The following is a 72,089-nucleotide window of genomic DNA, read 5'->3' on the forward strand; positions in this document are numbered from 1 at the left end:
TTTTTTTTTTTTTTTTTTGCAGCTATTGTAATAGGAGTTGAGATCTTGATTTGATTCTCCACTTGGTCGCTGTCAGTGTATAGCAGAGCTACTAATTTGTGTACATTAATCTTGTATCCAGGAACTTTGCTGAATTCTTTTATCAGTTTTATGAGCTTTCTGGAGGAGTCCTTAGAGTTTTCAGGGACTGAAGTTTTCTTCTGTAAACAGTGACAGTTTGATTTCCACTTTACTGATTTGGATGCCCTTTTCTTTTTCTTGTCTGATTGCTCTGGCTAGAACTTCCAGTACTATGTTGAAGAGGAGTGGTGAGAGTGGACATCTTTGTCTTGTTCCCATTCTCAGAGGGAATGCATTAAACTTTTCCTCATTCAGTATAATGTTGGCTGTGGGTTTGTCATAGATGGCTTTTATTACATTAAGGTATGTCCCTTGTATGCCAATTTTGCCGAGAGTTTTATTCATAAAGGGATGCTGGATTTTGTCAAATGCTTTTTCTGCGTCTATTGAGATGATCATGTGACTTTTGTTTTTAATTCTGTTTAGATGATGTATTACATTTATTGACATATATGTTGAACCATCCCTGCATCCCTGGTATGAAACCCACTTGATCATGGTGGATTATCTTTTTGATATATTGCTGGATTCAGTTAGCTAGTATTTTGTTAAGGATTTTAGCATCTATGTTTATCAAGGATATCAGTCTGTAGTTTTCTTTTTTGGTTGTGTCCTTTCCTGGTTTTGGTATTAGGGTGATGCTGGCTTCATAGAATGAATTAGGGAGGGTTCCTTTCTTTCTTTATCTTGTGAAATGCTGTCAAAAGGATTGATACCAATTCTTCTTTGAATGTCTGGTAGAATTCTGCTTGAATCTGTCTGGTCCTGGACTTTTTTTGTTGATAATTTTTAGATTACCATTTCAATCTTGCTGCTTGTTATTGGTCTGTTCAGGGTATCTAATTCTTCCTGATTTAAGCTAGGAGGGTTGTATTTTTTCAGGAATTTATCCATCTCTTCTAGGTTTTCTAGTTTAGTGTGTAAAGGTGTTCATAGTAGCCTGAATGATCTTTTGTATTTCAGTGGTGTCAGTTGTAATGTCTCCTGTTTCATTTCTTAGTGAGTTTATTTGAATTTTCTCTCTTCTTTTCTTGGTTCATCTTGCTAATGGTCTATCAATTTTATTTATCTTTTTAAGGCACCAGTTTTTTGTTTCATTTGTCTTTTGTATTTTTTATTGTTTCAATTTCATTTAGTTCTGCTCTGATCTTGGTTATTTCCTTTCTTCTGCTGGGTTTGGGTTTGGTTTGTTCTTGTTTCTCTAGTTCCTTGAGGTATGATCTCAGAATGTCAGTTTGTGCTCCTTCAATCTTTCTGATGCAGGCGTTTAGGACTATGAACTTTCCTCTTAGCACTGCCTTTGCTCTATCCCAGATGTCTTGATAGGTTGTGTCATTGTCTTTCAGTTCGAAGAATTTTTAAATTTCCATCTTGATTTCGTTTTTTACCCAATGCTCATTTAGGAGCAGATTATTTAATTTCCATGTATTTTCATGGTTTTGAAGGTTCCTCTTGGTGTTGATTTCCAGTTTTATTCCACTATGGTCTGAGAGAGTGCTTGATATAATTTCAGTTTTCTTAAATTTATTGAGGCTCATTTTATGGCCTATCATATGGGCTATCTTGGAGAAAATTCCATGCCCTGTTGAAGAGAATGTATATTCTGTGGTTGTCAGATGAAATATTTCTATATATCTGTTAAGTCCATTTGTTTCAAGGTATAGTTTAAATCCATTGTTTCTTTATTGACTTTGTGTCTTGATGACATGTCTAGTCAGTGCTGTCAGTGGAGTATTGAAGTCCCCCACTATTCTTGCATTGCTGTCTATCTCATTTCTTAGGTCTACTAGAAATTGTTTTATAAATTTGGGAGCTCCAGTGTTAGGTGCATATATGTTTAGGATTATGATATTTTCCTGTTGGACAAGGCCTTTTACCATTATATAATGTCCCTCTTTTTCTCTTTTAACCATTTTAAAGTGTGTTTTGTCTGATATAAGAATAGCTACCCCTGCTCACTTTTGATGTCCATTTGCATGAAATGCCTTTTTCCATCCTTTTACTTTAAGTTTATATGAGTCCTTATGTGTTAGGTGAGTCCCCTGAAGGGAGCACATTGTTGATTGGTGAGCTCTTATCCATTCTGTGGTTTTGTACCTTTTAAGTGGAATATTTAGGCCATTTACATTCAATGTTAGCATTGAAATGTGAGATACAGTTGCATTCATCATGCTCTTTGTTGCCTGTATACTTTGTTTTTTTTCTTTTTTGTTTTTGCTTTTTAACTTGTATTTTAGTTTTATAGGTCCCGTGTGATTTATTCTTTAAAGAGATTCTGTTTTGTTGTGTTTCTGGGATTTGTTTCAAGATTTAGTGCTCCTTTCAGCAGTTAGTAGTGGTGGTGGCTTGGTAATGGTGAATTTTGTCAGCATTTGTTTGTCTGAAAAAGACTATCTTTCCTTCATATATGATTCTTAGTTTGCTGAATACAAAATTCTTGGCTGATAATTGTTTTGTTTGAAGAGGCTGAAGATACGGCCCCAACCCCAAACCCTTCTAGCTTGTAGGGTTTCTGCTGAGAAATGTGCTGTTAATCTGATAGGTTTTCCTTTATAGGTTACCTGGTGCTTTTGTCTCACAGCTCTTAGGATTCTTTCCTTCATCTTAACTTTGGATAACCTGATGACAGTGTGCCTAGTGAAGATCTTTTTGTGATGAATTTCCCAGGTGTTCTTTGTGCTTCTTGGATTTGGATGTCTAGGTCTCTAGCAAGGCCAGGGAAGTTTTCCTCAATTAGTTCCCCAAATATGTTTTCCAAGCTTTTAGAATTGTCTTATTTCTCAGGAACATCAATTATTCTTAGGTTTGGTTGTTTAACATAACCCAGAATTCTTGGAGACTTTGTTTCTGTTTTCTTCTTTTTTCTTTGTCTTTGTTGGATTGGGGTAATTCAAAGACCTTTTTTTCCATCTCTAAATTTCTTTCTTCTACTTGTTCAATTCTATTGGTAAGACTTTCCAGAGCATTTCACTTTTTTTTTTTTTTTTTTTTGAGATGGAGTCTTGCTCTGTCGCCAGGCTGGAGTGCAGTGTCGCGATCTCGGTTCACTGCAACCTCCGCCTCCTGCGTTCAAGCAATTCCTCTGCCTCAGCCTCCCAAGTAGCTGGGACTACAGGTGTGTACCACCACGCCCAGCTAATTTTTGTATTTTTAATAGAGACGGGGTTTCACCATGTTGGTCAGGATTGTCTCAATCTCTTGAACTTGTGATCCACCCACCTAGGCCTCCCAAAGTTCTGGGATTACAGGCATGAGACACCATGCCCAGCCTAGCATTTCACATTCCTAAAAGTGTGTTAAAGTTTCCTGAATTTTTTTTTCTTTCAGCTATCTATTTCCTTGAATACTTCTCCCTTTACTTCTTGTATCATTCTTTGGATTTCCTTGCATTTGGCTTTGCCTCTCTCTGGTTCCTCCCTGATTAGTTTAATAACTAACCTCCTGGATTCTTTTTCAGGTAATAGCTAACCTCCTGAATTCTTTTTCAGGAATTTCTTCTTGGTTTGGATCCATTGCTGGTGAACTAGTGTGATTTTCTGAGGGTGTTGAAGAGCCTCACTTTGTCACATAACCAGCATTGGTCTGATTCCTTCTCATTTGGGTAGGCTCTGTCAGAGGGAAGGTCTAGGGCTGAAGGCAGTTTTTCAGATTCTTTTGTTCCACAGGGTGTTTTCTTGATGTAGTACTCTCCCCCTTTTGCTATGGATGTGGCTTCCTGGAAACTGAACTGCTGTGATTGTTGTCTCTTCTGTGTCTAGCCACCCAGCTCTGGGCTGGTACTGGTGGTTGTCTACATGTGATGTGAACCATCTATGGGTCTCTCAGCCTTGGATACCAGTGCCTGTTCCAGTGGAGGTGGCGGGGCTTGGGGTGCAAGGGACTCCATAAGGGTTCTTAGCTTTGGTGGTTTATGCTCTATTTTTGTGCTGGTTGGTATCCTGCCAGGAGGTGGCGCTTTCCAGAGAACATCAGCTGTGGTAGTACGGTGAGGAACTTGTGGTGGGCAGCACCCTAGAACTCCCAAGATTATATGTCTTTTGTCTTCCACTGCCAGGGTGGGTAGGGAAGGACCATCAGGAGAGGGTGGGGTTAGGTGTGTCTGAGCTCAGACTCTCTTTGGGCAGGACTTGCTGTGGCTACTGTTGGGGATGTGGGTGAAATTCCCAGGTCACCGGAGTTGTGTACCTAGGAGGATTATGGCTGCCTCTGCTGAGTCATGCAGGTTGTCAGGGAAGTGGGGGAAAGTCAGCAAGCACAGGCCTCACCCAGCTCCCACACAAACCAAAGGGCCGGTCTCACTCCCACCATGCCCTACCCCTCCAATAGCCCTGAGTCCATTTCCAGGCAGAGGGTGAGATGGGCTTGAAAATCTGCCCCAGGCTACCTGTCCCCACTGGCTGGAAATGAAAAGGGCTTGGTTCTACCCCCAACTGTGGGGTCTGAACACTGGATTTGCACTCTCCCCCAGGTTCTGGCCAGGAGGCTTCTTACCCTGTTCAAATTGTTACAAAGTTCAGCCAGAGATTTCCTTCTCTCTGTGGTGTTTTATCCCCTGCTCCTCTGGCACCCTCTGGATGGATACCTGTGGTGCCAGACAGGAATGGCCTGCTAGGGGACCCAGCGCACTCCCAGGGCCTTTCTGCTGCTTCCTCTACCCCTATATAACACTCAGCTCTCCAAATTGACTCAGCTCCCCAAATTGACTCAGCTCCAGGTAAAGTTGGAAACTTCTCCGGCAAACGGACCTTTTGCTTTAGCAGTGGGGGTGTGTGTTCAGGAGAGGAGAGTCTCTCATTCCCACTTCTGCAGTTGGGGTACTCACAGTATTTGGGGTTTCTCCCAGGTCCTTCAGGAGCAGTCTGCTTCCTTCAAATGGTCTGTGGGTCCTCTTTGGGTTGTCGGTTTGTTCTTGCCATTGATCTGGAGCTAAAATTCACAATGTGAGCCTCCACATGCTGCTCTGTCCAGAGCTGCGTCTAGTCCTGCCTCCCTGTTTCCTAATTGTTTATTTTTAAGAGATTTTTTAGTATCTTAGATAACTGTCCTTTGTCAGCTGTATCATACAAAATTTACTCCAAGTTGGTGACTTGTTTTCTTGTCATCTTGATGTTGTCTTTTGCAGAACAGATATTTTTAATTTTAATGGGGTCCAACTTATTAATTATTTATTTCCTATATTATTTCTTTGGTGTTGTATCTAAAAACTCATCATACCCAAGATCACCTAGGGTTTCTCCTATGTTATCTTCTAGGGGTTTTATACTTTTGCATTTTTATATTTATGTCTATGATCTATTTTGACTGAATTTTTGTGAAGATTTTCTATTTTTGATTCAGTGTTGGTGGGTTGTATATTTCCAGGAATGTATTTATTTTTCTAGGTAATTCAACTTGGTGTAAAAATGTTTATAGTAGTCTCTTATGATTATTAGTATTACTGTGGTATTAGTTGTAATGTTTTCACTTTCATTTATGATATTTGGGTCTTCTCTCATTTTTTCTTAGTGTATCTACAGGTTGTCGATTTCATTTATCTTTCCAATAAGCCAATTCTTGTTTATTGATCTTTTCTATTGTTTTTGTATTCTCTATTTAGTTTATTATTTTCTCTGGTATTATTTCCCCCTTTCTGTGGATTTTGGGCTTAACTTTGTTTTTCTTTTCCTACTTCCTTGAGATGTAAAGTTAGGTTGTTTATCTAATATCTTTTTTCCTTTATTTTTTTAAATTTTAAATTCAGGGGTGCATGTGCAGATTTGTTATATAGGTAAACTCGTGTCATGGGGGTTGTTGTACAGATGATTTCACCACCAGGTATTAAGTCTAGTACCCTTTAGTTATTTAACATCTTTTATCTTAATGTAGGTGTTTATCACTATAAACTTTCTTCTTTGCACTGCTTTAGCTGCATCCATTAAGTTTGTTATATTGTGTTTTCATTTTCATTCTCATTTTGAAATGTCTTCATTTTCATTTGTCTCAAGACATTTTTTGGTTTCCTTTTTGATATCTTCTTTGACCCATTGGTTTTCAGGAGTTTGCTGTAAAATTTCCACATATATTTGAGAATTTTCCAATTTTTGTCATCTCTTTGATTTCTTGCTTCATACAGTTGTGGTCAGAAATGATATTTGGTATGATCTCATTCATTTTCAATTTGTTAAGACCTTTTTTACAGCCTACCACATGATGTATCCTGGAGGCTGGTCCATGTGAGCTTGGCTGCTTTTGGATGGAAAGTTTTGTATATATTTCCTAGGACCATTTGGTCTATAGCATTGTTCAAGTCTGCTATTTCCTTATTGATTTTTCTATCTGGATGGTCTATCTATTATTGAAACTGGGGTATTGAAGTTCCCTATTATTATATTGCTTTCTGTTTCTCCCTTCTATTCTATTAACAGTGTTCCTATGTTGGGTGCATATATATTTACAATTGTTATATCATCTCGATGTATTGACCTCTTTATCATTATATAATAACCTTCGTCATCTCTTATGGCAATTTGTGACAATCTATATTTTGTCTAACATAAATACAGCTACCTCTACTGTCTTGCTTCCCATGTGAGTGGAATATCATTTTCCATTCCTTTAATTTCAGTCTTTGTATGTACTTGAGGCTAAAGTAATTCTCTTGTAAGCAGCACATAGTTGGATCAGGGAAGAAACTTTAAAATACTGTGGATTTCCATTTTACCCACAACTTTGGGTGAAGAGAGAGCTGCTCATACACATTTCAGGAGTAAAGCAAGGACTATCAACTGGGTGTCAGCAGCAGTTGGTTGAAGAGTTAATTGATAGTACCTCTCTTAATCCTCTAATTAGTCATGTGAAGTAAGTACTATTATTATTCCTCTCCTTCATACGAGAAAACAGAGAAACAAGGATATTGGGTAATTTGTTCCAGTTCTTCCTCCAAATTGGTAGAGATTGGATTTGAGCCCACAGGTCTGGATTACAGTCCTCACCCATTACCTATTCTGCTGCACCACATTGAAGGAAAATAAACAACGAAACTTTTACTCTTGGGGATTGAAAAATAGCAACTCACACTTTTTTTTTTTTTAGTAGAGTAGGCAAATTTTGTAAATAGCAAGGAAAGAAACTCTTGAAATATGGAACACACAAAAGGTAGGTGGATAACAATGGAAAACAAATCCTGTAACTTAGCAGAGCCTTCCTATCTTTAAAAAGACCCCAGTTCATTCAGACTGCCCAGTACTGGCACAGTACAGGATGACCTGAGTGGCAGAAAGCAGCAACCTCTGGACATCAAGGACTGACTGCATCTATCTAGATTTCTTAGTCCTTCCAGCCCTAATTGGCCTCATAAGAATATGGAGGAAAACCATAACTTCATCATGTTCCTTTAGGGAACCTTAGGCTTTTTATTCATGGAAGAGAACATAGTTTGCAGCTCTATTTTTTAAGTGTATAGTTCTAACTGTATATTTTAAAAATGTATAAGAAATGATTTCTGGAAGATCACAAACCAAGTGGATGACTGAACTGAAACCAAAGCTCAGGGCTTCCCAGATGTTCCCTTCCCAACCATCCCACTGTCTTTTAGGCTAGAAGGCACAAACCAGAAACCTGAGGCTGAATTCAGATTCCAATTGGGTTCTGTTTGGCCTGTAATTAATTCAAATTAGTTTTTGTCATTTTAAAACATTAGGGCATTTCATATTTTTAAAAATAACAGAATATTTGGCAACCTCAGGCTCATATCCCTACATGACAGTGACCAAACAGAGATGGAGAGCAGTTGCCTCCTTGAGGCAGGGCATGTCCAGGTTCCCACAGTCCTTGCTCTTATCCCCATTACTAAAGGCATGTGTTGTTTGCCATTTATCAAATGTTTGCTCAGTTCTTTCTCTTAAAAGGGAAAGTCACAAATTTCCTGTAACCTTTTAAAGTATTTCTTACCTGGCCCCAGCTTGCTTCATTTACCTGGAACCTGTAAGCATTTGAGTTATTATCCTATCCCTTCCCCTCTGAACTATGCATTTCTCATTTGCAAAGTAAGGAATATAAATGTGATGATTCCAAGGCCTGTTCTGGTTCTGGCTTCCAGGGCTTTCCAAGTCTACACTTAAGAAATGAGTTTTGTGGTGTTGACAATACTTAATTGTTCTGCAGATGGTTTTTGAGGGATTGCTCACCCTTGACTCTTTTGTCCTATAATTATGATTTATCTCAGTCCTTGAAAGAAAATTTCCTCTTGTTTTTTTGGGGTGTTTATTGTTAATCTTTGAATAAAATGAGTACTTCAAAAATGCAGCATAGCTGCAATTGCTAAGAAGATGGAACAGCAACAGAGGCTGCCTGGGAACAAGACCATCAGAAAACTCTTACTTTACTTCCTGCCTCCTTTCCCCCTTCTCTCTTTCTTTCTGTCTCTCTCAAAGGTATCAACCTTTTCTACAAAGACAAGTCTTAGTCAACAATAGTTTAAGTTGTCTTTAATCCAAAAAAATTCAATTCTAAAGACAACTCCCAAGCAGCCAAACAAATAGTAAAATAATCTCCTTGGTTTTAATTTTGGCTCTGCCACTAGACAGTCATTTGACCTTGGGCAAGTAATTTATTTTTCTCTGGGCCTTAATTTCCCCTGCGTAAAATAGAAGAGTACCGGAATGGCTGGATGCTCTTGCAGCTCCTTCTAGCCCTAACATTTTATAAGGAAACTGCCAGAGATTTAGAGAGTGAGGTAGCACCACAGGGTAACTTCTCTACAACTCTGAAACAAGGTAAGCCAGGTCCTGGGACCCCTTCACCTGGTAGCCATAATATGCAACTCTAGGTCTTTGGTTTTCTCTCCTCTGACTCTCTGCTGGCTATCTAATAAATGATAAAGGAGGGGCTTGCTTTCTACCTTTCTCACTGTATGTGATGTTCCCTAAGTATCAGCTTTGCTTGGTAATATTTCTTTTAAGTTAGTTCCTGTGTTGTAGAAAGACCTAATGACAAGACCTAAATGTCTTTGATTATTTATTCTTCAAGCCCTGAATCACCTTCAGATTCTTCAGGTGCTCAGCTTCAGGGATGATGAAGTGATGATTTAAGCAACATGTTCACTCCCTGGTAACCTATGTAAAAATTACAGAAATGGCTCTGTCTTAGCCTAACCCTCAAGGTAGGATAAAATGTACCTAAATGTCTTACAAAGTAAAATACAGTCTACCAATGGGAAAGCTGTTGTGTCTGAGCTTGTATTTTCTCTTTCACAGATGAATTTTGCCCATTTGTCATGGCACCCTTCTGCCACCCAAGTTCTTGACTTAGCAGGGTTAGGGGATATAGCGAGCTCAACACCACGCTCCTCTGCCTATCTCTCAATGAAACAATGGAGTGGGCTGTTTTGGGAGATAACTCTCAGTTTCTGGAGATGTAGAAGCAGATGTTCATGAGTCCTTCTTGAGAATGCTGGGAAACAGAGGGATAAGATTAGATTCAAATGAGTAAATTACTGAGTACCTGCTATGTTCCAGAAATTTTCCTACGTGACTTGTGAATAAAACGTAGTCCTTGTTTTAGGAGCTTATATTTTATATGGGAAAATAACCTCCAATGTTCTTTTCTAACCAGAGATTCCAAGATTCATCAGTTCCAAGTAATGATGGCAAAAATTTGCCAATAATTTTAACAAAAAATATATAGAAATTTTGGCACAAATATTTAACAGTGATTTTTGGCCAGGGATTCAGGTCCCTAAGGATATTTGCACCTCACAGTGAAAGCAATAGGGGCCTCTGGATAGTACCTTGACAGGTAGAAACCCGACCACTGGGAGCTGTTCTGGGTCCTGAAAGTGGAGTCAGAGTCAGGAGAGGCTGATTCAAAGTTTGTATTTCCAAGGTACAAATGGTCCAGAGTGTAGCTTGCGAAAGAGAGAGTAGGAGAGGAACATGTACAGGCATCAGGTGTTGTATATATTCACAAATCACCAGGAATACATCTTAGAGATGATAACTTTTATATCTTTCTTTCGGAGATGGAGTAACTTAGACCTAGAGGGAAGTGCCTTGCATGAAATCACAATGATCAATAGCAAATTGCAATTAAAAATTAACTTTATTAAATATTGATAAGAACAAGCATCGTACATATAAGTGTAAATAGTGTGATTCCACTTTTGATTGAAAATCATATGTGGTTATCTTTTGGAGGTGAGATTGCAAGGATTTTTAATTTTCTTTGGTATACATTGATGTATTTAAAAATGTTCTACAGTGAGAATACATAACTGAAAAAGAAACATTATTCAAAAGAACTTGTATTTTCAATGATTCAAAGGAAGGAAACCAAATACCAACAGCAGTGGTGATGTGTGTCTGTGTGCATGTGTATATATCTTTACTTTTTTTCTACTTTGATGAATTTCCACATTGTATTTAATAACTACTGACATTGCTAGTCTACCCAGTATGAAGTCATCCTTTCACTCGGGGCATACAGTAGAATTACCCCTCCTTGCTCTTGCACTTTTGGAGCAAGGAAGGGTAACATGACTAATTCTTGTCAATAGGTGTGGCCTGCATGATCAATAGAAGTAATCAAATTTGCCTCAGGGCCACAGCATTTAATTTCCAGTGCAAATCTTTCTAGAAACAGTAGACTTCAAGCCTCCTGTTGAGATGGGTATACCTCAAGATAGAAGCTGCTTGCACTGCTAAGCAGTGAACCTGAAGGACAGCTGCCCTGGAGAGGTTCCCAGACATGCTTTATAGTTTGTATGAATAGGAAATAAACATTTGCTGTGTTAATTCACCAAGATTTTGGTGTTGGTTTTTGCCACAGCCTAACCTAGTCTATTCTGACTAATACAGTAACACATACATCTTTTGTACTAAAAAATTACTGCCATTTTATAAAATGTAATCAACTAAAGATGTACCATAGGCAGAAAACTTTGTTAGAATTTCAGAAAAAACACATTTGTAATTAATCATTATTCTAAGATTGCTTTACAATAAAGATCAACTGTTTCAGTTAAGAAATACTGATTTGTGATGCATAGAAAACTGAATTATAGACTTGTAATATTGGAAGGGACCTCAAAATTTCTTTTTGCACACCCTATAAGTCCACATAGAGGTATATATAAACCAGCCAGTATGACTTGTCTAAACCAATGGATTCCAAAGCCTTGATCATCAGAAATACCAGAACTTGAAAAAAAGAGACTCCTAAGTCACACTTCTGGGGTTTTGGTTAAGGAGATCTAAGACAGGACCTGGGAAATGTCATTTAAAAAACTGCTCTGTGATTTCCATTCCAGGTAGATCTGGGAACCACTGGTTGAGAGGAAGACTTTCAAATGTTCATTACTTCAATTTAAACTTCACTTAAACTTTGTGTCAATGTCGATGTTGAGATCACTTTTGTAATTTCAGGTCAGGTGCTCCAGAAGTAGAATCCAAGGTGAGGATTCATATGCATGTGACTTGTTAAGGAGTGCCCTCAGGGGAAGCCTGTAAGGGAGTGGGGAAAAGAGGACAGGGTAGGGGACAAAAACTGGGCAGGAATATGATTTCAGAAAAGTCTAGCTTCAGCTGGCTCCTGTAGGCAGCCCTGGAGTATAGACTGCACTGTAGATTTGTCCAGTTTGAGTGTGGTGAGCTGGGCTTCTGTACACTGCACATATTGGCCAGTCATTAGCTCTAGGCAGCCTGAGTTGGGGGTAATGTGAACTGTGAGATCTCTCCAACCACCCAAGGACAATTCACTGGTGAGGTTACAAGCATGAGTTGTTAGCAGGAATTCAGTTGGCAGCTGGGGGTAAGTGTACCAAATTGGAAAAAGGGAATCCCTGGGGAAGGGGGCACCAACGGCATCTAGCTGACATCTACTGGATTCTACTCATGTGATTGTTTCCTGTCTCTTCTGCAGTGGATGCTCTCTAGTGGATATTACTGTGATACAAAGGGCACAGTTCAGTGGTTCTTAAGATATTCACGGAGTTGTGCAAACATCATCACATTTTAATTTTAGAACACTTTCATTCTAGAAAGAAACTTTGTACCCTTTAGCAATTATTTCCAATAACTGCTTCTCTTCCCCTTGTTCTGCCTCAGCACAAAGCAACCACAAATTTACTTTCTGTCCTTATGGGTTTGTCTACTCTGGGCATTTCATAGAATTGGAATCATGTAATATGTGGTGTCTGGTATCTTTCACTGAGCAAAATGCTTTCAAGATTTATTCATGTTGAGGCTGAGCGCGGTGGCTCACGCTTGTAATCCCAGCACTTTGGGAGGCCGAGGCGGGCGGATCACGAGGTCAGGAGATCGAGACCACGGTGAAACCCCGTCTCTACTAAAAATACAAAAAATTAGCCGGGCGTGGTGGCGGGCGCCTGTAGTCCCAGCTACTCGGAGAGGCTGAGGCAGGAGAATGGCGTGAACCCGGGAGGCGGAGCTTGCAGTGAGCCGAGATCGCGCCACTGCACTCCAGCCTGGGTGACAGAGCGAGACTCCGTCTCAAAAAAAAAAAAAAAAAAAAAAAAAGATTTATTCATGTTGTAGCAAAATAATACCTTATTTTTATCCACATTTTGTTTATCCATTCATTAATTGATATATATTTAGGTTGCTTCCAGTTTTGTCTATTATGGATAATGCTGCTATGAACATTTTTGCACAAGATTTATGTACACATGTATTTTCATATTTCAAATATTTCTCTTGAATATCTGCTTAGGTGTGAAATTGCTGGGTCATATGGTAACTCTGTTTGGTATTTTGAGGAACTGACAAATGTTTCCACAGTGGTTGTACAATTTTGCATTCCTGCCAGGCATTTACGAGCGCACCATATATCTTCTTTTTCTACCCCAGATGCCTCTAGTACCATGGGATCTTTGGGTCATGTGGCTCAAGTGACAGAGTTGCTTGTACTGCAGACTAAACCTGCTACAGGGCCTTTTTCTTGCTTCGGGTTCCCCTCAAAACTGGCATCCTTGCACATCACTCAATAAATGAGTCATCTCAGTATTTTCCAGTGTGAACTACTCTGCCTTCAAACTCCAAAGAGACTGACCAAACCTTGAGTTTTTTTCTTGGCGGTAGGGGGTACAAGTTGCCATATCTTGTCTTTTACTTTGAAGAAGACCTCAAAGTAAAAGTGAACTGAAGCAAACTCCTTCTGAACCTCCTTCCTGATGTGTTTTTAAGCAATACATTTGCCAGATCAGAAGCAATACTATACACCCGAGGTCATGTTGCTATGGTTGTTACTATGGTCAGCAGCTGTGGTTGTTACTATGATTTGGTAGTTGTCAGTAGACCACTGTCATCTGCAATATCTATTTGCTTTTTACAAGAGTCAGACCAGTGAAAATAGCATGTCATTGAGACAACAACTGGTGCATCATTTAAATTGTTGCAGGTAGTACCAATCTCAGTCACTACCCCTGGAATGCAATGTTATTTTTTACTACTTTGACCAGAAGAGGGTATAATTTCAGGGGCTTCCACTTAGTCTTTCACACTATGGTAGTTTTCATTTCATGGTCAAGGAACCAATATGAAGCTTTTGCTGACTGCTAAGTAAGTCCATTACTATGATACATTTCAGAACTGAAGAGATGACCACTAGTAGATTTGTGGACCCAGTGGGCTCAGACAGATCTGGCCCAAGACTCCATTTGTTTCTTAATTCACTAACGGGATGATGATGGTGCTTTGTGTCCCTAGGTTTCTGTGTCAGCTCAAATGAGAAATAATAGCCCTCATTAGATCTAGGTATTCTCCTTTATCCAAATACTGGCACTATAGTTACCAAAATACTGGCAATAGGTCTCTTCAGGGAAGGACTAGAGGAATCACTACTACACAATGGTATTTCAGGGCCCTTCCTTAAGTGGACTTAGCTTTTCTTTCTCCAAAATAAAATGTAGATTGTTTTAAACTTTTTTGTTTTGAAATGATTTCAAAGTTACAGAAAAGTTACAACAATAGTTCTAAAAAATCTTGTACACCTTTCTCTCAGAAACCCCATTCAGATTTCAAGAATATACTTTACAACTTAAAGATCTAGTTCAGAATCACATATTGCATTCACTTTTTATGTCCCTACGGTCTTCTTCGATCTGCAGCAGCTCGTCGGCGTTTCCTTAGTTTTCATGACCTTGATATTTTGTTGAAAATTATAAGCCAGTCATTTTGTAGAATGTCCCTCAACCTGGTTTTGTCCAGTATTTCCTCGTGGCTAGACCTGGGCTATACATTTTGGCTAGAATACCACAAAAATGATGCTGTGTTCTCATTGCATGCTACATGATGTGAATTCATCCCACCATCAGTGGCATTAACTTCATCACTTGATCAAAATGGTATCTGCCATGTTTCTCCACTATTGTTATTTCCCTCCACCCCTACTTTGTAAGTAAGAATTTTGCGAGGAAGTACTTTGAGACTATAATAGATAACATTCCTCACCCCCATTTCAACCTACTACTTTTAGTATGCATTGATTTTTCTTGCCTGAATTAACTGTTATTCTAATGGTTGCCAAATGTTGAAATCAGGACATTCAAGTAATTGAGGTAATTGAGAAAAAGATGATTCTTCCCTTTTCATGGTTTACTGGGCTTCTTTATTTTGAAGGATGTAGTCATTCATTTGATAACTTTTACATTTATTTTTGCATACACTGTATTCCTGTGTGTGTTCAGTGAAGGAACGCATTTCAGTGAACACACACAGAGAATATAGTCTATGCAAAAATAAACAGTCTTGCTGTTCCTTTAGCTTGTACTTCAGCTAATCTTAAATGATAGAGATTTCTTTGAACGCAGGAGGTTAAAAAAAAAAAAAAGCAACAAAATGGGAACAAAAGAAAGCAATGTCTCTCCCAACCCAACCCTGCGAAAAGAACACCTCTTCTAGTTTTTGCAGATTGGCTCTGTGTTGTGTTCTTCAACCTTTAGCAAGATTTGCACTGAGCCTATGGATTCAGACTGAAGGGAAAGCTTACAGTCTTCTCAGATGTTTTCTGAGCATGAATCTTGCCCTGAACATGCACATGACTTTTGAAATTTCTCTGTAAACCTGAGTGCTTTTGCATGTCCTAATTTCCCAAGGAACGTTCCCCCAGCTTTTCCTCCTGGGTTTTAGGTGATTTATTGCATGTCTTTTGACCCACAGTCCTTTGCTCCAAATGTCCTGGGATTACTAGTTCACCTTGCAGCATTTCTGAGCAATATCTGCAGCTTTTTTGGCTTGAGTTCAATGATGGGTAAGAAAGAGACGAGTAGCTTGCTTTGAGTAGCTCCTACACAAGTTAGATCACACATTCACATTAATTTTCAAATGGAGTCTGCACTGCTGTCTTTGAAACAGGGTCTTAGGTGCCGCAATGAAACAGGGGCTGCTGTCACTTCAAACTGTGCTGTGATGGGAAGGATGTTGAGCAGATGAGTAAAAAAGCCGCAAAGCGTTCCTAGCATTTTCATGTTTCCTTTTTCTTGATTCAGCATTCTCTTGGTTGCTGTAAACATTTGACTAGTTTCTAGAGTTCCAAAAAAGTTGTTTTGGACAGTTCCTCCTTGTTTTTTGATGCTTCTGTGAAGGTAAGCTTGGGGCTTCTACTCCCACATTTTACTGACATTACCCCCTGAATAAATCATTTATGTAAAAAAATTTAGGGAATTTTTTAAATAAAACAATAGATCTCTAGAATTTACCCCATCTTACTGAAACTTTTTACACTTTGACCAACATCTTCCCATTTCTTCCCCCAAGCCCCAACCTCTGGTAACCACAATTCTACTCTGTTTATAAGAGTTTGACTCTTTCTTTTAGTTCCAGAAAGTATAAACTGTATGATGGATATAAGAAGGTGATGGATGTTCTCCATTCACCCTTAAGGTCTATTTGCTATTCTTCTCTGGCACAATTAACAACCCAGTGGGACACATTTCCGTACCTTACCAATAGGCTTCCTTTCCCTGTGGCTCCTTGTAAAGTTCAGTTAAAGGCGAACACTGATGAGATTGGAGGGCAGGATGTGAGGGATGTGGGGATTGTTCATCTATCTCCTGGCTCTCTGTCTGCTAGGCTATGAGTTGACAGTGGCTGTGTTACTTTACCTCATGACATAGTCCCTGCCTGTTGACCATTTCTATAGCTACAGCTATATCTGTAGTCACAGCTACAGCCCTCTGAATTCTTGACAGCTGTTCCTTCTTATTTCTTCAGCCGTGTAGTAAAACTCCTCCCAATTAATTGCCTTTGGGTTTTTATCTCTCTTAAGAGTTGCTTGACCATTCCATTTTTGTAAATGGTGCTTTAATTAAACTCTTTTCAATTATTTCAGTTTGAACCCTGTGTTTCATGCCAGGGCACTGCCAGATATACAAAAAGGAAAACTTTTGGAAAGCAAGGGAATCAGTGAAATCTGGGTTATTAACAGCATTTTAGCTTTGAGAAACATGCATGTGCCCCAGCTTGCCTCTTAAATTAACGAAAACATCAGATTCATCACCATGACAGCAAATTAGTGTGGTTTGATGAAGAGAATGGTGAGAGTGTGCAATAAGGGGGCAAGTCCTGTTTTTGAGCATTCAGCTCTCCCACTGTCAAGCCTGCCAGCTCCCAAAGTTGCCAGGAGGGAGTATCATGTCTCCTGTCTTTTCCTGCTGGAGCCCCTATTGCTCCCTGAATATGCCATACCAAGGTGGAGTTATGTGAATGTTCACTAAGAGGAAAAACATAATAATGGCTTTGGAAATAAGCTCAATAAATTCTAACATTTCCTTCATTCTCCTTGCTGGAGGTGTCAGGCTGATCTGTGCTCAAGACAGTGACAAACTGCAGTTGACAGTTGCTAGAGGGCACTTCTCTGACCTAGAGAGGTGCCTACAGTAGTTGAAGGGAAGCCTGGTGCTTATCAAAGTACTGGACAGCCCTGTGATTTCCTGTGCAGGGATCTGCTGGCAAATGAGAGTGCAGAGTCGTTTGAGTCATGACCTCTCACGAGATGTGTCTCACCATTTAGTCTCACTCTACTCTTGTCTTTGAACTTCTACCTATCCCTGCCCACATCCAATTCCTGTCCCTGTAAATGATGGTTGTTTTGGAGTCTTTTGCTGCCAACTGTGTGCATGACCAGCAACGCCAAGCAATGTGAGCCTGTGCTGGGAGAGTTTATAACTAAGAATAAAGCACACCCTCCTCACTTGTCACTCAAGGCCCTCTGTGGCCTGTCCCACCCTTTTTCTTTATCAAAGTAGTAACGTGTCCATGTTTACTCTTTCTTTCCAGAGCACAGAAATTGTATTAATTCATTCTTGCACTGCTATAAATAACTACCCGAGGGAGGTAATTTATAAAGAAAAGAGGTTTAATTGGTTTATGGTTCCTCAGGCTGTACAGGAAGCATGATTGAGGAAGCTTCAGGACATTTTCAATAATGGTGGAAGGTGAAGCAGGCACTTCTTTCATGGCTGGAGCAGGAGGAAGAGAGGAGGGCTAGGTGCTACACACTTTTAAACAACCAGATCTTGTGATAACTCGCTCACTATCAAGAGAACAGCTCCAAAGGGAAAATCTGCTCCTATGACATAATCACTAGCCACCAGGTCCCACCTCCAACACTGGGGATTACAATTTGACATGAGATTTGAGCAGGGACACACACCCAATCCATATCAGAAGTGTATCAAATGCAAGGTCAAAGTCTTCCTAAATCCTGTTCTCTAGAAGCGACAACTTGTTAGAGTTTTTGTTCTTAAATCTTTCATTAGTTATGAATATAGCTTTGAACAGTAAATTTTATTACTCTGTTTAACATTTATCTGTGTTAACAATTGGATAAATTGTCTCCCCTTGTGAGATATAAAGAAGTTAACACACACACTAGTCACACTCAGCTCTCTAGGAACAAGCATAGGGTGAGTGAGAGATGAATTTAACCAGATGGAGTTTTGTCTGTCAAGTTGGCAGAGGAAAGTGTGGCAAGGAGGTGGAGGGTATGTGCAAGGTAGTGATTACAAAAATGGGGTGTGAAATCTAAAGTTAGCAACGGTGACAGTGGGGAAGCCATGGTCAATGAGTCATGTTGGATGAAGATACTGGAGGCTGAGATGGTGTGCAAGGGTTGAGGCATTAGGGAAAATAAGTTGTACAGATTAGAGTTGAGGGGAAGGCAGTGCAATTTTGAAACTGAGATTGTGGAAGTGATGCCGTTGGGGGTTATGACAAGATCTAAGGCTGGATGGTTAGAATGGGGTGGGTGACAAGATTAAAGGAAGGAGGTGTTTAGGAGACAGAAAGTTTCAGATGTTGGATTGCCATCCACAAGGCCATCGGAGTCATCATGAATGAGGACGGGGTGATGCTGGAGAAATCTATAAACTGGCTACTTAGGACAGAAAATATAAACATTCACATACCCACCCTGCAAATTATTAAGCATATATTAAAATGTGTCGTATTTGTCACCAATTTCTCTTTAAAAATGAATAAATAAAACTACGGATAAAACAAATGCTCCAACCTTGCATTGCTTCTCTCTCTGTGGCTCTTCAAAGATTTTGAAATTGATGGGCATTTTTCTGCCCATCAGAATAATGGAAGTTAACAATCCAATTTCATCTAAATAAGAAGATAGTGGAAGTTAATCCAGTTTTCATAACTGGAAGTTAACAATCCAATTTTATCTAATATGAAGATACTATCAAAAATATATTTCAAAAGCAGTGCTGTATGACATGTACAATTTTAAAATAAAGTTTCTAATTTATTTTAAAATTCTTACCTTAAAAATTCTTTTTAAAATTCTTATTTTAAAATTGGTTACCCAACTCTCAAGACATCATCTATATCAGGGTATAAAAAGATTAAGAGTTGAATTTTTATGGTAGGAGAAAAATGTTGTATTTAATATAAAATGAGTCATCTCCCCCTCTCTCATTTTGGCCTTGCATTACAGGATTCTTTATGATGGACAACATCTTCAGCCACAGCTGTATAATTGACGGTCGATTCCCAGGGCTGACTCATAATAATTCTTAGTCTGAACTGGTGACATCACATCAAGGCACCATGCCAACTGCATGGGCTACAAACACTGTCTTCCTGCTTCTTCCCTCCTGTAGGAAGCCCTCACCTACAGCCAAGACCTACGATAGCATTTGGAAGTCAAGGGTGTATGTATAGGATACAGAGTCAACAGAGTACTGAACCTGGAAGAATATCAAATCTGGAGTCAGAAAACTGATAATGTATTTTTTTTCTTTTTAGCCTGGCCTTGAAATCTCTCTCTGAAGAGAGTGTCAATGAACTCTAGTCCTGCCCTGATGTGACTCAGGGACTGTGGTCATGGCTGTTTACAGTGTGCCCTTCAAGTAATTCTTCTTTATCCTGGCAGATGGCCTAATGACTAAGTGTCTGACCCACAACCAGGTAATCCTTGCACAGGAAACTTGTTTATACTGGCAGACACCCTTGTGGCTTTTGTATTATCTGGGTCCAGTTTACGTTTTCCAAGATAGCCACTCTCTCTCTCTCTCTCTTTTTTTTTTTTTTTTTGAGACAGAGTCTTGCTCTGTTGTCCAGGCTGGAGTACGGTGGCATGATCTCAGCTCACTGCAACCTCCGCCTCCTGGGCTCAAGCAATTCTTCTGCCTCAGCCTCCCAAGTAGCTGGGATTACAGGCATGTGCTACCACGCCCAGCTAATTTTTGTATTTTTAGTAGAGATGGGGTTTCACCATGTTGGCCAGGCTGGTCTTGAACTCCTGACCTCAGGTAATCCACCTGCCTTGGCCTCCCAAAGTGCTGGGATTACAGGCATGAGCCACTGCCCCCAGCCAAGATAGCCACTCTCTAGGACAGCCCTGACCAGGAAAGAGGTTAGGTTCAAGTGTATTGGTCAGGTGAGACAGAGGAGGTAACTCAACAGAACACCTACAATAACAGAGATCATTTATTACTTCCAGATCCCAGAGAGAAGAGGGCTGCATGCCCCATAGGGCCAACATAAAGTGGGGATCCATCTGGGACATGAGCATGCTATCAGTGGCAGCAGGGGGCAGCGGGGAGGGAGAGGGAGTAGAATGATGATTATCAGAGGCTAGGAGGGATAGTGGGAAGTGGGGGATGAAGAGGGGTTGGCTAATGGGTATAAATATATGGTTAGAAGGAATAAGATCTAGTGTTTGGTAGTACAATAGGGTGACTATAGTAAACAAAATTTTATTGTATTTTTCAAAATAATGGAGTGGAATTGGAATGTCCATAACACAAAAAGTTAGTTGCTTGAGGTAGATACCTCAATTACCCCATTTGATCATAATACATTGTATGTTTATATTAAAATAACACATATACCCCATATATATGTACAACTCTTATGTAGTCAAAATAATTAAAATTTAAGTAGATTGAAAGTAAAAAGTGATGAATAAGAAAAGATCCAGAGGAGATAATACAAGAAATTTATTTGTATCATACAGATATTCTACTTTGGGACTAATGATTTCTCTGAGAAAAACTAGAAAAGCCATGTTAAATATATCTATTTGAAGACATTGAAGAATAACTGAGGCACTTTGGCGGCATGAGGCTGAGAGAAGAGCAGGTAATTGTCAAGTCTGGCAGGGCAGTGTTTACTGTCAAAGTCACATCTGACTGACCAAGGCAGAGGCTTTTCCTCACTGCCTCAGTCTGCTTCCCGATAGCTTCAGAGTTTCCTGAACCAGTCTGCCTCCACCTTCATCTACTTCAGCAGTATCCTGCAAAGCCCTCTGGAAAACCAGCTTGAGGGTCTTCCCATATTGATACTGCCTAAAGGAGCCAACAAAGAAAGCAAATAATAGGGTTGGTGCAGCTGCTAGCAGGTCAAGATAAACACAATGCAATCAAGACAAAAGAATGAATTATAGTCAATTTGAACCCACAACCCAAGAAACAATTGAATACCAGCAGGTAGGCTGCAGAAATGGAAGACTAGGACCAGAAGCAGATTGTCACATAAGAGCCTGGTCAGCTGCAGCACCTGCAGCCACACAGGAGTCTGACCAGTAGGGACAGGCTGGACCCAGAGAGAACACATGGTAATGAAATAAAGTGCCAGAAACCAAGCAAAATTAGAGTACCCCAAAAGAAGCTATAGTAGTTCCTCTCAAGGATGCTCAGTAGCAGGGACAGGACCAAGATGCCACATATGACAGCTGACTTCTGTCTCAGGTGATGGTAACAGCATACCAGATGCACCACGGTACGGACTGCAGTGCTTGGTGCTAATGGCACCGAGCATGCATAGACTTATAATGTAAAAATAAGTTATCATAGTGATACCGAAGTAGGGGATGGAGATGGAGATGGAGTGGAAAATGCTGATGAGTTTCAGCAGGGAATCTATAATCTGGCAGCAGGAAAGAGGAAGTCTCTCTATGCTGGTTTTCATTTTCTTTCCAATTGACACAGATGTGTGTCAAAAGGTGAAAGTCTTTTGGTTTATCTTTCCATAAGTTATTCGGGTACAGGTGGTATTTGGTTACATGAGTAAGTTCTTTAATGGTGATTTGTGAGATTCTGGTGCACCCATCACCAGAGCAGTATACACTGCACCATATTTGTTGTCTTATATCCCTCGCCCCCCCGACTCTTCCCCGCAAGTCCCCAAAGTCTATTGTATCATTCTTATGCCTTGGCATCCTCATAGCTTAGCTCCCACATATCAGTGAGAACATACAATGTTTGGTTTTCCATTCCTGAGTTACCTCACTTAGGATAATAGTCTCATTCAGGTCACTGCATATGCTGTTAATTCATTCACAAGGTGAAAGTCTTAATGAATTCTAGTCTCCAGAACCAACAACTTGCTTCAGTTGTTCTTTTATTAGTTATTATGTTAAACTGTTTTATTAATTCTGGTTATAGATTAATAATGTTATATATTAATGTTGTATTATATGTTAATGTATAATATATTTTACTAGTTAATATAATATTTGTGTAGATTGTTAATATAGGTTATGTAAACATAATTATAAATTTGAGCAGTAAACTTTTTATTTCTATTTTTAAAGTTTATCAGCATTAATAACAGGATAAACTGACTCCATATATAAGATGTAAAGTGTTTAGGATACGATAGAGAATTTTGAATTTTTGGATTGGAAATTTAAAATAACTGATTAATGTGCTAAGGATGCTAAGGTAAAGTGAACATTATGCAAGAGCAGATGAATAATATAAGCAGAGTGAAGAAAATTCTAAGAAAGAGGAAATGCTAGAAATTAAAAAAAAAACAAAACACTGTATCAGAAATGTAGAATGTCTTTGATGGGCTCATCAGTAGACTTGGACCCAACCTAGAAAAGAGTGAGCCTGAAGACAGGTCAATAGAAACGTCCCGAAAATGAAAAAGAGGAAAAAACAAAAAAACCGAAAGTGAAACAGAATGTTCACAAGTGGGGGACAAATATTAAAAAAGGATAGCAACACACATATAATAGAAATACTGAAGAAGAAAGAAAGAACAGATAAAATATATGAAGTAATAATGTCCAAGGATTTTCTAAAATTATTGACAGACACCAAACCACAGATCAGGAAGCTCAGAAAACACCAAGCAGGATAAATACTGAACAATCTATACCTCAGTATATGGTATTCAAACTGCAGAAAATCAAAGACAAATTTTTTTTTTAATTATTATTATACTTTAAGTTCTGGGATGCATGTGCACAACGTGCAGGTTTGTTGCATATGTATACATGTGCCAAGTTGGTGGGCTGCACCCATTGACACGTCGTTTACATTAGGTATATCTCCTAATGCTATCCCTCCCTACTCTCCCCACCCACAACAGGCCCCGGTGTGTGATGTTCGCCACCCTGTGTCCAAGTGTTCTCATTGTTCAATTCCCACCTATGAGTGAGAACATGTGGTGTTTGGTTTTCTGTCCTTGTGATAGTTTGCTGAGAATGATGGTTTCCAGCTTCATCCATGTCCCTACAAACGACATGAACTCATCCTTTTTTATGGCTGTATAGTATTCCATGGTATATATGTGCCACATTTTCTTAATCCAGGCTATCATTGATGGACATTTGGGTTGGTTCCAAGTCTTTGCTATTGTGAATAGTGCCGCAATAAATATATGTGTGCATGTGTCTTTATAGAAGCATGATTTATAATCCTTTGGGTATATACCTGGTAATGGGATGGCTCGGTCAAATGGTATTTCTAATTCTAGATCCTTGAGGAATCGCCACACTGACTTCCACAATGGCTGAACTAGTTTACAGTCCCACCAACAGTGTAAAAGTGTTCCTATTTCTCCACATCCTCTCCAGCATCTGTTGTTTCCTGACTTTTTAATAATCTTCATTGTTTCTGGCGTGAGATGGTGTCTCATTGTTTTTATTTGCATTTCTCTAATGATCAGTGATGATGAGCATTTTGTCATGTGTCCGTTGGCTGCATAAATGTCTTCTTTTGAGAAGTGTCTGTTCATATCCTTTGTCCACTTTTTGGTGGGTTTGTTTGATTTTTTCTTGTAGATTTGTAGTTCTTTCTAGATTCTGGATATTAGCCCTTTGTCAGATGGGTAGATTGTAAAACTTTTCTCCCATTCTGTAGGTTGCCTGTTCACTCTGATGGTGGTTTCTTTTGCTGTGCAGAAGCTCTTTAGTTTAATTAGATCTCATTTGTCAATTTTGGCTTTTGTTTCCATTGCTTTTGTTGTTTTAGTCATGAAGTCCTTGCCCATGCCTATGTCCTGAATGGTATTGCCTAGGTTTTCTTCTAGGGTTTTTATGGTTTTAGGTCTAACATGTAAGTCTTTAATCCATCTTGAATTAATTTTTGTATAAGGTGTAAGGAAAGGATCCAGTTTCAGCTTTCTACATATGGCTAGCCAGTTTTCTCAGCACCATTTATTAAATAGAGAATCCTTTTCCCATTTCTTAAGACAGAGAACATCTTGAATGAAGGCAGAGAGGAAATACCTTACCTACAGAGGAGCAAGGATAAGAATAACACTAGACTTCCCTTCAGAATTCTTGCATGCAAAAAGGGCATGGCATGAAATATTTAAAGTGTTGAAAGAAAACAGCCACCAACTTAAAACTGTACCTAGTGAAATCATCCTTTAGAGGAATAAAAAGGGCTGTTTCGAACAAACAAAAATTGATGACATTTGTTTCAGTAGACCTGCCGTGCAAGAAAGGTTAAAGAAATTTTTCAGAGAAAAGGAAACTGATACTGATCAGAAACTCAGCCCTACATAAAGGAAGAACTTTCAAGAAGGAATAAATGAAGGTAAAATATTTTTTATATCTTGTTCTTGACTAGCAAGTACCAGTTTGTTCAAAATAATAATAGTAACAATATTGGATGATTGTAGTTTATATAGTATGTAAATGAAAAATGTATGACAGCAATGTTATAAGACACCAGAGAGAGGAATTGAAAATATCATATGGTACCCACACTATTCATGAAGTGAAAGTGGACTTAGAGTAGTTGTGAATGTATATTATAAATTGTAAGGCAATTACTAAAATAAACTTTGAAAAGAAGTGTAATTGATACACCAAGAGAGAAAAGAAAAAGGAATCATAAATTGCTCAGTTAAAACAAGAGGGCAAAAAAAGAAGTGAGGAGAGAAAGAGAGAACAGGGGCAATGAATAGAATTCAATTACATATATGGTAGATATCAATCCAACTGTATCAATAATCACTTTAAATGTGAATGGTTTAAATATCAATTAAGACAGAGAACATCTTGAATGAAGGCAGAGATATCATAAGAGTAGAAACAGGGCAATACCTAACTCTATGTTGTGTACAGAAACCCACTTCAAATATAATGACACAATGGGTTGAAATAAAAGATGAAGAAAGTGATGTCATACTAATACTAATCAAAAGAAGGTTATAGTAGCTATATTTATTTCAGACGAAGACTTCAGAGCAAGGGAAACTATCAGGGATAAATAAGGGCAATGGTCCCATCATAAAGGGGTCAATTTTCCAATAAGATATAATAGTCCTAAATTCATATGTGCCTAACAGCATAGCAACAAAATATCTGTGGCAAAAAACCAATAGGAAGGTAAGGGAAAATAGATAAGTCCACTATTAGCACTGGAGCCTTAACACCTCTCTTTCGGTAATTGAGAGATCCAGCAGGCAGAAAATCACTAAGTATATATATAATTGAATTGAACGGCACCATCAATCAACTGGATCTTGTTGATTTCCAACAGATTGATCCAATAACAGTAGAATGCATAGTCTCAAGTTTACACGGAACATTCAAGATAAATCATATCCTAAGCCATGAAACACACCTTAACAAAATTAATATAAATATAAATCAGATAGCATATGTTTTCATACAATAATACAATTAACCCAGAGATCAATAACAGAAAGCCAGAAAATCCTCAAATTTGAAGGATTTGATATTAAACAACACACTTCTAAAAATCACATGGGTGGCCGGGCACAGTGGCTCATGCCTGTAATCCCGGCACTTTGGGAGGCTAAGGGGGGCGGATCACCTGAGATGAAGAGTTTGAGACCACCCTGGCCGACATGGCAAAACCCTGTCTCTACTAAAAATACAAAAGTTAGCTGGGCGTAGTGGTGTGAGCCTGTAATCCCAGCTACTCGGGAAGCTGAGGCAGGAGAATCACTTGAACTCAGGAGGCAGAGGTTGCAGTGAGCTGAGATTGCACCACTGCACTCCAGCCTGGGGGACAGAGTAAGACTGTGTGTCAAAAAATAAAAATAATAAATAATAAAATAAAAATCACATGGGTTGAAGAAATCTCAAGAAAAATTTTAAAATATTAACTACATAAAAATAAAACATCAAAATGTGTGGAATGCAGCAAAAGCAGTTAATGAGTAAAATTAATAGCAGTGAAATCATGTAATTACAAAAGAAGACAGAACTAAAATCAATCAGGTTCTACCTTAGGAAACTTTAAAAAAAAAAGAGAGAACAAATTAAGTGCAAAGTAAGCAGATGAAGAAAAAACAGATCAGAAATTAGTGAAATTAAAAATAGGAAACTAATAAAATCAATGTAACCAAAAGTTTTCTTTGAACATATCAATAAAATTGATATACCTTTGGCCAGCATAACCAAAGGGGAAAAAAGACACAGATTATTAATATCAGAAATGAAAGAATAGAGTATCACAAGTGATCCCATGGACATTAAAAGGACAATAAAGGAATACTATGAATAACTTTATGCCCACAAATTTGATAACTTGGATGAAATATAATAATTCATGAAACATGCATCTACTAAAGTTCACACAGAAGAAATAGATACTGTGAGTAGACCTATATCTATTTTAAAAATTGACTCAATAATAACCTTCCAAAACATAAAGCCCCAGGCCCAGATGTTTTCAGTGGTTAATTCTATCAAGTATTGAAAGAAGAAATGATACTATTCTCTACAATCTCTCCCAGAAAATAGAAACAGAGTATTTCCTATCTTATTCTGTGAGGCCAGCATTACCTGAATACCAAAACCCGAAAGAGACATTACTAGAAAGAGTATCTGGCTTTTCATCTTTATGTGTGATGTTAGTTGCTGATTAATCATGTTTTAAATTTTTTTCTTTATTATGCTTTGACATCTCAAAACCATGCTGACCTGGGAGATACTGCTCCTCCCCAGGTTAGGTAATTCTTACATATAGAAAACTACTCCCATGAGAGCATTATTTTTATTTGTAAACCAACCAATCGTAAGCCTGTATCCCCAACCATCTCCTTTAAGAAGTTCCCACCCCTCAAGCCAATATTCTCCTGCCCTAATCAACTAAGTCCAGATATTGGACAACATTACTAAAACTAAAATATTTGCTCTGCAAAAGACACTACATTCTTAACAGAATGAAAAGGTAAGCCATGAACTGGAGGAAAATGTTTGCAAAATACATATCTGAAAAGGACTAGTATGCAGATACACAAATAACATTTAAAATTCAACAATAAGAAAACAGACAACACAATTAAAAATGGGCAAAAGATCTCAATAGACTTTTTACCAAAAAGTTACAAAGATGGCAAACAAGCATGTGAAAAAATACTTACTGTGATATGTCATTAGAGAGTTATAAACAAACAAAAAAATGAGACACTACTACATACCTATTAGTGTTTGAACCTGAAATTTAAAATACTGACAACACTAAATTCTGGGGGAGATGTGGTGCAAGAGACATTTTTACACATAGCTGGCTGGAATACAAAATAGTAAAGCCATTTAGGAAAACAGTCTACAAGTTTTTAATAAAGACAAAGATGGGCTTGTTATAAGACCTAGCAATCATGCTCCTAGATATTTATTCAAATGAGTTGAAAACTTATATCCACACAAAAACCTACACAAAAATGTTTATGGCAACTTTAGTCATAATTACCAAAACTTAGGAGCAATCAAGATATCATTTAATAGTGAATAGAAAAACAAACTATGCAATAATTGTAAATGAAGTGTTATTCAATAGAAAGAAAAAAGATATCAAGCTATGAAAACATAAGGAAACACTTTAAATGCCTATTGCTGAGTGAAAGAAGCTAGTTTGAAAGAACTATATACTGTGTAATTCCAGCTATATGACATCTAGAAAAGGCAAAACTATGGAAATAGTAAATAGAACAATGATTGCCAGTGGTTTGAGGATGGGGTGGTGGGGGAAGAATGAATAAGTGGAATAAAAGTTGTTTTTAGGGCAGTGAAACTATTATGTACATTACTGTAATAGTAAATGCATGACATTCTGGATTTGTCAAAACCCATCAAACTGTATAACATAATAATCCATAATGTAAACTATGGATTTTAATTTATAGTAATACATCAGTCTTGGTTTATCAGTTTTGACAAATGTAGCACACTAATTCAAGATGTTAAATATAGAAGAATGTATGGGGGTGGGGATAGGAAGAGGGAGTTTATGGAAACCATTTGTATTTTATGTGCATTTTTTTGAAAACTTAAAAGTACTATAAAAAAATACTGCATTAAAAATAAAGGGTGGCCAGGTGCAATGGCTCACTGCTGTAATCCCAGCACTTTATGATGCCAACGCAGCCAGATAACTTGAGCTCAGGAGTTTGAGACCAGCCTGGGCAATGAGGTGAGACCCCATCTCTACAAAAAAAAAAAAAATAGAAAAATTAACCTGGTGTGGTAGCATGCACCTGTAATCCCAGTAATCCCAGCTACTTGGGAGGCTGAGGTGGGAGGGTGGTTTGAGCCCAGGAGGCAGAGGTTGCATTGAGCCAAGATTGTGCCACTGCACTACAGCCTGGGCCACAGAGCTGGACCTTTTGAAAAAAAAAAAATAAAATAACAACATGCAGCATGGTGGAATAGGAGGCTCCTGACTATCCCTCCTCCCACTGACATTCTGAGTAAATACTTACATATGGATCAGTTCAGTCCAAGAGAAAGATAGAGTTTAGTTGAAAGACTACTACGCACCAGAATACTGAGAAAATTCCCACATCAAATTTGGTAGGAGAAGCAGAGATACACTTGTACACTAGTCCCACCTTGAGCACAGCGCCTTACAATCAGGAAGGAATCTCCAACTCTTAGCTTCTTTCTGAGGGGCATGGGGTTGTACCACACATACGATGTACAGCTTTTACAGTTCCTGCCTAAGGACTTGACCTTTAAATCACCTTGCTTGAGGAACAGCATGGAGAAAGATTTTCCTCAAACACAAAAAACAAAGCAGGGTTTTGAACCATTAAAACATTCCCAGCACCTATAGTCCCCAGGACCAACGAATTTTCCAAAATCCCCCTAGAAAGAGTTGACTTCACACTTTTCTGGTAGTTCCCTGTGGTTCTGGCCTCTAACAAGCCAGTATCTCGGGGTCTATGTAGCAAATAAAGAATAAACCTACTCCAGCCTAAATGGCAAGGATGGTACCTTGCGTCTTCTTCCCTGGCTTGCTTCAGTGATAATTCCCTGCAATTTCTCATTGCAAGGAGACAGAGGGAATGTCACCATGGCCTAAGGGGAAAGTGGGCACTCCCCACACCTTCTTCCCTGGATTACTCCAGCAGTAATTCCAGCCCTGCAACCTCTCTATGGAAAGAGAGACTCTGCCAACAAGAATGGGAAGGACAGGACTGCCTGTGCTTTCTTCCTCAGCTTGCTCCAGAAATATATCCCTTCAATCTCTCATTGGAAGCGGCTAGGGAACCTCCCCATGCCTAAAAAGGAAAGTGTGCGCCCCTTGTGTCTTCTTCCTTGGCTTACTTCAGCAATAACTGCAATCCAGAAGTCTGTCTCTGAAAGGAGGGTGGGAGACTTCTGCTTGCTTAAACAGGAGAGTGGGCACTCCCTATGCCTTCTTCTCCAACTTGCTTCAGTGATAACTTCCGGCCCTGCAGCCTCTTCCTAGAAAGAGGTTGGAGGTCTCTGCCAGCAGGAACAAGAGAGATGGCACTTTCCTGGCTTGCTCCAGCAAAATATCTAGATGTTCAGACTATCTCTGGTAGTATTTTCTGTGTGCATTGAGTGCCCCAAATTTTATAGCTCCTAACCAAGGGACTGGATCCTAAATCACCTAGCTCTGGGAGTTGATGAGGCTCACACTCAGTCTCCTAGACCACAGAGAACAAAAACGTAATTTCTAAACTGCAAACGTTCAGCATCTGTCTCCCCATGTTCAAGGTGAGCATTTTGAACAAGAGTATTGGCATCTGCCACAGATCCTCTTTTTGGTGTACAGCAGAACAAGTGGAAGATAAACTGGCATTCAGCTTCTCCACAGGAAAGAAGGAACCGGAACACACATCTAACACTCCAACTTCTCCAGCTGCATCCTGAGGGACTGGATTTTAACCCACCTCTCTCAAGGCAATAGAATCATTGGCACTCTGTAGTCTCTTGGGGCTACTAAGAACAAAGAGTGTATTAGACAATCCCAAACAGTTTAGAGGCACTTAGATTCTCTGGCAGAGCTTACTGGGGAGGAACATCTACATGAGACCAGTTTAACAAATATAAGGAAGGTTATTGTCTTATCTAAAGTGCAGACACCGACATAAAAAGTCAAGGAAAATGAAGAAACATGAAAATAGGTTCCAAATAAAAGAACAAGATGAATCTCCAAAAACCAACCCTAATGAAATGGAGAGATATTCTTTACCTGGCAGGGAATTCCAAAAAGCAATCATAAAGATGTTTACTAAGGTAGAGCAATGCATGAACAAAGAGAAAATTTCAACAAAAAGAAAACCTAAAAGTACCAAACAGAAATCATCAAGCTAAAGAATACAATAACCAAATTTGGAACTTCAACACAAGGATTCAACAGCAGACTAGATCGAGCAGAAGAAAAGATTAACAAACTTGAAGACTGGTACTTATAAATCATCCAATCTGAGGGGCAGAAAGGAAAAAATGAAAAAGTCAGTTGTTATGTGCAAGGGAACATATGTGAGACTATCTGGATTTTTTTCAGCAGAAACTGCAGGCCTGAAGGAAGTAGGATGATATCTTTAAAAAGCTTAAAGAAAAAAATAACCCTGTCAATCAAAAATACTACACTCAGCAATTTTGTCATTAGAAAATGAAGCGGAGGTAAAAACTTCCTGAGGCAAATAAAAGCTGAGGGAATTTATCACCATGAGAACTACCTTATAAGAAATGTTGGGTGGAGCTGAGATGGCTGAATCAAGGCAGCTCCTCTCTTCTTCTCCCACGGAGAAGGACAAAAACTGGGAGTGAATGCTGCATCTTCAACTGAGGTACAAATGTTCTCTTATTGGGACTGACTAGATGGTTGGCATGACCCACGGAGAGCCAGCAAAAACAGGGTGGAGCAAGACCCTACCCAGGAGCTGCAGGTGGCAAAGGGAACTCCCTCCCTCAGCCAAGGGAGATAGTGAGGGACTGTGTTTCCCCTCCCTGAAAACCAGGCTTTTCCCATAGATCCTTGCAACCTGCAGATTAGGAGGTCCCCTCCTGAGCCCCCGCTACCCTAGCCTTGGGTCCCAAGCATAAAGCTGTGAAGAATCATGGTGGCTACTTGGGTGGGCGGCCACTTTGAGCAGACACTGAGACCCTAGAGTGTTTGCATACTCTGGCTCTGGGAACTCCCTTGAGGCAGGACATCCGTCCACTCTCGTGGGGAGGGGGTGGAAGCCAGGGAGCCAAGTGGCCTCACTCCCACGGAAGTCTACAAGCTTGGCATCACTGCCGGCCAGTGCACCCAGCTAGAAACTGCCTAAGAAGACTGAGTTACCGAGGGGAGGGGTGGCCGCCATCACTGCAGCTCCAGTCAGCCACTTTCTTTTGCCAGCGAGGTAGGGAGGGACCCAGATTCACTCCTCCTCACTGGGTGGGGACTCCCTGTGGGAATCTTAGCATCCCCAGCCAGGGGTTTGTGGATAGAATACTGATCCCCCTGAGAAGAGCCCTAAGAGGAGGAGGACCAGCTGCAGTATTCTGGATCAGCGATCTTAGTCTTTTCTGCCTGCTGGCTCTGAAGAGCCAGGGGAGCCCAGGTGAGGGAGCGCAGCGCAGCATGCCTGCCCTGCCAAGGGGCAGATAGACTGCTTATTTAAGTAGGTCTCTGAACCTCCTCCTCCAGACTGAGACCTCCCAACAGGAGTCTCCAGACACCTTATACAAGAGCGTTCCTCCCTGCATCAGGCCAGTGCCCCTCTGGGACGGAGCTCCCAGAGGAAGGAACAGGCTTCCATATTTGCTGGTCTGCAGCCTCCACTGGTGATATCTCCAGGGACAGGAGGGACCCAGGTGAATAGGGGCTGGAGTAGACCCCAAGCAAACCACAGCAGCCCTACAAGAAGAGAGGCCTGACTGCTAAAAGAAAATCAAACTGAATGCAACAACGTAATGAAAAATAAACCTCATCACAAAAAAACCCCATCCAAAAGTCAGCAGCCTCAAAGATTAATGGGAGATAACCCACGAAGATGAGAAAGAATCAATGCAAAAATGCTGAAAACTCAAAAAGCCAGAGTGCCTCTTTTCCTGCAAAAGATCACAACATGTCTCCAGCAAGGACACAGAACTGGGCTGAGGCTGAGATGGATGAATTGACAGAAGTAGGCTTCAGAAGATGGGTAATAACAAACTTCACCAAGCTAAAGGATTATGTTCTAACCCACTGCAAAGAAGCTAAGAACGATGATAAAACATTACAGGAGCTGTTAACCAGAATAACCAGTTTAGAGAGGAACACAAATGACCTGATGGAGCTGAAAAACACAACACAAGAACTTCATAATGCAAACACAAGTATCAATAGCCAAATAGACCAAGTGGAAGAAAGGATATCAGAGCTTGAAGACTGTCTTGCTGAAATAAGGCAGGCAGACGAGATTAGAGAAAAAAAAGAATGAAAAGGAATGAACAAAACCTCCAAGAACTATGGGATTATGTTAAAAGACCAAATCTATGACTGACAGGGATACCTGAAAGAGATGGGGAGAATGGAACCAAGTTGGGAAACATATTTCAGGATATCATCCAGGATAACCTCCTTAACCTAGCAAGATAAGCCAATAGTCAAATTCAGGAAATCCAGAGAACCCCAGTAAAATACACCATGGGAAGATCAACCCCAAGACACATAATCATCAGATTTCCAAGGCCAAAATGAAAGAAAAAAAATGTTAAGGGCAGCCAAAGAGAAAGGTCAGGTCACCTATAAAGGGAGCCCATCAGACTAACAGCAGACCTTCAAGCAAGAACTCTACAAGCCAGAAGAGATTGGGGGCCAATTTTCAACATTCTTAAAGAAAAGAATTTCCAACCTAGAATTTCATGTCTGGCCAAATTAAGCTTCATAAGTGAAGGAAACATAAAATATTTTAAGACAAGCAAATGCTGAGGGAATTCGGCACCACCAGGCCTGCCTTGCAAGAGCTCCTGAACAAAGCACTAAATATGCAAAGGAAAAACCGTTACCAGCCACTGCAAAAAATACACTGAAATACAGAGACCACTGACACTGTGAAGCAAATACATAAACAAGTCTGCAAAATAACCTACTAGCATCATGATGTCAGGATCAAATTCACACATAACAATATTGACCTTAAATGTAAATGGGCTAAATGCCCCAATTAAAAGACATGGAGTGACAAGCTGGATAGAGTAAAAATCCATCAGTGTGCTGTATTCAGGAGACCCATCTCACATGCAAAGACACACATAGACTCAAAATAAAAGTATGGAAGAAAATTTACCAAGCAAATGGGAAGCAGAAAAAGCAGGAGATACAATCCTAGTTTCTGGCAAAATAGACTTCAACAAATCAAACAAGACAAAGAAGGGCTTTATCTATCAATAAAGGGATCAATTCAACAAGAATAGCTAACTATCCTAAATATATATGCACCCAATACACCCACACCCAGATTCATAAAACAACTTGTTAGAGACCTACAAAGAGACTTAGAATCTCCCACAACAATAGTGGGAGACTTTAACACCCCACTATCAATATTAGATCATTAAGACAAAAAATTAACAAAGATATTCAGGACTTGAACTCAGCCCTGGATCAAGTAGACCTGATAGATATCTACAGATATTTCCACCCCAAAGCAACAGAATATACGTTCTTCTCAGTGCCACATGTCACTTTAAAATTGATCACATAATTGAAAGTAAATCACACTTCAGCCTATGAAAAAACTAAAATCATAACAAACAGTCTCTCAGACCACAGCACAATCAAATTAAAACTCAGGAGTAAGAAACCAACTGAAAACTACACAACTACATGGAAATTGAACAATCTGCTTTTCAATGATTACTGGGTAAATAATGAAATTAAGGCAGATATCAAAAAGTTCTTTGAAACCAGTGAAAACAAAGAGATAACATACCAGAATCTCTGGGATGCAGCTAAAGCAGTGTTGAGAGGGAAATTTATAGCACTAAATGCCCACATCAAAAAGCTAGAAAGATCTCAAATTGACACCCTAGTCTTACAACTGAAAGAACTAGAGAACCAAGAGCAAACAAACCCCAAAGCTAGAAGAAGAGAAGAAATAATCAGAGTGGAACTGAAGGAGATAGAGACATGAAAAATCCTTCAAAAAATCAATCCAGGAGCTGTTTTTTGAAAATATTAATAAAATAGACTATTTTATTAATAAATAGACCACTAGCTAGACTAATGAAGAAAAAGAAGAATCAAATACACATCATAAAAAAAATTACCCCAAAAATGTGCAAACAACCATTACAGAATTCTGTAAACAGCTCTATGCAAACAAAGGAGAAAATCTAGAAGAAATGGATAAATTCCTGGACACATATACCCTCCCAAGGGTGAACCAGGAAGAAGTGGAATCCCTGAATAGATCAATAACAAGCTCCAAAATTGAAGCGGTAATAAATGGTCTACCAACCAAAAAAAGCCAATGACTGGAAGATAGATTTACAGCTGAATTCTATCAGAAATACAAAGAGGGGCTGATTCCATTTCTTCTGAAACTATTCCAAACAATTGAAAAGGAGAGACTCCTCCCTAACCCATTCTATGAGGCCAGCATTATCCTTCTTCCAAAACCTGGTGGAGTACAAAAAAATAAGAAAAGAAAAGAAAACTTCATGCCAGTATCCCTGATGAACATCAATGCAAAAATTCTCAATAAAATACTGGCAAACCAAATCCGTCAGCACATCAAAAAGCTTATCCACCATGATCAAGTTGCCTTCATTCCTGGGATTCAAGGCTGGTTCAACATATGCAAATCAATAAGCGTATTCCATCATGTATATAGATCTGAAGACAAAAACCCCATGACTATTTCAATAGACAAAGAAAAGATCTCAATAAAAATTCAACATCTCTTCATGTTAAAAACTCTCAATAAACTAGATATTGAAGTAACATACCTCAAAATAATAAGAGCCATTTATGACAGACCCACAACCAATATTATACTGAATGAACAAAAGCTAGAACATTCCCCTTGAAAACCAGCACAAGACAAGGATGCCTTCTCTCACCACTCTGATTCAACATAGTATTGGAAGTTCTGGCCACAGCAATAGGGCAAGAGAAAGAAATAAAGGGCATTCAAATAGGAAAGAATGAAGTCAAATTGTCTTTGTTTGCAGATGACATGATCCTATATCTAGAAAACCCCATTGTCTCAGCCCCAAAACTCCTTAAGCCAATAAGCAAATTCAGCAAAGTCTCAGAATACAAAATCAATGTGCAGAAGTCACAAGCATTTGTATACAGCAACAACACGCAAGCAGAGAGCCAAATCATGAATGAACTCCCATTCACAATTGTTACAAAGAGAATAAAATACCTTGGAATACAGCTAACAAGAGAAATGAAGGACATCCTTAAAGAGAACTACAAACCACTGCTCAAGGAAACCAAAGAGGACATAAACAAATGGAAAAGTATTCCATGCTCATGGATAGGAAGAATTAATATTGTGAAAATGGCCATACTGCTCAAAGTAATTTATAGATTCAATGCTATTCCCATCAAACTACCATTGACATTCTTCACATAATTAGAAAAAACTATATTAAAATTCATATGGAGCCAAAAAAGAGCTTGTAAAGCTGACAATCCTAAGAAAAAAGAACAAAGCCAGAGGTATCATGCTACTGACTTCAAACTATACTATAAGGCTACAATAACAAAAACAGCATGGTATTGGTACAAAAACAGACACATAGGCCAATAGAACAGAATAGAGAACTCAGAAATCAGATCGCACATCTACAACTATCCGATCTTCAACAAACCTGACGAAAACAAGCAATGAGGAAAGGATTCCCTATCTAATAAATAGTGCTGGTAGAACTTGCTATCCATTTGCAGAATATTGAAACTGAGGCCTTTCCTCCCACCTTACACAAAAATTAAAGATGGATTAAGACTTAAATGTAAAGTATAAAAACCCAGAAGTATAAAAACCCTAGAAGAAAATCTGGGCAATACCATTCAGGACTTTGGCATGGATAAGGACGATAAAATCACTAAAAGCAATTGCAACAGAAGCAAAAATTGACAAATGGGATCTAATAAAAGAGCTTTTGCACAGCAAAGAAACTATCATCAGAGTGATATGCAAACCTACAGAGTGAAAGAAAAATTTTGCAGTCTATCCATCCAACAAAGGTCTAATATCCAGAATCTACAAGGAGCTCAAATTTACACGAAGAAAACCCCAATAACCCCCTTAAAAAGTAGGCAAAGGACATGAACAGACACTTCTCAAAAGAATACATTCATGCAGCCAACAAACGTGAAAAAAGCTCATTACTGATCATTAGAGAAATGTAAATCAAAACCACAATGAGATACCATCTCACACCAGTCAGAACAGCCATTATTAAAGTCAAGAAACAACAGATACTGGTGAGGTTCTGGATAAATAGGAACATTTTTACACTATTGGTGGGAATGTAAATTAGTTCAACCATTGTGGAAGATGGTGTGGCAATTACTCAAAGATCTAGAACCAGAAATATCATTTGACCCAGCAATCCCAATACTGAGTATATACCCAAGGGAATATAAATCATTGTATTACAAAGACACATGCATGTGTATGTTCATTGCAGCACTATTCACAATAGCAAAGACATGGAATCAACCCAAATGCCCATCATTGTTAGACTGGATAGAGAAAATGTGGTACATATACACCATGGAATACTATGCGGCCAGAAAAAGGAATGAGATCATATCCTTTGCAGGGACATGGATGAAGCTGGAAGCCATTATCTTCAGCCAACTAATGCAGGAACAGAAAATCAGACACCGCATGTTCTCACTTATGAGTGGGAGCTGAACAATAAGATCACATGGACACAGGGAGGGGAACAACACACACTGGGGCCTGTTGGGGGATGGAGTTGTGGAAGGGAGAGCATTAGGAAAACTAGCTAACGCCTGCTGGGCTTAATACGTAGGTGATGGGTTGATAGGTGCAGCAAACCATCATGGCATATGTTTACCTATGTAACAAACCTGCACATCCTACACATGTACCCCAGAAGTAAAACTTAAAAGAAAAAAAGAAAAATTATTACATATAATATATAAAAAAACAAAATAAATCAAGCAAACAAAAAAAGAAATGTTAAAGAAATGTCTTCAAGCTGAAGGAAAATGATGCTAAATAGCCACATGAAAACACATAAAAACATAAAGCTCACTGGTAAAAGTAAAGAATCAAATTCAAAACATTCTAATATGGTAATGATGATGTGAAATCAATAATACTTCTACATATCAATTGTATCTAAGGTTGTAAGACAAAACAGTTAAAAACAATAGCTGCAATAATTTATTGAGACACAAATTATAAAAGTTGTAAAACTTGATATCAAAAACATAAATTGTGTGGTAGGAATAAAAGTGTACAGATTGTGCAAGTGATCAAAGTTAAGTAGTTATCAGGTTAAAATAACTTCTTATTAGTTAAGATGTTTTATGTAAGTCTCATGGTAACCAGTAAAGCAAAAATCTTTACTAGATACAAAAAAAGATAGAAAGAATTCAATGCATACAACTACAGAAAATCATCAAACTACAAAGGAAGTCAGCAAGAAAGAAAAAGAGAGACAAAGAATTTATAAATTAACTAAAAAATTAACAAAATGAAGCAATAAGTCCATATGTATATATATACATATATATATATACACGTATATATATATATATGCGTGTATATATATATATATATATTCAACATCAGCTCACCTAAATATATAAAGCAATGTAAAAGATCTTATTGGAAACATAGACTGTAATATAATAATAGAGAACTTCAATACCTCACTTTCAACACTGGACAGATCAAACAAAAAATCATTGGAAACAGCAGACTTGAACTACACTTTAGGTCAAATGGACCTAACATTAATTTACAGAACATTTCATACAACAGCAGCAGAATATACATTCCTCTTAAGCATACCAGGAATGTTCTCCCAGGATAAATGATGTATGTTAAGCCACAAAGAAAATCTTAGCAAATTTAAGAAGATTGAAATCATATTAAATATCTTTTCCAGTTACAATGGCATGAAACTAGAAATCTGTAACAGGAAGTACCTTGGAAAATTCACAAATATGTGGAAATTAACAGGCTTCTGAATGGTCAATGAATCAAAAGGAAAATTTAAAATATCTTGAGGCAAATGAAAATGAAAACACAATATTCCAAAACTTATGGGATGCAGCAAAAGTAGTCTTGAGAGAAAATTTTACAGAAATAAATACCTATCAAAAAAGAAGAACGATCTCACATAAACAAGCTAATGTTATACCTCAAATAACTGAAAAGAAGAAAGTAAGCTCCAACTTAGCAAAAGGAATGATATAACAAAGAGCAGTGCAGAAATAAATAAAATAGACTACAAAACAATAGAAAATATAAAAAACTAAAGTTTTTTGAAAAGATGAGCAAAATTGTGAGATTGTTACCAAGACTAAAAGAAAAAAGGAAAAAGTAATCAAAATAAATCACGAATAGAAGAGTAGACATTACAACAGATACCACAAAAATATAAAAGATCAGAGACGACCATAAACAATGATATATCAACACATTGAATAACCTAAAAGAAATGGATGTATTTCTAGAAACATACATCTACCAAGACTGAATCAGGAAGACAGAAAAATCTGAACAAACCGATAATAAGTAAGAAAATTGAATCAGTAATCACCTAAACCTCTCAACAAAGCCCAAAGACTTCACTACTAAATTCTACTCACTATTTAAAGAACTAACACTAATCTTTCTCAAACTCTTGCAAAAAATTAAAGATGAGAGAGTACTTCCAAACTCATTTTACAAGACCTGCATTACTTGGATACAATAGCCAGACAAGAACAGTACAGGAAAACAAAACTACAAGCCAATGTCTCTGATGGACATAGATTGAAAAATTCTCAGCAAAATACTAGCAAACCAAATTCAGCAACATATTAAAGAGATCATTCACCACGATCAAGTGGGATTTCTCCATAGGATGCAAGGATGCTTCAACATATGCAAATTTATAAATGTGATACCATATTAACAAAACGAAGGCCAAAACCTCACAATTACCTGAATAGGTGCAGAAAGGGTTTTTTACAAAATTCAACATCTGTTCATGATTAAAATTCCCAGTCAGATAGGTATAGAAGGAATGCACCTCAACACAATAAAGTGCATATATGACAAGCCCACAGCTAACATCAAACTCAATGGTAAAAAATCGAAAGCTTGTCCTCTAAGAACAGGGACAAGACAATGATTTCTTTCTTGCCACTTCTATTCCATATAGTACTGCAAGTCCTAGCCAGAGCAGTTAGGCAAGAAAAAGAAATAAAAGGCCTCTAAATAGGAAAGGAAAGAGTGAAATTGTCTGTTTGCTGGTGAAATGTAGAAAACACTAAGGAGTCCCCCAAAACTGGCTAGAACTGATTCAAAAATCAATAAAGTTTCAGGTTACAAAATCAACATACTAAAATGAGTAGCAATGCTATGCGCTAATAATGAACTATCTGAAAAATAAGAAAACAATTTCAATTTACAACAGCATCAAAATTAAAATAATTAGAAATAAATTTAACCAAGCTGGTAAAAAATTTGTATACTGAAAATTATAAAACACTGATGAAAGAAACTGAAAACACACATAAATGGAATGACATCTCGCATTCATGGATTAGAAGAATTAATATTGTTAAAATGTCCGTGTTACCCAAAGAGATCTACAAATTCAATACAATCTCTATCAAAATTCCAATGTTATTTGTTACATAAATAGAAAAAAAAACCTTAAAATTCTTATGAAACCACAAAAGCCCCAAATAGCCCAAGAAATCTTGAGAAAAAGAACAAAGCTGAAGGTATCAGACCATCTGATTTCAAAATATAATGCTATTGTAATAAAAACAGCATGGTACTGGCATAAAAATAGACACATCAACCAATGAAACAGGATAGAAACTCCAGAAATAAACCCAAATATTCACGGTCAATTGATTTTCAATAAAGGTGTGAATAATACACAATGGGGAAAAATAGTCTTTTCAATAAATTGGGAATACTGGATATCCACAGGCAGAAGATAAAATTAGACACTTATCTCTCACCACATACAAAAATTAACTCAAAATAGATTAAAGACTTAAATATAAGACCTGACTCTGTAAAACTACTGGAAGAAAACATAGGAGAAAGCTTCATGACATTAGTCTGGACAACAGTTTATTGGATAGGACCCAAAAAACACAGACAACAAAAGCAAAAATATACAAATGAGATTGCATCATACCAAAAAGCTGCTGCATAACAAGGGAAACAACAGAGTGAAAAGACAACCTATGAAATGGAAGCAAATATATGCAAACCTCTGTCTATTGCAGAGTAGGATAGAGTAAACAATAAAGTATTGTATATTTTAAAATAACTAGATAGATTTTTGAATGTTTTCATCACAAATGTGTTTAAGGTGATGGATATGCCAATTATCCTGATTTGATCATTACACAATTTGTACAAGTATTGAAACATCATGTTGTATCCCATAAATGTGTACAATTATTATGTGTTAATCATATGTTGAAAAAAGAAAATGTTAACAAACCATGCATATGATAAGGGCTTTTTAGCCAAAATGTATAAGGAACTCAAACATCTCATTGGCAAGAAAACATATAACTATAAAAATGGGCAAAGGGCCTGAACAGGCGTTTCTCAAAGGAGGACATACAAATGGCCAACAGATATATTTAAAAATGCTCAACATCTCTGATCATCAGGGAAATGCAAATTAAAACCACAATAAGATGTCACCTCACATCTGTTAGAATGGCTACTATAAAAAAGATGAAACATAGTAACTGTTGACAAATATGTGGAGAAAAAGAACCCTTGCATACTGTTGGTGGGAATGTAAATTAGTATAACCATTTTGGAAAATAAAATGGAGGTTTCTCAAAATACTAAAAATAGAATTGCCATATGATCCAGCATTCCCACTTCTGAGTTTATATCCGAAGGAATTGAAATCAATATGTTGAAGAGACGTCAGCAACCCCATGTTTATTTCAGCATTATTCACAATAGCTGATATATGAAAGCAACCTAAGCATTTGTTAATGAAGGAATAGATAAAGAAAATGTAGGCCGGGCGCAGTGGCTTACCTTGTAATCCCAGCACTTTGGGAGGCCGAGGCGGGCGGATCACAAGATCAGGAGATCGAGACCACAGTGAAACCCCGTCTCTACTAAAAAATACAAAAAATTAGCCGGGCGTGGTGGCGGGCGCCTGTAGTCCCAGCTACTCAGAGAGGCTGAGGAAGAAGAATGGCGTGAACCCAGGAGGCGGAGCTTGCAGTGAGCCGAGATTGCGCCACTGCACTCCAGCCTGGGCAACAGAGTGAGACTCCGTCTCAAAAAAAAAAAAAAAAAAAAAAAAGAAAATGTAGCGTTATATATACAGTGGAATACTATACAGCCTTAAAAAGAAAGAAGTTTTGTCATTTGGACAACATAGATGAAACTGGAGGATATTATCCTAAGTGAAATAAGGCAGGCACAAAAAACCAAATACTGTATGATCCCACTTACATGTGGAATGTAAAAACGTCAATCTCAGAGTAGAAAGTTGGTAACCAGAGGCTAGAGAGGGGCAGAGAAATGGAAAAGGGAAGATGATTATCAAAGGGTACAAAGTTGCAGTTAAACTGGAGGAATAAGCTTTTGTGATCTATTGCATTACATTGTGACCACAGTTGATAACAATGTATTGTGTATTTCAACATTGCTATAAGAATAGATTTTTTGCTATTCTTATCAAACTACCAATAACATTCTTCATAGAACTAGAAAAAACTGTTTAAAAATTCATGTGGAACCAAAAAAGAGCCCAAATAGTCAAGGCAATCCTAAGCAAAAAGAACAAAGCTGGAGGAAACACATTACCTGACTTCAAACTATACTACAAGGTTACAGTAACCAAAACAGCATGATACTGGTACAAAAACAAGCACATAGACCAATGGAACAGAATAGGCAGCCCAGAAATAAGGCCATACATCTACAGCCCATCTGATCTTTGACAAAGCTGACCAAAACAAGTGATGGGGAAAAGACTTCCTATTCAATAAATGGTGCTGGGATTACTGACTAGCCATATGCAGAAGATTGAAGCTGGACCCTGTTCTTACACCACATACAAAAGTCAACTCAAGATGAACTAAAGACTTAAGTGTAAAACACAGAACTATAAAAACTCTGGAAGACAGCCTAGGCAATACCATCCTGGACGTAGGAATGGGCAAAGATTTCATGACCAAGACATCAAAAGCAATTGCAACAAAAGCAAAAATTTACAAATGGAATCTAATTAAGCTTTTGCATAACAAAAGAAACTACTAACAGTAAACAGACAACCTACAAAATGGGAGACAATATTTGCAAATTATGTATCTCAAAAAGGTCTAATATCCAGCTTCTGTAAAAAACTTAGACAAGTTTACAAGAGAAAAACCTCATTAAAAAGTGTGCAAAGGACATTTACAGACACTTCTCAAAAGAAGACATATATGCTGCCAACAAGCATATGAAAAAAGCTCAATATCACTGATCATTAAGGAAATTCAAATCAAAACCATAATGAGATACCATCTCACACCCATCCAAATGGTTACTATTAAAAAGTCAAAAAAGAACAGATGCTAGCGAGGTTGCAGAGAAAACAAAATACTTGTACACTCTTGGTGGGAGTGTAAATTAGTTCAACCATTGTGGAAAGCAGTATGGTGAATACTCAGCTAAAAGCAGAACTACCATTCAGCTGAGCAGTCCCATTACTGGGTATATACCCAGAGGAATATAAAGCATTCTACCATAAAGACACATGCTCGTAAATGTTCATTGCAGCACTATTCACAACAGCAAAGACATAGAATCAACCTAAATGCCCATCAATGACATTGGATAAAGAAAATGTGGTACCTATACGCGATGAAATACTATGCAGCCATAAAAAAGAATGAGGTCATGTCTTTTGTGGGAACATGAATTAAGCTGGAGGCTATCATTCTTAGCAAATGAACACAGGAAGAGATAACAAATACCACATGTTCTCACTTAGAAGTGAAAGCTAAATAATGAGAACTTATGAACACAAAGAAGGAAACGAGATACCAGGGTCTACTTGAGGGGGAGTGGGAGGGGAGAGGGGAGCAGAAAAGATAACAACTGGGTACTGGGCTTAATACCTGGGTGATGAAATAATCTATACACCAAATCCCCATGACACGTGTTTACCTATGTAACAAATCTTCACATGTACCACCAAACCTAAAATAGAAGTTAAAAAAATGCAGAACATATGCACCATGGAATACTATTCAACCATAAAAAAGAATGAGATCATGTCTTTTGTGGGAATATGGATGGAGCTGGAGACTATTATCCTTAGCTAACTAATGCAGGAACAGAAAACTGAATACCACATCTTCTCACTTATAAGTGGGAGCTAAACGATGAGAACTCACAACACAAAGAGGAACAACAGACACTAGGGTCTACTCGAGGGCCTTGGGTGGAAGGAGGGAGAGGAGCAGAAAAGATGGCTATTGGGTACTGAGCTTAATACCTTGGTGTTGAAATAATTTGTACAATAAACCCCCATGACATGAATTTACCTATGTAACAAACCTTCACATGTACCCCCCGAACCCAAAATAAAAGTTTAAAAAAAAAAAAAAAAAAAGATTCGTCCATGTGCAGTGGCTTATGCCTGTAATCCCAGCACTTTGGGAGGCTGAGGCAGGTGGAGCACTTGAGGCCAGTAGTTGAAGACCAGCCAGGTCAACAAGGTGAAACCCCATCTCTACTAAAAATTTTTAAAAAATTAGCCAGGCGTGTTGGTGCACGCCTGTAATCCCAGCTACTTAGGAGGCTGAGTCATGAGAATCGCTGGAACCCAGGAGGCAGAAGTTGCAGTGAGCCAAGATTGTACCACTGCATTCCAGCCTGGGTGACAGAGTGAGAATATATCTCAAAAAAAAATAGATGTTAAAATTTATTTTTATTTTAAGTTATGGGGTACATGTACAGGATATGCAGGTTTGTTACACAGGTAAATATGTGCCATGGTGGTTTGCTGTACCTCTCAACCCATCACCTAGATATTAAGCCGAGCATGCATTACTTAGTTTTCCTAATGCTCTCCCTCCCCTCACCCCAGCCCCCGACAGGCCCCAGTGTGTGTTCTTCCCCTCCCTGTATTCGTGTGTTCTCATTGTTCAGTTCCCACTTATAAGTGAGAACATGTGGTGTTTGGTTTAAATAATAGATTTTTAACATTCACATTACACACACAAACAAGTTGGTAAGGTGCGGGATATGTTAATTAGCTTGATTTAGTCTTTCTACAAGGTATACATTGATCAAAACATCACATCCTGCCCCATAAATATATGTAATTGTTAAATAAATATGTAAAAATGAATAGGCAAACCACCAACTGGGTAAGTATAATACACATAACTACCAAAGGAATCATTCAGCATATGAGAAAATGTATACAAATTAATAATGAAAAAGACAAATACTTAATAAAAATAGGCAAAACTTAAGCAGACACTGCCAAAAAAAAGTAGCTAAAAAGCACTTAAAAGATGCTCAATTTAATAAATCATTATGGAAATGCAAATTAAAACACAATGAGATACTTACTACTTAACACTCATTACAATGACTAAAATTCAAAGACTGGCAATCCCATGTTTGTTGGGAGCATGTGGAGCAACTGGAACTCTCAGACATTGCTGGTGGGAATGTGAAATGGTACAACCCTTCTAGAAAATAGCTTGGTAATTTCTTATAGAATTAAGCATACATCTTTCCATGATCCTGCAATTTCATTCCAGGTTGTCTATACAAAGAAATGAAAACATATATCTACAAAAAGACTTAAATAAGAATGTACACAGCAGCTTTATTTGTAATAGCCAAAAAATTCATAATACATTACACATATATCTGTCAGTATGAAAATAGTTACACCATAGTACACTCACACAATTAAATAGTACTCAGCTTTATGAAAGGAACAAACTACTGATACATGTGATGCAATAACGTAGGTAAATCTTCAAAATATTATGTTGAGTGCAAGAGCTAGAAACAAAAAATACACATATTATGATTCTAAAAAGATACAGTTAAAGGTCAGGCAAAGCTAATATTTGTTGATTGAAATAGAAACAATGGTTGCCTCTGGGGGCAGGAAGAATGGGGGGAGCACAGGGGAACTTTTAGAGATGAAAATATTTTGTCTTGAATAAAGTTTGAGTCACATAGGTGTATTCATTTAACAAAACTCATTAAGCTGTACATTTATGATCTGTGCATATCATTCTCTTAATTATACCTTAAAATAATAAATTATTAAGAGATGCAGCATTTACAATTAGTATTTTATTTTGTGGAACACGTAACTTTTAAAAATATGTGCAATTTAATTAACAAAATAAATGCTCTGAGTTCTTTGGAATAAGAGGTAAATCTGACATAGAGCCTGTCCTCCAAGAACATAGAGTGTATAAGACCATTGGAAACTTCCAGGATGAATTAGAGAGCCCCCAGAGAGGGAAGATTAGAGCAAAGGCAAAGGGGAAGGAATGGGATGGCCTGTAGGTAGCTGGGATTTTATGGGATGGCATGTGAAAGGAAACCACAGGAAGACAGTGTACCTCAAACTTTAAATATGTGTTGACATTGATTTATCTAATTATAAAACTTAATTTCATGTTTGCAAAATTCAAAAGTAGTGAAAGCAATAAATTTAGTGACTCAGATCTGGTAAATGGAGACTTTTCAGAGGTTTAACTTAAAAGTTAACCAGTTTATTCATTCATTAAGCCATTCAACAAAGATTTATTAAGCTAGGGGGATATTCTAAGGTCTGCCAAAATGAAAGACGACTGCTCTTTTGGAGCTAGATTTAAATTTGATTCTTCTAATTTTGTTGAGACAGAAATTGTACGGAAGAGAAAAAGAAATTAATTAAAAATATAACATTCTTTGAGTCCCTATCAAGTGCAGTGACCAAAGAAATGCAGACCTTTTCTGCACTGCTTTCAGCCTTCTGCAAAAGGTAGGATTCATTAAAAGTGGGAACAACCCTGGACCCCAGAGTTGGCAAAGCTCTCATGGGGCTGTTCATGGAAGCCTGTGAGTAAGGCAGTTCCAGAGACACTGCACTTAGTGTTTGTTTCATAGGCACTGTCTCACTTAATCCTCACAAAGACTCTCTTAACTGTTTTAAGATCAGGGCTGAGAAAGTTTAGCAAATCAGACAGACAGGGGCAAAGTTGCCTCTCAAAGCCACATATATCTGATGGAAGTAGAGGCTGTCCATCTCTACACCAGACTGCTTCTTGACATCTCGGAGGTGCCCTGAGGGAAGCATCCTTCACTGTGATCCACCTCAGCAGTGTCCTGCAGAGCCCTCTGGAAAGCCAGCTTGAGGATCGGCTGCTGCAGCCGCCACTGCTTCCTAAAGGAGCCCACGAAGAAGTAAATGATGGGGTTGGCACTGCTGTTAAGAGATGACAGGACAACTGAAACTAGATGAATATGACAAAATAAGACATCAGAATTCCAGAACCCTAATATTAGGAACCACTGAATGCCAAAGGGCAGGCCGCAGAGGAGGAAGACCAGCACCGTGAGCAGGATGGTCAGGTACAGCCTGGTCAGTGGCAGACCCCGGGAGCCACAGAGGATCCTGACCAGCAGGGCCAGGCTGGACGCACAGAGAACCACGAATAAAAAAATCAGCCATGCTGCAGTAATGAAATCAAATATCTGACACCAACCAAAGTCACCATCACTAAATAAGAAGCCACAGAACTTCCCTTCCAAGATGCTCAGCAGTAGGGACAGGGCCCAGAGCAGGACACACACGACCGCTGACAGGTGTCTGGGGCGGCGGCAGCGATACCAGATGGGCCACAGGACGGACAGGCAGCGCTCGGTGCTGATGGTGCTCAGCATGCTCAGGCCTGCAAGGTAGGCACAGGTCATCACAGTGGTGAAGGAGCTAGGAAAATTGATGGAGATGGAACAGAAGAAGTCTCTGAGGTACACCAGGCAATTTATAATCTGGAAGCAGAGGAAGAGGAAGTCGGCCCCGGCCAGGCTGAGGACGTAGACAGAGAAGGCGTTCCTGCTCATGCGGAAGCCCAGGAGCCAGAGCACAAACCCGTTTCCTACCAGCCCGACCAGGGCAATGAAGAGGATCAGGAAGACCGGGATCAGGGCCTCCTTGTCACAAAGCAGAGGAAGGGATTGGTCATTTCCATCCATTGTTGTACTTTCGGTTCCCCAGGCCGGGGTGGTTGGATCCATGCTCAGAAAACCTCCACTGGTGCCCCTGGGAACAAAAACAAGACTTGAGCACCTGCTGCATGTTCACTGATTCTCATGACCAGCCTGTTACGTGGTAATTACCGCCCCTGTTTTACAGGAGAGGAAATTAGAGGCTTGAAGAGATTAAGTCATTTATTAAGGGCCAGGGAGTCCTAGCACCTGGATTCAAACTCATTTCTTGCTGACTGTGAATCCTGGGCTCTTTCTATTACAAGGTAGATCCTCTACTGTTATGGGAATATTCTAAGGCCCAAACACCCCCATTCACTGTCACTGTGTCATGTCTCCTGGAGGCAGGAAGAGAAAAGTCTAGGCAGAATATGTGGGACAGCAAGAGACGGGACTCTGAGTTCAGCATTCTTTTTATCCTGGCATACAGATTTCCTCTCAGGGGCCAGAAGAAATGACCCAGGCCATGACCCATGGCCACCCTTAATGACTGAGAGGGGTCCATCAACAGTCAGAATGGAGATCATGATTTAGGATCATAACGGAGATGTGACTTCTTGCTAGGACAGGTCTGAGGACAGCCAGGCCTGTCAGGCTAGAAATTGCTCAGTGAGTCAGCTTTATGAAAACAGGAAGAATTTTTCTCTTATCCATTTCTGTGTCCTCAGTGCCTAGCTCAATGTGAGGGCATAGTGGAGAGTCAAGAAGTTTGTACCACATGTGAATGAATGAATGAATGAATGGGGAGCCGAGTAGTTGAAAATTTGGGCTAAGTGGAACATCGACATTTTAAAATGAAATTAGTCACTAAAAACACACACGTGGAAAGAAATGAAGAAAACATCGTTCCTCATGTTTCCTTCTGGGAAAGCTCTGGTGTATTTGAAGGGATTGCTTCTCTCTACACAGATAATGAATAATGGCCACTGTCATATCTTCAATCCTGGAAGGGCTAATATATGGCTTTTGCTCAGCACCCAAAAGAGTTTAAACTTCCAGTTTATGGAGAGGATTCAGGGTTTATCTGAATTTCTCTGCATCTTGGAGGAAAAGGGGGCAATTTGGGAAAAGGAGAGGTGGCAATTGAGAGTGTCTAGTGTCTGGAGGTGACTAGAGGGTGTTGCGGTATGAATACATCTAAGGTGGACCCATTACTTCCCCCAGATGATTTTGAGCTTTCTTTGCAAATTAAAGCATTTGTGAACAGGATTATTTGGGGAAAGGAGTGGGAAGTTAGAAAAAAGAACCATGTCTACACTGTGCAGGGCTTTGGGGGAAAAGGCAGATGCTTATGTAAATTACACTTGAGAAGGAGCCCTTACTCACAATGGGGTGAACAATAGCAGCTGGCTGAGTGCTCTTCAGGTATAGCTTCTGTAAATCCTCTTCAGAGCCCGGTGAGGTCAGTACTATTATTAGTCCAATTTTACAGATAAGGAGATTAAAGCACAAATATATTGAGTCATATGCTTCAGGTCTCACAAACAAGTGGTAGAGCCTGCATTTGAACCCACAGGTCTGTGTCAGAGGGCTTGTTCTTAACCAGCCTTGCAGCCCCATTGCAAGGGTTCAATGCCAACTACACGTGAAGAAAGGAGAAAAGCAACAAGTAATGCTCATATCAAATCCAAAATGGAATGTCAAAATTGCAGTTTTTTAAGCCTAGATTAAGCAACTTTAAGAAACAGTAAGGAAGAGAAATTAATGAAATAAGGAGAAGAGATGTGAATAGAAGCCAACTGAGAATAAGCAACTGAATGTAAGAGCTCTTTCTTGCTTCAGAAAAACAGCTGTCAATCACTCCACACTGCAGAAAACTCTCATGGGTTGGAGGCCTCCAAGGGCAAAGTGAATGTGTCCTCCATGAGGGTGCAGAATTGGCATCAAGGACTGAATGCATCCATCACATGCTGTCTTAGTTCCTGTAGCCCTGGTTGGCCTATTGAAGATATGGAAGAAAACCACTTCTGTTGTCCTCCCTCAGGGCAGGTTGGCCTTTTTATTCATGGCATTGAACACAGTTTGCACCTGTGTTTTTTTTTTTTTTTTTTGAGACGGAGTCTCGCTCTGTCGCCCAGGCTGGAGTGCAGTGGCGCAATCTCAGCTCACTGCAAGCTCCGCTTCCCGGGTTCACGCCATTCTCATGCCTCAGCCTCCCGAGTAGCTGGGACTACAGGTGCCCACCACCATGCCTGGCTAATTTTTTGTATGTTTTTTTAGTAGAGATGGGATTTCACCGCGTCAGCCAGGATGGTCTCGATCTCCTGACCTCGTGATCTGCCCACCTCGGCCTCCCAAAGTGCTGGGATTACAGGCATCAGGCATGAGCCACCGCGCCCGGCCCTGCACCTGTATTTTTAAGTGTATGTCTGTTTTTTCTTTTATCTCCCTCATTAAACTCAACATTTTTGTTGTAGTTGTTCACTATTATATCCCCAGCCTCCAACACATGTCCCTTGGAGGCCATCTATTGTAATATGCTCATTTAACAAAGAAAGACAGGCTTAACGTGTACAAAAGAGTTTCCTGAATCACGTGGTGAAAAGCAGGTCCAATACCAGCTCCAGTCTCCTGGGGCCCTGTCCTAAGTTTATTTCTGTTCCATGTCTACATCATTCACTATTTGTGAGGCAGTCTTGAGAAAAATCTCCATGTGAGTACAGATGCTAAAAGAGAATCAGGGGCTATAGAGACTGCTTGTTGCCACAAAAGCCATTCTCCTTTTCTCACACATAATAATTCTGAGTCTTAGATCAGAAAAAGGCCCATTTCTCAGCTTCCCTTTAGGCTAATGGCACCATGTAACCATATGTGATGGTCAAGGGGAGGTGAGAGAAAGTGATATAACCAGCTCCTCCTGTACTCTTTCTTTTTTTCTCCTCTCTCTGGCTGGAATGCTGATGTGTTTGGGAGCCATGTAGGACCATGAGTGTAAGGGTACCGCTTTAGGGATGGGGAAATAGAAATTGGAAGGAGCCTTGGTGTTTGATGTCTTGGAGTCATCAGCCCAAGTCTAATAAACATTCTTTTTGATTATCACTATAATAGGTTTCTTTTTAGAGAAGCCAAAATCATAAACTTACATTACACATACCTGTGTACTTATACCTGGGAGTACCTATGTACTCCCGATCCCTTTTATTCCCAACCGCATTCCATTCTCAAGGCACTTACGATGACAGTGAGAGACTAGTCCAAAGAAGTGACACTAGATGGGAAAGTCAAACAATTAAAAAAAATGGGAGGTGATAGAATGAGAAATCGATTCAATCACATTAATAGAGAAAGTCTCAGGAAATACAAACTGAGAAGAGGCTATGGGAAGAAATGGACTTTTCCTATTTGCCGTTAGGATCTCATGTCCATCCTTCTCTACCTGCCTTTGCATCCTGGGAAGAGACATGTCTGTGCCTCGTCAATGGGCTGTCTTTCACTCAGGCTCCAAAGGGTACACATTGACAGGAGATTGGAGGGTGATTTTTTTTTTTCAGCCAAAGGGACACATTGACAGGAGATTGGGGGATGATATTTAAAAAATTTCCTGCTCTCTCCCTGCTCCCTGAAGGGCTGTGAGTTGGCAGTGGCAGTGTTTTTCTACCTAAGGACATAGCCCTGTCTGGTGGCCCTTTCCTGTAGCCGCAGCTGCAGTTACAGTTACAGCTACTGCTACAGCACATTCTGAGTTCTCAGAACTTCTCTTTCTTCTTATCACTTCAGACCTAGCAATGGTAACAGCCCTCCACTATCACTTGCCTTTGAAGGCTTCATCATTCCTTAATCCCTGTTCACACCTTTGTAAACAGTCCCTTCACTAAACTCTTCTAAACTACCCCTTTAAAGTGTGTGATGTGTGTTTTCTGCTGGGACAATGACAGCTATGAAGAAAAAACCTTTTGAATAACAAGAAAATCAGTGCAACCTGAGGTTTTAAGTAACAATTTAGCTTAGGGAAGTAATGCCTTCATTCTAGCCTGCCCCTAAATTAAAATTAGCAAAATCTTTCTCTCCGTAGTTGCAGATTTGAATGGTTGAAGAGAAGGGGAGAATATAGGTAGATAGAAGAAAAGTGGGATGAATCTGCTTGACCCCATTTGGATCTCCCACCATCCAAGCTGCCAGCATCCAAAGCTCCCTCAAAGGAGCTTCCTGTCTCCTTTTCCTGATGAATTCATCAGGATGTGGACTAAGGTAAAAACCAAAACTGCCTTTGAAGGAAGATGGTTCTTGAACAAACTCTTACCTTAACACCCTTCTTTCTACTGGAGTTGGTGAGTTGAGAAGTGCTTTCCTGGGACTGGCAAACAGCTGAGGATGGGGAGATGCCTGCAGGAGCTGGAGTGAAACCTGATGACTGAGTTAAGCTTATCAAGATGCTCAACAACCCTGTGATTTCCTGTACAGAGGGTGCTGGAAAATAAGAGTATGACACATGAAACCACATGAGATGTTTCTCAGCATTTGCTCTGACTCCAATCACTTATCTTGGTTTCTCCCCTACCCTCTCCGGCCCCACTCCCTGCAAGGAATCACCATCCTGAAGTCTTTCGTTGCCACAATGAGCCTCTGCAGGAAGCAGAACAATCAAGCAAGGTGAGCTTTCATAGCTAAAGAATAGTCTGCCCTCTTCTGCTTGGCATTCAAGGCCCTGGCTTACTTGATCTTTTAAAATCGGGTTTATTTCAAATGACACTAAGGTGTTTAAAATGAAATGCAAAGTCTCTCCAAGTCTCTTTCCCCAAAAGCAACCACTGCATACAGTTTCCATTCTTTTTTTAAAAAAGCATTTTATAATAAAACAACATTTCTATTTTTGATTTATCAATGTTAACAACTAGATATATTGAGTCTCCTTATAAAATATAGGGGACTTAGCACAACACATGTACCATCTGTCATGTTTCTCCCTCTACATCATGGTATTTATTAGCTAGATTATTTTTAGATCATCTAGAGCCAACCAATATTTTCAGCCTTATCTCCTATGACTTCCTTTCATGTGCCTATGCTGCAGCCAAATAGAGTTATAAGTAACAATTATGAAGCATTTAAGACAATCAGAAGAAATTATTCACTCATTTATTCATTCATTCAACACTGTTTATTGTTTGCCTATGATATGTCAGGTACCATTCCAGGCAATGAAGACACAATGATGAACACCATACAAGATCATGCCCCTTTGCATTCCAGAGCAGCTGGGTGACCTTAGACAGGGAACATGTGTTGATTGAGGCGAGTTCTGAGACTCAGCATTTTCTTGTATTATACTTTGGTGCAGTGGGTAAACCACGCATTTGTCCCCAGAAATCTGCTTTCCTCACGAGCAACACCAGGACCTTAGAAAGCTTTAACCTCTGTTACCGTCTAACCTATTGTGCTCTATTATTTTATTTTGAGTCTGTTTCCCTCCAACAAATGAAACACTTATTATTGTTTTAAATAGTCAGTGTTTGTTCAGATTTATCCACATAGTCACCAATGCTCTTGCTCATCCTCCCATTTTACATCTCATTTCTTCCATTTCTCAAAACGCATTCTTCAGGAGTTCCTTTTGTGAGAGTCTCTGCATGGTAAATGCCTCCTTTTATCTGTCTGAAAATGTCATTGTTTCACCCTTGTCTTCTAAAGATGGTTTTTCCAGGCATGGCATTGTAGGGTGATAGTGACTTTCTTCCAGCACACTGAAGATCCACCTTCTGACTGCCAATGTTACTGTTGTGGCCATCAGTATGGTTACTGTTGCAGCCATCAGTCAGGTTGCCATTTGCTTGTGGTGATCTGCCTTGTTTTCTCTAAGAGCTTTTATTTTTCTCTGCTATGATACATTCTCACCAAATTGCATCTGGTGACTCTTTTTCAAATCATGTTTGGGATTTGTGGAGTTTCCTAGATTTTAAAATTATCATCATTTAATATTTTTAAACAATTTAATGCTATAATCTCTTAAAATATTAACATAACGGTGAAGAACACAAGACCAGGCTACTTGGCATTTCTCCTATGGGACCTTAGCCAGATTTGGTAACTCTGTTGTGTTTGTTTCCTTATCAGTAGAATGGGGATAACATTATTAGTCTATAGGTTTGCTGTGAAGATTAATAATTTAATGTATATAAATGATTTACAACAGGAGCACATAGTAAGTACTATAAAATTATTAGCCCTTATTATCACTTTTAGTATTATCTCTTTCTGGAAGTCTAATTCAACATATGTTAGACCTCTTCTTCTACCATCCTTATTTCTTAACCTTTTCCTTATGTCTCATCTCTTTGTCTCTGGGCTGCTTTCTGGGTAATTTCTTCAGATGTATCTTCCAGTTAACTAGATTCTTTCCATTGTGCCTAATCATCTGTTTAATCTATCCACTGAAGTTTAAATCCAATTTTTATATTACTAATTTCTAGAAGTTCTATTTTATTTTTTCAAAATTATACTTTAAGTTCTGGGATACACGGGCAGAACGTGCGGGTTTGTTACCTACGTATACATATGCCATGGTGGTTTGCTGCATCCATCAACCCGTCATCTACATTAGGTATTTCTCCTAGTGCTATCCCTCTCCTAGCTCCCCACCCCCTGAGAGGCCCCAGTGTGTGATGTTCCCCTCCCTGTATCCATGTGTTCTCATTGTTCAACTCCCACATATGAGTGAGAACATGCAGTGTTTGGTTTTCTGTTCCTGTGTTAGTTTGCTGAGAATGATGGTTTCCAGCTTCATCCATGTCCCTGCAAAGAACATGAACTCATCCTTTTCTACGACTGCATATAATTCCATGGTATATATGTACCACATTTTCTTTATCCAGTCTATCGTTGATGGGCATTTGCGTTGGTTCCAGGTCTTTGCTATTGTGAATAGTGCTGCAATAAACATACGTGTGCATGTGTCTTTATAGTAGAATGATTTCTAATCCTTTGGGTATATACCCAGTAATGGGATTGCTGGGTCAAATGGTATTTCTGGTTCTAGATCCTTGAGGAATTGCCACACTGTCTTCCACAATGGTTGAACTAATTTACACTCCTACCAACCGTGTAAAAGCGTTCCTATTTCTCCACATCCTCTCCAGCATCTGTTGTTTCCTGACTTTTTAATGATTGCCATTCTAACTGGTGTGAGATGGTATCTCATTGTGGTTTTAATTTGCATTTATCTAATGACCAGTGGTGATGAGCATTTTTTCATGTTTGTAGGCCACATAAATATCTTCTTTTGAGAATTGTCTGTTCATATTTTTCACCCACTTTTTGATGGCATTATTTATTTTTTCTTGTAAATTTAACTTTCTTGTAAATTCTGGATATTAGCCCTTTGTCAGATGGTTAGACTGCAAAAATTTTCTCCCATTCTGTAGGTTGCCTGTTCACTCTGATGATAGTTTCTTTTGCTGCGCAGAAGCTCTTTAGTTTAATTAGATCCCATTTGTCAATTTGGGCTTCTGTTGCCATTGCTTTTGGTGTTTTATTCATGAAGTCTTTGCCCATGCCTATGTCCTGAGTGGTACTGTCTAGGTTTTCTTCTAGGGTTTTATGGTTTTAGGTCTTACGTTTAAGTCTTTAATCCATTTTGAGTTAATTTTTGTATAAGGTGTAAGGAAGGGGTCCAGTTTCAGTTTTCTGCATATGGCTAGCCAGTTTTCCCAACACTATTTATTAAATAAGGAATACTTTCCCCATTGCTTGTTTTTGTCAGGTTTGTCAAAGATCAGATGGTTGTACATGTGTGGCATCATTTCTGAGGGCTCTGTTCTGTTCCACTGGTCGATACATATGTTTTAGTACCAGCACCATGTTGTTTTGGTTACTGTAGCCTTGTAGTATAGTTTGAAGTCAGGTAGTGTGATGCCTCCAGCTTTATTCTTTTTGCTTAGGATTGTCTTGGATATACAGGATCTTTTTTGTTTCCATATGAAATTTAAAGTAGTTTTTTTCTACTTCTGTGAGGAAAGTCAATGGTAGCCTGATGTGGATAGCATTACAACTATAAATTACTTTGGGCAGTATGGCCATTTTCATGACATCGATTCTTCCTATCCATGAGCATGGAATTTTTTTCCATTTGTTTATATCCTCTCTTATTTCCTTGAGCAGTGGTTTGTAGTTCTCCTTGAAGAGGTCCTTCACATCCTTTGTAAGTTGTATTCCTAGGTATTTTATTCTCTTTGTAGCAATTGTAAATGAGAGTTCACTCATGACTTGGCTCTCTGTCTGCCTATTATTGGTGTATAGGAATGCTTGTGATTTTTGCACATTGATTTTGTATCCTGAGACTTTGCTGAAGTTGCTTATCAGCTTAAGGAGATTTTGGGCTGAGACGATGGGGTTTTCTAAATATAGAATCATGTCATCTGCAAACAGACAATTTGACTTCCTCTCTTCCTATTTGAATACCCCTTATTTCTTTCTCTTTTCTGATTTCTCTGCGCAGAACTTCCAATACTATGTTGAATAGGAGTGGTGAGAGAGGGCATCCTTGTCTTGTGCCAATTTTCAAAGGGAATGCTTCCAGCTTTTGCCCATTCAGTGTGATATTTGCTGTGGGTTTGTAAAAAATAGCTCTTATTATTTTGAGGTACGTTCCATCAGTACCTAGTTTATTGAGAGTTTTTAGCATGAAGGGGTGTTGAATTTTATCCACAGCCTTTTCTGCATCTATTGGGATAATCATGTGGTTTTTGTCATTGGTTCTGCTTATGTGATGGATTACGTTTATCGATTTGCGTATTTTGAGCCAGACTTGCATCCCAGAGATGAAGCCGACTTGATCATGGTGGATAAGCTTTTGGATGTGCTGCTGGATTTGGTTTGACAGTATTTTATTGAGGATTTTTGCATCAATGTTCATCAGGGATATTGGCCTGAAATTTTCTTTTTTTGTTTTGTCTCTGCCAGGTTTTGGTATAAGGATGAGGCTGGCCTCATAAAATGAGTTAGGGAGGAGTCCCTCTTTCTCTATCATTTGGAATAGTTTCAGGAGGAATGGTATTAGCTCCTCTTTGTACCTCTGGTAGAATTTGGCTGTGAATCCGTCTGGTCTTGGGCTTTTTTTGATTGGTAGGCTATTAATTACTGCCTCAATTTCAGAAGTTGTTATTGGTTTATTCAGGGATTCGGCTTCTTCCTGGTTTAGTCTTGGGAGAGTGTATGTGTCCAGGAATTTACGCATTTCTTCTAGATTTTCTAGTTTATTTGCATAGAGGTATTTATAGAATTATCTGATAGTAGTTTGTATTTCTGTGGGCTCAGTGGTGATATCCCTTTTATCATTTTTTATTGTGTCTATTTGATTCTTCTCTTTTTTCTTCTTTATTACTCTTGCTAGCAGTCTATGTATTTTGTTAATCTTTTCCAAAAACCAGCTCCTGGATTTATTGATTTTTTGAAGGGTTTTTCATGTCTCTATCTCCTTCAGTTCTGCTCTGATCTTAGTTATTTCTTGTCTTCTGCTAGTTTTTCAATTTGTTTGCTCTTGCTTTTCTAGTTATTTTCATTGTGATGTTAGGGTGTTGATTTTAGATCTTTCCTGCTTTCTCCTGTGGGAATTTAGTGCTATAAATTTCCCTCTAAACACTCCTTTAGCTGGGTCCCAGAGATTCTGGCATGTTGTGTCTTTGTTCTTATTGGTTTCAAAGAACTTATTTATTTCTGCCTTAATTTCATTATTTACCCAGTAGTCATTCAGGAGCAAGTTGTTCAGTTTCCATGTAGTTGTGTAGTTTTGAGTGAGCTTTTTAATCATGAGTTCTAATTTGATTGCACTGTGGTCTGAGAGACTGTTTGTTGTTATTTCCATTCTTTTGCTTTTGCTGAAGAGTGTTTTACTTTTAATTATGTGATCAATTTTAGAATAAGTGCAATATGGTGCTGAGAAGAATGTATATTCTGTTGATGTGGGGTGGAGAGTTCTGTAGATGTGTATTAGATCTGCTTGGTCCAGAGCTGAGCTCAAGTCCTGAATATCCTTGTTAATTTTCTGTCTCACTGATCTGTCTTTTATTGACAGTGGGGTGTTAAGGTCTCCCACTATTATTGTGTGGGAGTCTAAGTCTCTTTGTAGGTCTCTAAGAACTTGCTTTATGAATCTGGGTGCTCCTGTATTGGGTGCATATATATTTAGGATAGTTAGCTCTTCTTGTTGAATTGATCCCTTTACCATTATGTAATGGCCTTCTTTGTCTCTTTTGACCTTTGTTGGTTTAAAGTCTGTTTTATCAGAGACTAGGATTGCAACCCCTGCTCTTTTTTTGCTTTCCATTTCCTTGGTAAATATTCTATTCCTCCATCCCTTTATTTTGAGCCTATGTGTGTCTTTGCATATGAGATGGGTCTCCTGAATACAGCACATCTGTATACATCTCCTGATGGGTCTTGACTCTTTATCCAATTTGCCAGTCTGTATCTTTTAATTGGGACATTTAGCCTATTTACATTTAAGGTTAATCTATTTGATATTTTGTTTTTCTACTTTCTTAGTCATTTTTTCATTTCTTGATGCTGACTTGTGTTGCCAATTCTTTCTTTTATGTCTTTAATCCTATTAAGCATGGCAATATTATGATTATCTGATAATTCTAGTGCTAAAGTCTATGTGTGTCTGACTTTACTGTCTGTAATTTCTTCTGGCACTTTCATGTGATTTGTTTGTGATTTTTGACTGTGAGTTGCCACTTACCTTGGGAGCTTATTTGTGGAAATTCTGTAAGGCCTGAATTGTAGTTGAGTTCTTTTAGAGAGGTCTTCTGTTTTCTTTTTCTAATTGACTGGAGGAACTTCCCAATATGCTTTCATGTATCAGGTTGTCCTCAGAAACCTCATTTGTCATTTGAAATTTTAGGAAGACCACAGGTTGTATGAATTTACTGACTTATGGTTATAAATTCTCAAGAAAAGCATTTTGTTTTGGTTTTGTTTGGTTTGCGTTTTTTTTTTTTTTTTTTTCCCCAGAGCCAAGTGTGCATCAGGCAGTTTCTTGGCAGTTGTATTTCTCATGAATGAGAATACACTAAAGGTTCGGTCTTTTGAAATCCTGCATTTTCATGAGGTTTTCCTGTTAGACTTCCCACCATGAGTTGTTCTAAACTCTTTCCTTCCTTTTGGGCTTGTAGCCATAATACGAAATGAGAATCTCCTTCTGAGAGGAAAAGATAATCATTTAGGAAATGAATTGATCATGCCTGTGCTTCAGAGAAGTCTTGTCAGGCTGCCGAATGTACAAGATACAGAATATAGATGAAAACATAAATCACTGGTTATACTTCTACATGGAAACAACTGCATAAATACTTTAGTATATGCATACAAAATATACAATTGATACTGTTTTATAATATGTGGTTTATTTCTAATTTGATAATTATTGATTGTGGGACCTCCAACCTAAATGATAACTCTTTTGATCTCAGTTCCCCATCTGTAAAATGGGATGCCTTACAGTTGTGATGAATCTGAAACTAAGAGAACTCTGGTGCCTGTGGAGGTTTCTCTCCTCCAAGTACCAAAGAGAGTAGAGACCTCAAATAGGCCTCTCTCTGAGGCCAAACTTGGGTTCCAGGATGACTCTCATTTTTTAGATCCTTATTGGCTTCCAGAGTTTTCATAACTATGATAAATCATCAACCTAGGCCCCTCTCCATGGCTTACAATATGATATTTCAATATATGTATACAATGGATAATGATCAAATTGGGTTCATTAACATATCCATCACCACAAACATTTATCATTTCTTTGTGTTGGGAATATTCAAAATATATTCTTCTAGCTATTTAAAAATATACAGTAAATTGTCATTAATTATAATCACCCTACAATGCTGTAGAACTCTAGAACTTATTTCTCCTATCTAGCTGTAATTTTGTATCTGTTAACCAAAATTAGGCTATCCATCTCTTCATCATTCCCAGCTTCTAGTAACCTCTATTCTACTCTCTATTTCTATGACATCAACATTTTTAGCTTTCACATGTGTGAGAACATGTGGTATCTGTCCTTCTGTGCCTGAATTATTCCACTTAAAATAATGTCCTCCAGACTCATCCACGTTGCTGCAAATGACAAGATTCTTTCTTTTTTGTGGCTGAATAGTACTCCCTTGTGTATATGTACCATATTGTCTTTATCCATTCATCTGTTCATGGACACAGGTTGAGTCCATATCTTGGCTATTGTGAATAGTGCTGCAATAAGCATGAGAGTGCAGACATCTCGTCAACATACTGATTTCCTTCCCTTCAGATATATATCTAGTAGTGGGATTGCTGGATAATGTGGTAGTTCGATTTGTAGCTTTCTGAGGATGCACCATACTGTTTTCCATAATGGCTGCACTAATTTGCATTCCCACCAACTGTGTATGAGTTCCCTTTCTCTGCATCCCCACCAGCATTTATTTACTTTTTGTCTTTTTGATAACAATCATTCTAACTGTATTAAGATGATATCTCATTGTAGTTTTTATTTGCATTTCTCTGACGATTAGTGATTTCGAGCATTTTTTTTCACATACCTGTTGTCTATTCCTATGTATTCTTTTAAGAGACGCCTATTTAGCTCATTTGCTCATTTTTAAATTGGATTGTTGGTGGGTTTTTTTGTTTGGTTGGTTGGTTTTTGCTTTTGAGTTGTTTGAGTTTCTTGTATATTCCAGATAGTAATCCCTTGTTGAATAAATAGTTTGCAAATGTTTTCTCCCATTCTGCTAGTTGTCTCTTCACTCTGATGATTGTTTCCTTCACTGTGCAGGAATTTTTTAGTTTGATACAATCCTATTTGTCCAGTTTTGCTTTTGATCCATGTGCTTTTGAGGTCCTCTTTGCAAAGTCTTTGCCCACACCAATGTTCTGATACAATGTTTTTGTTTTCTTCCAATAGTTTCGTAGTTTCAGGTCTTATATTTGAGTCATTAATTCATTCAGAGTTGACTTTGTATGTAAGAGATAGGGATCTAGTTTAATTCTACTGCATGTGGATATCCAGTATTTCCAGCACCATACTATGAATAGTTGTTCATTTAATGGTGTTCCATAAGTCTTATAGGCTTTCTTCACTATTTTTCATTCTTTTTTTTTCCCCAGACTGGATAATTTCAAATGATCTGTCTTTGAACTTAGAGTTCTTTCTTCTGCTTGATCAAGTCTATCATTGAATCTCTCTGTTGTATTATTTATTTTATTCATTGAATTCTTCAGCTCCAGGGTTTGTTTATTTTTAAAAATAATATCCACCTTTTGTTAAATTTCTCATTCATATCATGAATTGTTTTCCTGATTTTGTTAAATTGTCTATCTGTATTTTTTTGTATCTCATCGAGTTTCCTTAAAATCATCATTTGAACTCCTTTTCCAGAAATTTTTAAATTTCATTTTTAGCAGTGTCTCTTACTAGAGAGTTATTGTATTCCTTTAGTGGTGTCATATTTCCTTGCTTGTTTATGTTTCTTCTGTCTCCGCATGATGTTTCTTGTATCTGTCCATCTGATGGAACATCTACCTCTTCCAAACTTTCTAGAATCATCTTTGTAGAGAAAGACTTTCACCTGCAGTTTGGTCTTAGTATGCTGGTTGGTCAGGACAACTCTGTTTTTGTGTAAGTTGAGTGATATAATCTCTATGCAGCTTCCTCATTTGTATTCATTGTTGGCTCATTGAATAACTGTGGGTGCCTCAATGACTTAGACTGTAGAAGTTTGTGGCGGTGGCAGTAGTGGTGGAGGTTGTTAAAGTCTTCATGGGCAAGGGCTTTTGCGGTCCTCTTATTCTTATTTCCCCCACAGTGTGGAGACTTAGCTGAGAGAATTCTTCTTGGTATCAGGTCGGACATGGCCTACATGCAGCTGCAGTGGTACTAGGTTCCAGGTGAAGGTGCTTAGAGCATTTGTGGGGCTGGGGTCCTAGGCTCAGGGTATCACAAACCTATTGTGGCACCTGGGTCTTGTGGTGCAGGTTTGCTCTCTGTGTTTATTGAATGTAGGTTGTCCAGAGAGCACCTTTAGCAGTTTAGGCTCAGGGGCTGGGTTATAGCTGCAATTCTACTTCTAGGGGCCAGGGCAAGAACTGGTCTGACTCAGGAGAAGAAGGAGTGCTCTGGAGGTTTTGGCCTGGGGAGCAGAATATGGTTGCAATTCAGGAACCTGAGCCAATAGGGCTTGGTGGCAACTCAGATGTCAGGGATAAGGAACCATGTGGCGACTCTAGACCTTGGGGATGGTGGGGTGGGGGTATATTTTAGACTCTGTGAGGCCAGGTACAATGGCAGCAAGGACCCTAAAATGTCAGAGCACAACTGTTGTCTCGGCCCTGGGGAGCAAGGAGCAGCACAGGAAAGACTCCACTTCCTGGGGAGTGAAGTCTGACACTTAACGTTTTGCAATACTCATTGTGTGACCTTTAAGAAGCTCCTTAACTTTCCTGGATCTCTATTCCTCATTCCTAAAATAGGACTAATCCTGTAGTTCTCCAAGGGTGTTTTGAGGGTCATTTGGTTAACATTTGCATGCTTCATAAATGAAGGTATTGGTTAGTCCTGAGTCTTCTGCATAATAACTGTTTGATAATGAATAAGCTATTTTCCCTCTCAGAGCCCCAATTTTGAAATCTGTTAAGTATAAGATATGCCTCATAGAGGTATCAAATTAAATTGTAAATTAAACAATATAAAGCAACTAGTACAACGCCTAGCTTATAGATGCTTGATAAATAGTACCTGTTATTCTAGTTCAAATTTCACTGCCAAGTTTTGAGTTAAATTTAGATCTTCAACTTCGTCAAAATTTACTGTTATGTACTTTAATGAGGAATTTTTTTAGGGATTCTGAAGCAGGGAGCGCAAACAGCAAACTCTTAACATTTTGGCTTCTGGTTACTGAAATATTTAATATCATCAGATTAAGGAGGGATGGAAAAGAAATGTAACATTACCACATTACGCCACTAGGTGGTAGTCAAGGATCATTGCTTTGTTAGTATGAGGTAACCCTTCACTGGCCAGCAGGGGGCCCACGTCAATGACATGGCTGGAAAAAGCCTGGGATCTCAAGCCGAGGTGTATTTGTGCGTGGTGTGTGTGCCTGCGTGCAAGAGGGAATGGGGAGGGAGGGTGAGGACAGAGGGAGGGGAGAGGGAGATGAATCCAAGTGAGATGAATGCCCTGTGAAGTTTGGGAACCAGTCTCTACCCACTGTCTACTTACCCACCCCAATTTTCTTTTTTCTCTTTTGCTTTTCTCTTTTTTTTTTGACAAAGACTCCCCCTGCACCCAGGCTGAAGTGCAGTGGCAGGATCATAGCTCGCATCTCCAAACTCCCGGGCTCAAGCCGTCCTCCCACCCCAGCCTCCTGAGTAGCCAAGATTGTCCATCCCAATTTAAAGTAGAGCAATGAAGGGGACCCATGTAATTTTTGCAACCTGAGCATTCATGGATGGCAGCATGTGCAGCAGCTCCTGTGAGTGTCTATTAAATCAACCACTGAAATACTGGTCCCAAATCCTGATCTACTAAGTCTATGAACCCAGGTTAGGATTACTAATTTAATCTTACTGTCATGTTGCTTAACCTCACTAGTCAGCCCTCGGCTTCCTCATCAGTAAGACGGCTGTTGTGAGGTATTCAAGGTGCACACGTGAGTGCTTAGTACATGCTTAAAGCCCTGTGATATCAGAATGTGCTCTCTGTCATCGTCAGGACCATCTTTATTATTTCACCGACTTTCCCAGTCTTCCACAGGGTTTCTGAAGCTTGCTCCTAAAATCCCAATCCCCAAGGCCAGCAGGGTCTGAAACTGCTCAGCACGTGTCTGCCATGTTAGGCTTTGGGGCAGGGCAATAGCCTGAGGACAGCAGATGGAAGCACTGGGCAAAGACGCGGTCCCTGCACCTGCTGCTATGCGACGGAGGGAGGGATGCCCCAGGTTCCCTTCTGTTCCTGCTTCTCTGTTAGAGTGGATACCTCATGTGAACATGGGCTGGAGACTGGATGGCCCTATAGAGATGGAAAGGGTTATTACCTCTGGTATAATTCTCTCATTTGTTGGGAAACAAAAGAGTAAGACTTACTGCCCATTAGGTCTCAGTAACAACAACTCATCTCCACGTCTTTCTGACTTTCAGGGAGCCCCAGTGACCTTCAAGTCACCCTCTTCTCCCCAGGTTCCTTCAGGCCTGGCTGCCATCTGGCAAGGCCTGCCTGTCTGGTTTTCCCGGGCTTCCCTCTGCCAGTGTTTGGCCAGGGCGGGCCAGGGAGAGGCTGTAGGTACCAGCTGTCAGGGGTGGGCAGGGTGTGTCTGACCCCACAGTGGAGGGTTGGGCAGCCAGGGAGGAGGGCAGAGTGTGGAGCTCTGGGTCAGTGAAGACTTGGGTCCAGTGAAGGCCTATAGCTCAGGAGGCTGAGGGCGACTCCCTGAAGGTTGGGCTGGTCCCAGGCTTTGCTTGTTGGATGGAGGAGACCTGTGGGTCCTCTGTGTCAAACCAGCTCCTGTGTCCAGCCCAACTTTAGAAAATCAGTGTGGGGGAGCCAAGCTTACCCCAATCCACAGATAACTGCCCAGTTTGGAGTTACGCTTTGAGAGAGTGAAGGGAAGGGATTGTCCGGGCAGGATGTGTTCCAGAATATAAGGATCCGAACAGTGCGAGCCGTTTCTCACATCCCTGTCAAGAGCTAACCTGCTCAGCCTCCAAGCCCATGCTCCGCAGGCCTCTGTGCCCTGCACTCCTCTCTCCTCTTTGCCTTCTGTAGTCCCCTTTACCTGTTAGGTCCCAGAAGGCTCCCCTTTTGGGGGTGTAACCCAGCTCCTAGGGCACTCCCCTCATTTGAACTCTGTAGCTGCTGCACCTGTCTCCTCTGCTCCTCTAGGCTGAAAGCTCCCTGAGAGCAGGGCCTATGTTATTCATTCATGGATTCACTCATCCATTTCTTCAATGAATATTGATTGTGCACTCCTTGCTACTTGATAGGCCTTGTTTTAGGTGCTGGAACTGGCACACTGGGCGAGGTCTGAAATTCAGCTCCTGACTCCTGGCCCAATGCTCTTCCCAACAGATTCCCATCCCACCTACCTCACCCAGAGCCCAGCCCCCTGAGTGTAGGTCAGGGAAGCAGTGCCCAGAGCGCCAACTTCCCATCAGGGCCCTGATAGGATATTGCCTGCAGCATTTTCCAGCAGGCACAAAGGGCTGAGAGGTACATCTTTGCAGTTTCCTTCTTCCCCTAGGACATTCTGGGAACCACAGGGATATGCACTACCCTTTCCTTCCTTTCGCAGGGTGGCGACAGGGAACAGGGCTACACTCACTGGGCCTAAGGGCAACCCTGGTTCAGACATTCCAGGCTACATGACCTCAGATGACTCCTGTAACCCCTTTAAGCCTTGGTTTCCTCATCTCTAAAAAGGTGATAGTGATACAGGAACTAAAAAGAAATTATTAGGCAGATAGTGAGGGTAAGAGAGTCCTCAGTAAGGTTTCCTTTTAATAAAAGCAGCCCCTAACTTGTTTCTTTTCTAAGAAAAGGCAACCTGAAAAATCAAGCTGCAAGCATAGATAAGCAAGCTAAAAGCTTACATAGGTAAATACTGGCAGCTGTGGCAATAGAAAAGGGATCTCTGGAAGCCAGGTATATTCAACGCGGAAGTTCCCTCTTCCCTTTTCTTTGTCACCACATGTGCAGCAAAAAGCAGGCAACATGGCGCCAGCCAGGTTGAGACTCCATCTGCATAATAAAAGATTAGGGTGGGATGACCAGCTTCTTTGCATGCTATGCAAACAGCACACCTGGTTCAACCAATCTCTCATGCCCTGTATCAATCAGACACTGCCTCCTCAAGCTCCTCTGTAAAACGCCTGCATGCATTTCACCATGGAACCGGAAGACCACTCCGGAGCCCCTCTCTCTGCAGGAGAGAGTTTTTCTCTTTTCTCTCTCTTTCACCTATTAAACCTCTGCTCTTAAACTCACTCCTTGTGTGTGTCCACGTCCTCAATTTCCTTGGAATGAGGCAATGAACCTCGGGTATTACCCCAGACAAATGGCACCACTTCGATACCAAGAGTATCTTCTCCCTAAGGTGTTTTGAGAATTCTTTGATTCTGTGCCTTCAATAAATGGTAGCTCCTGTCCTCCCTGCCCCCACCCCACAAGCCTGAGGACTGAAGTCAACTCCCATCCATGGCAAATCAGGCTCCAACTTAGCAGACTCGGAGCTATAGGAAGCCCCGTCTCCCTCTTCTAGCGCTCAGCCCTAGCGAGAGTAACAACAATAATAATAGTTATTGTAACAACGTTGATCTTTTTGATAGCACTTGCTTTGTGTCACGCACTGCTGTGAGCACTTTACATTTATAAACTCATTTACTCTTTGGTACAATCATATGAAGTGGTATCATTATCATCCCCCTTTTTCAGATGATGAAGCCTAGAGAGGTTAAGCAACTTGCCCAAGATCACACAGCTGATAAGTAGCCACTAGAAATCAAGAGACATGGTCGGGCACGGAGGTTCATGCCTGTAATCCCAGCACTTTGGAAGGCCGAGGCAGGCGGACCACCTGAGGTCAGGAGTTTGAGACCAGCCTGGCCAACATGGTGAAACCCCATTTCTACTAAAAATACAAAAATTAGCCAGGCGTGGTAGCACATACCTGTAGCTGTAATCCCAGCTACTCAGGAGGCTGAGGCAGGAGAATCGCTTGAAACCGGCAGGCAGAGGCTGCAGTGAGCCGGATCATGCCGTTGCATTCCAGCCTAGGTGACAGAGTGAAAGTCTGTCTTAAAAAAACAAACAAACAAAAACCCAGAAATCAAGAGACATTCTGGACAGCTGTCAGGCTACATTTGCATATAGTTGGTTGCCACATCAATGGCCAAGGTAAAAAGGTGAGTTGAGAATATACGAACTGGGTCATAAATAATGTGAACACAGCTAAGGACCTTCTCAGGACACCTGGACGCCAGGCCTCTGCCGACTCACCCTCTTTTTGTGCCCGCTGAGTTGTGCTGCCCGGCACCTGAAGGGGTACATCAATGTTCTGGAGAAGGAAAAGGGTGGCAGGAGAGTAACTGGTCTCTGCTCCCTCCTTGGGGCACACAGGGTTTCCAGAAATTTTCGCAAATGTGCCTGAGTCCACATAGGTGCTCTGAAGTAAAAACCACAGAGCTCATTCATACCTCAGAAGTGTTCCCAAATACATTCCCCCATGAAAATTTTCTCTAATACATTTAACTCTATCCACCCCCCCAAATTGCTGATGACAATTTAAAATGTTATTTTTTCCATTCTGCCTCTGTTTTCATTTGTAGAAGAGAGGAAGCCAGAGAAACATGGGCTGAGGGAAAATTCATGAGGACTCAGCCACCTGGGAGGTGTTTCTCAAGAGCTGCCAGCATCGTTGGCTCAGTCAGGGCTCTTGGCGACACGGAGACAGAGCCAGGAGGGCAGGGCTCACGTCTGCTGTGTCTTGCTTCATTCTTAGGTTCTGTGTAAGAGTCCATTTGGAAACAGCTTCTGTGCTAAAAACAGAATTTGAGGGCTGTTGGGCTAGATAATTCCTAGATTCCATCTTGACTGCTACCTCCTAGGGCTCATTCATTCATTCCTCAAATATCATACAAATGCCAGGAGCTCTGCAGGCACTGAGGATCCAGTGGTGAATAAGAGTTATGGTCCCTGCCCTCATGGACCTCAAATCCAATGTGAAAAAAGACGAAAAGTAAGAAAATAATGAATAAATGGAATAATGATGCATTATCATAGCTGCCATGAAGGAAATCAATAGGACAAGGTGATGGAGAGTCACTTGGGGGCTCCTTTGGATAGAGTGGTCAAGGAAGGATTCCCTGAGAAGTTTAAGCTGAGCCCAGAAGGATGAAAAGAAACCAGATTTGTCAAAAACCAAGGAAAAAACGTTCCTGGTATAGGGAACTGCAAGTGCAAGTGTCCTGAGGCAGGAAAGAGATTAGAGTTTACTGTGGCTGAAGCAGTGGGAAGGAGAAGTCAGACCTAAGAGGAGGTTTATTCTAAGTGCAAAGCCATTGAAGAGTTGTAAGCAAGGAAGAGGCACCATCTGATTTTCTCATTTACATTAAGCAGATCACTTTTCTGTGGAGAGGAGAATGCCTTGCAAGGGGCAAGGAGATCCACTAGGAAGCTATTACAGAAGAGGGTGATAACTCGGGCTGGGGACGGCCATGGGGATGAGGGAAGTGGATGGTTTGAGGCAGAGCCAGCTGGATTTGCTGAAGAACTGGCTGTGGGAGGTGGGTGCAGGGGTGAGAATTAAGTTTCCCGAAAGTGTGAAACAGACCCCGTTTTCCCACTTGGATGATATGGGTGCTCCCAGAGTTGCCTCACCCTCCATCCTCACTCACTGGAATGCTTGTTTGCTTTTGCCACTTGTCACACTGGCTTCTCTGTGCTCGACACCCCGAACTCATTCCTACCTCAAGGCCTTGGCACTGCCTGGGCTGGTTGTCCTGACCTTCCCGTGGTTGGTAACTTCCTGACACTTGGGGCTCAGCTCAGCCACCTCCTCTCCCCTGCCCCAGCTGGCCTTTCTTGAACACACAACTTGTAGCCTGACCCACACCCTCCTCTACTCACTCTATTACATTACCCTGTTTTATGCTCTTTACTTTCATGATCTAGAAAGATCTTGTTCATTTATCTTCTTGGGATTTCCCCATCTGCTTCCACTAGAATGTAAATCCCATGGGCAGGCGGCCCTTCCTCTGTCTCATTCAGCAACTCTGAAGGGCAAGGCTGGCTGGGGGTGGCCCCGCAGTGCTAGGTCTCCCCCACAAGAGGGCGCCCACAAAGTTCCTTTTCTGCTTTTGACTAGAAAATCTCCCCAGGAGTAAAATGAACAGAAAACAGACTCAAATTGCACACTTTACCTAGCTGGGTACACATGCTCTCATTTTTTTGTAGGTTTTTAATGTTTTGTTTGAGAGTTTAAAAAATGTTTTTCTGCGGAACTTCAGGTGTTACCCTGAGACAGTAGAAGGGGCGAATCATAGGGACTCTGTTCCCCTGGGATACCTCTCCATCCTGTGCTATGCTTAGGCTGGCTTTTGCCCGAAAGAACCTGTACTTACATCTCCACTAACTGTAGCCAGTGATCTCCAAACAACTGGGACATAAAGTAACATTTCCTTGATCCTAAGACCGTACTTGGCAATGACCCAAAGATTTCTCAACCAACTGGGTAACTCTGAGAAGGTTTCAGTTCAGTTTGATGAAAACAGATGAGGGTTTAACCTATGTAATAATAAAGAACAGACAGTGCTGATCGGTTATTCATCATTGCTCTAATTGGAGGTAGCTTGAATTAGTGGAAAGAGCACTGGGAGATGCCAGATGTGGGGGTGAGTCTTCTTTTGAGTCTTGGCTCTGTCCATTTCTTGCTGAATGACTATAACTCTGTAAACCTGTCTCCTTCATTTGTGAGGATGACCAAGCTTTCATAGACATAAAAGGTATTTTGTAAAGAAGCATGCAGATGGTGGTGGTAGCACGTAGCGTGTTTATAATAATTGCTGCTAGCACAGTCATATTTGAGACCCCCTCATACTTGGACTGAAGGTGCCCCATGAAATGTGGAGTTGAGAGGGGAGCTGAGGAGTGTCTGACTATGTCACCTAGATAAGGAGGAGGGCCAGAAGTTGGTGCCTGGAACTGGGAAAGGAATCCAGGGAATCCCAGAGCTAGGAAAAGCAGCACAAGAGGAATGGGTCAGGCAAAAGGATGATTCTGGAAGAATATTTATGACTGTTTCCTGCTGCTGGCACAGGATGCATTTAATAGCTGGGGGCGAACTGGACATTTTCTAAATTTTTGTCTAATAGGAAGTGTGTTGGCTTTCATAGAGGAAGCTTGGGTTACTTCTTCATCATTAGTAGGCACTTGGATTATTTTTCAAATCTGCCTGGTCATTTTTATATTCTTTTGTTCTTGACTCATTTTTCATTCTTTCTTTCTTGAATTAGTGGAAAGAGCGCTGGGCCATGCCAGAAGATGTGGGTGTGAGTCTTCTTTTGAGTCTTTCTTTAATATGTTTATTTAAACATATTAAACATTATTGTTCTATAGTCTATATGTATCCCAATATCTGAAGTCTTTGTGGGCCTGGTTCTATAATTTGCTGTTTCTGCTGCCACTGACTCATGGTGGTCTGTTTCCTTGCACACATCATTTTGATTGTGAGCCCCTAGTTTTTGGAATCTTATGATAATTCTATAAGGCTTGGCTTGAGAGTGCATTTCTGCAGGGAAGATTCTTGATTGCTTCTGTCAGGCATCAGGACATACTGATAACAGAACAGAGTCCACTTTATTTTTTCTTTTTCAAGGTCCACTTAAATTCAATCGATCATCTTGAGGGTTTTAAGACCATGTGTAAATTAGTGTCATTTCAGAACCCCTAGTTATGCAATGGTCAGCCAGTAGCACTGAAACCTCAGGGCACTATTTTCTCCCCCAACTACCCTAAATCAAGGTGGACAACTTGCTGCTTAGTTATACTGTGCAGGTTTTACGTTTCGTTTGTTTTATTTTTCATCAATTATCCTGTTTCTCAGAGAGTATAGCTGTTTCTGAGTCCTGGCTTTATTCAGAGGGCTCTCTAATTTGACTCCCTGCACTGCATGGATATAAGGATTAGTGCAGAGTCACCCCTTCATTCCTAGTAAAGTTCTGTGTGTAACAGGTCTAGGCCACCAGACTGTACAGAATTCTCTGGAGTGTGTGATACTTTCTTCCCATATATTCACTTGGGTCTGACTTTACTTCTGGCCTTCAGTTCCTCTTCCTTTATATGTTAGATCCTCACAACAATCCCCAAAGGTATTTGTTTTAAAGATAAGTACACTAAGGATCAGAGATGTTAAGTAAATTTCCCAAAGTCACAAAGCTAATGAGTTGTTAAGCTGAGATTTGAATTCAAGCCTTCTGATGCCTCAAGCTGTATATTTTCAGCTACATCCATCTCTTTAACTTGGAGGACTTAGTTTTGGGAAGGATTGTCTCAGGGTTGATGCATTACCAGTGGTGGTGGAGAGGGCTATACACGGCCCTGTGGCTCCAGAGGACAGACCCTTGAGGAGTGGGTGAGAATTACACAGAGATAAATGGAGACTGGAGATCTGGAGCAGCTTCCAGCAAGTGTCTGACAATGAGAGGGAGTGAGTTCCCCATCGCTGGGGGTGTGAGATGACCATCTCTTCAAAAAACCCCTGCCTGGGGTGGCTGCAGAGAGCAACCTCTGAGTTTCCTCTGGCTGATAGCCTTAGCCACTGTCATTCTCTTGGTCAGCCCTGGACATCCCTGGAGAGGATGACTCAGCCGTCCATTTTAAATAGGGTGGTTCCGAAGAATACATTCCTGGTTATTCAAGTTTCTAGGGAGTCCTTGGGAAAGGCTTGGTTGATGAGGAAATCACTGGGGGGTGATTAACAACTCTTTGATCAGCTTCTTCCTCCTTTGCCAGCCTCACCCAGCAGCCTTTCACAGGGGCCTGTTTTCTTCTAAACACACAGAATGAAAGAATGTGACACATCAGGTTTTAATCTTGGGTCTCAGCCCAGAAAAAAATTTGAAACCTGAAACTAGTGAAACCCATTAATTTACAATTAAATTTCAAAGGGCTGTTCCCCCAAAATGCCCTCTTCCAACCAAATAATTTGAACTCAGAGCCATAAATTATGTGATGTGTTTTGTCCCCAGCCTGCGAAGTGTGCTGGATTAGTAGCCCAGCCTGGGGCTTCCAGCTACCTCCTCCTTCAGACTGAAAGTCTTCTAAACTATGAATGGTACCAGTAATGATTCCCATTTGTACAGAAGTTGCAATTGACAGAGCACTTCCACGTTACTCACATTTGAGCCTCCAAAGACTCCATGTGGGATAAGGCATTACATAGATGAGGAACAGAAGTCTTGGGGAGATGGAAAGGTTGAGGGACTTGAGCAAGACACACGGTTTCTAAGGAGCAGATCCAGGACCTGAATCTGGATTTCTTGATTCTCTTTTCAGAGAAGATAATTTAACTACTTTCGTCAGTGCAGCCTCCTCAGCATAATTAAATCTTATACAGGAGAAGAGTTTAATTTTTATAACTGGAAATAAAAATGCTTCAATGGATCCTCTCAGGCTGCGACCATTCCCAATCTCCCTCCATTACTCCTCCCCTGTATCCCAGGAGAAAACCCTTTTAGGGCTCCACTGTGGTTATAACAACGTGCGTTCCTCTTCTCACAAGTGACGACAGTGTCGCGTCATGGCTGAGCGCACAGGGCCAAGTCCTGCCTCCTCTTCAGCTGTGGCCTTGGGCCTGTTAGCTAACCAATGTGAAGCTCAACTTCACACTGCTGACCTTGAGGGGATGTGGTGATGACTAAATGACATAAAGTACTGGAGAGCTTAGCACAGTCTGCAGCATGTAAGTGCCCCATAAATGCAGATTGAACATAGCTATACAAAACAAGGACGGTAGGTCAAACCCTAGGACTGCAAAGACTCCATTCATTCCAGCAGCTTTGACTGAACATATGCTTTGTGCCAGATGCTTCTGTGTCATTACTCATTGACTCCTCACAACAACCCTA

At 39.8% G+C, this 72,089-nt stretch overlaps 1 protein-coding gene across 2 annotated transcripts; it reads right to left on the reverse strand.

Moving 5' to 3' along the window:
- Positions 1 to 45,581: 45,581 nt before the first annotated feature.
- On the reverse strand, positions 45,582 to 51,834 carry MRGPRX2 (MAS related GPR family member X2). 2 transcript variants are annotated; one of them, XM_012503590.1, is made up of 3 exons: positions 50,882 to 51,139; positions 50,596 to 50,709; positions 45,582 to 47,556 (listed from the first exon to the last, which is right to left on the reverse strand). In XM_012503590.1, the coding sequence occupies exon 3, from the start codon at positions 47,529 to 47,531 to the stop codon at positions 46,542 to 46,544; it is 990 nt and encodes a 329-aa protein (XP_012359044.1). In that variant the 5' UTR covers positions 47,532 to 47,556; positions 50,596 to 50,709; positions 50,882 to 51,139; the 3' UTR covers positions 45,582 to 46,541. The 2 variants fall into 2 exon arrangements, with proteins under 2 accessions (XP_012359044.1, XP_003254355.1); XM_003254307.2 differs by lacking the exons at positions 50,596 to 50,709; positions 50,882 to 51,139 and adding an exon at positions 51,742 to 51,834.
- Positions 51,835 to 72,089: the final 20,255 nt, after the last annotated feature.

This window comes from Nomascus leucogenys, chromosome 15 (genome assembly GCF_006542625.1).
Source record: "Nomascus leucogenys isolate Asia chromosome 15, Asia_NLE_v1, whole genome shotgun sequence".
Lineage (NCBI taxonomy): Eukaryota > Metazoa > Chordata > Mammalia > Primates > Hylobatidae > Nomascus > Nomascus leucogenys.

Excerpts from the sequence above, each read along its gene's own strand:
- MRGPRX2 (XM_003254307.2), bottom strand. The coding sequence starts at position 47,531 with ATGGATCCAACCACCCCGGCCTGGGGAACCGAAAGTACAACAATGGAT.